General features: G+C 28.2%; 9 protein-coding genes across 15 annotated transcripts in view; 5 read left to right on the forward strand and 4 right to left on the reverse strand.

Moving 5' to 3' along the window:
* Positions 1-1,115: 1,115 nt before the first annotated feature.
* LOC145182055 (potassium voltage-gated channel subfamily A member 1-like) lies at positions 1,116-5,400 on the reverse strand. Its single transcript, XM_080057298.2, has 2 exons — positions 4,422-5,400; positions 1,116-2,539 (listed from the first exon to the last, which is right to left on the reverse strand). The coding sequence occupies exon 2, from the start codon at positions 2,520-2,522 to the stop codon at positions 1,164-1,166; it is 1,359 nt and encodes a 452-aa protein (XP_079913424.2). The 5' UTR covers positions 2,523-2,539; positions 4,422-5,400; the 3' UTR covers positions 1,116-1,163.
* Positions 5,401-6,783: 1,383 nt separating this feature from the next.
* On the forward strand, positions 6,784-12,229 carry LOC145181653 (counting factor associated protein D-like). 2 transcript variants are annotated; one of them, XM_080056790.2, is made up of 10 exons: positions 6,784-7,234; positions 7,853-8,089; positions 8,466-8,641; positions 8,966-9,209; positions 9,525-9,813; positions 10,084-10,286; positions 10,575-10,666; positions 11,125-11,286; positions 11,397-11,586; positions 11,768-12,229. In XM_080056790.2, the coding sequence occupies exons 1-10, from the start codon at positions 7,135-7,137 to the stop codon at positions 11,953-11,955; spliced, it is 1,881 nt and encodes a 626-aa protein (XP_079912916.2). In that variant the 5' UTR covers positions 6,784-7,134; the 3' UTR covers positions 11,956-12,229. The 2 variants fall into 2 exon arrangements, with proteins under 2 accessions (XP_079912916.2, XP_079912915.2); XM_080056789.2 differs by having other exon boundaries at positions 6,938-7,234; positions 7,850-8,089.
* Positions 12,230-12,614: 385 nt separating this feature from the next.
* Positions 12,615-19,634, reverse strand: LOC145181090 (ATP-dependent RNA helicase DDX24-like). The gene is made up of 3 exons (XM_090099659.1): positions 18,944-19,634; positions 17,322-17,477; positions 12,615-14,663 (listed from the first exon to the last, which is right to left on the reverse strand). Exons 1-3 carry the CDS (start codon positions 19,533-19,535, stop codon positions 13,264-13,266), a joined length of 2,148 nt encoding a protein of 715 aa, XP_089955785.1. The 5' UTR covers positions 19,536-19,634; the 3' UTR covers positions 12,615-13,263.
* A 5,438-nt stretch (positions 19,635-25,072) lies between these two features.
* Positions 25,073-26,893, reverse strand: LOC145181576 (cholesterol 7-desaturase nvd-like). Its single transcript, XM_080056703.2, has 3 exons — positions 26,378-26,893; positions 25,798-25,944; positions 25,073-25,443 (listed from the first exon to the last, which is right to left on the reverse strand). Exons 1-3 carry the CDS (start codon positions 26,610-26,612, stop codon positions 25,205-25,207), a joined length of 621 nt encoding a protein of 206 aa, XP_079912829.2. The 5' UTR covers positions 26,613-26,893; the 3' UTR covers positions 25,073-25,204.
* A 5,926-nt stretch (positions 26,894-32,819) lies between these two features.
* On the forward strand, positions 32,820-40,604 carry LOC145181460 (queuine tRNA-ribosyltransferase accessory subunit 2-like). Of its 2 annotated transcripts, XM_090100533.1 has the most exons (11): positions 32,820-33,180; positions 35,415-35,484; positions 36,036-36,149; positions 36,226-36,393; positions 36,681-36,774; positions 38,647-38,711; positions 38,792-38,843; positions 38,955-39,003; positions 39,808-40,005; positions 40,135-40,260; positions 40,426-40,604. In XM_090100533.1, the coding sequence occupies exons 1-11, from the start codon at positions 33,011-33,013 to the stop codon at positions 40,526-40,528; spliced, it is 1,209 nt and encodes a 402-aa protein (XP_089956659.1). In that variant the 5' UTR covers positions 32,820-33,010; the 3' UTR covers positions 40,529-40,604. The 2 variants fall into 2 exon arrangements, 1 of the variants encoding a protein (XP_089956659.1); XR_016456403.1 differs by lacking the exons at positions 39,808-40,005; positions 40,135-40,260; positions 40,426-40,604 and adding an exon at positions 39,415-39,732 and having other exon boundaries at positions 38,955-39,302.
* Positions 40,605-40,828: 224 nt separating this feature from the next.
* Positions 40,829-44,887, forward strand: LOC145182064 (uncharacterized). Of its 2 annotated transcripts, XM_090100536.1 has the most exons (5): positions 40,829-41,089; positions 43,235-43,288; positions 43,508-43,598; positions 43,735-43,951; positions 44,748-44,887. In XM_090100536.1, the coding sequence occupies exons 2-5, from the start codon at positions 43,247-43,249 to the stop codon at positions 44,782-44,784; spliced, it is 387 nt and encodes a 128-aa protein (XP_089956662.1). In that variant the 5' UTR covers positions 40,829-41,089; positions 43,235-43,246; the 3' UTR covers positions 44,785-44,887. The 2 variants fall into 2 exon arrangements, with proteins under 2 accessions (XP_089956662.1, XP_089956664.1); XM_090100538.1 differs by lacking the exon at positions 44,748-44,887 and having other exon boundaries at positions 43,735-43,955.
* LOC145182063 (mitochondrial thiamine pyrophosphate carrier-like) lies at positions 44,836-54,423 on the forward strand. Of its 2 annotated transcripts, XM_090100534.1 has the most exons (9): positions 44,836-44,973; positions 45,052-45,128; positions 45,225-45,276; positions 46,054-46,120; positions 52,685-52,788; positions 52,903-52,972; positions 53,785-53,882; positions 53,958-54,179; positions 54,268-54,423. In XM_090100534.1, the coding sequence occupies exons 1-9, from the start codon at positions 44,836-44,838 to the stop codon at positions 54,340-54,342; spliced, it is 903 nt and encodes a 300-aa protein (XP_089956660.1). In that variant the 3' UTR covers positions 54,343-54,423. The 2 variants fall into 2 exon arrangements, with proteins under 2 accessions (XP_089956660.1, XP_089956661.1); XM_090100535.1 differs by lacking the exon at positions 44,836-44,973 and having other exon boundaries at positions 45,064-45,128; positions 45,211-45,276.
* Positions 54,424-54,819: 396 nt separating this feature from the next.
* Positions 54,820-60,091, forward strand: LOC145181242 (zinc finger CCCH-type with G patch domain-containing protein-like). Of its 3 annotated transcripts, none has more exons than XR_016456209.1 (16): positions 54,820-54,995; positions 55,314-55,419; positions 55,530-55,642; positions 56,834-56,914; positions 57,175-57,246; positions 57,639-57,730; positions 57,824-57,886; positions 57,977-58,045; positions 58,192-58,283; positions 58,431-58,549; positions 58,626-58,669; positions 58,741-58,812; positions 59,145-59,242; positions 59,396-59,441; positions 59,531-59,753; positions 59,863-60,091. XR_016456209.1 is itself a non-coding variant. In XM_090099739.1 (16 exons), the coding sequence occupies exons 1-16, from the start codon at positions 54,948-54,950 to the stop codon at positions 59,999-60,001; spliced, it is 1,470 nt and encodes a 489-aa protein (XP_089955865.1). In that variant the 5' UTR covers positions 54,820-54,947; the 3' UTR covers positions 60,002-60,091. The 3 variants fall into 3 exon arrangements, 2 of the variants coding, with proteins under 2 accessions (XP_089955865.1, XP_089955866.1); XM_090099739.1 differs by having other exon boundaries at positions 58,741-58,805; XM_090099740.1 differs by lacking the exon at positions 54,820-54,995 and having other exon boundaries at positions 55,591-55,642; positions 58,741-58,805.
* A 205-nt stretch (positions 60,092-60,296) lies between these two features.
* The window catches only part of LOC145181240 (uncharacterized), a 13,105-nt gene continuing 3,571 nt past the window's right edge, over positions 60,297-69,830 (reverse strand). Inside the window, exons 3-13 of the mRNA XM_090099738.1 lie at positions 69,299-69,449; positions 67,056-67,240; positions 65,382-66,565; positions 65,220-65,256; positions 64,738-65,004; positions 64,492-64,602; positions 62,874-64,400; positions 61,632-62,723; positions 61,300-61,459; positions 60,874-61,190; positions 60,297-60,724 (exon numbers count right to left, since the gene is read on the reverse strand). Coding sequence (XP_089955864.1) covers positions 60,669-60,724; positions 60,874-61,190; positions 61,300-61,459; positions 61,632-62,723; positions 62,874-64,400; positions 64,492-64,602; positions 64,738-65,004; positions 65,220-65,256; positions 65,382-66,565; positions 67,056-67,240; positions 69,299-69,449 — 5,087 coding nt within the window. The 3' untranslated portion in view covers positions 60,297-60,668. The remainder of the gene's footprint in view (positions 60,725-60,873; positions 61,191-61,299; positions 61,460-61,631; positions 62,724-62,873; positions 64,401-64,491; positions 64,603-64,737; positions 65,005-65,219; positions 65,257-65,381; positions 66,566-67,055; positions 67,241-69,298; positions 69,450-69,830) is intronic.

Below are 69,830 nucleotides of genomic sequence, written 5' to 3' on the forward strand. Positions count from 1 at the left end.
CCACCATTGTAAACCACATGCATAGGATCGGAAAAAAGAGAAACCTGGACAGATGGATTCCACACAAGTTGTCGGAGATTGAAAAACGAAAGTTTTTGTATATCAAACTGTATTTTGTAAAATGGCTCCTAAATTTAATAAACTTGTTAGTTACAGAACAAGTTTAAAAAGATTAGAATTTTGCATGTTGATGTCTTCCTTTGAAAAATTCATTAGCTTTCCTTCCAAATTAGAAGCAATTAGAATTGTGTTCTGTACGTCCCAATGAAAACTATCGCTCAAGATTGTTGCTACAGCAGGAAAGTTGTTTGAAAACGTTTTACTGTTGATAAGTAGTAAATTCAAATTTTTTTGTTCTAAATTTTTCTAATTTTTCCATCAGCTTTTTGTTTTTTTAGTCTCATGATTTTACTTTTAAAAGTACACAACAAACGAAACCCAAAGTCATTATAGATTCTATATTTCTTACAAAACTGTTTGTTACTTTGAAAAAAATTAAGTAAAGTCTAAAATTCATAAAAAGGGATTTGATGAAATTTGCAAAAAAACAAAAGGACAACAAAATGTGCAACGTTAAAATTTTAATCATTAAAAAAAAACTTGATACAACGTAAAAAAATGATAACAAATTATAATAAAGTTTTTATTTGGCGAGTTTTAAGGAAGCATATCAAAGAGATTTTAAGCAAATTTTACTTTAGTTTGAAATTATATGTATATATGAAATAATTACTGTAAGTAAGCATTGGTTGTTAGTAATCATGCATTCTGTAGTCTCTATATACCTTATTTATATAAGTTTTTTATAAATTTTATAATTATATGCTATATACAGTATGTATTATAATTATATGCTATGTACAGTAGGTGTTATGTATACGTGTTAAATATAATTTCATGTTTATATGCTATATAAAGTTAATGTTATATATGTATGCTGTTTATGTATAATATATATGTGTGTGTGTGTAGTTGTGTAATGTATTATATGTAATGTATATATATATATATATATATATATATATATATATATATATATATATATATATATATATATATATATATATATATATATATATATATATATATATATATGTATATATATATATATATATATATATAGTATTGAATTCATTGTACTTGTCATGGTACTTAAAAACATTTTATATGTCTTCGTACCCTTCAAGAAGGGAGTTGTTTTTTTTCAATAATTCTGCTGTATGACTTTTCTTTTTTGCTGTTTCATAATTAATGCAATCTCTTTTATAAAAGAACTCGAAGTTTGATACAATAACTGGTACAGGTAGAGCAATCATCAGGACTCCCACTATTGCGCACATACTCCCAAGCAGCTTCCCTATTAATGTTTTAGGTACTTTATCTCCATATCCTACAGTAGTCATAGTAACCAGGCTAAACCAGAATGTATCTGGTATACTTTGGAATTGATCGTTATGGCCTTGCTCAGCATAAAAAATTGCGCTAGAAAATAAAATTATTCCCAGAACAAGAAAAAAACAAAGCATTCCCAACTCGCTTAAACTTGCTTTTAAAGTATATCCAAGGATTCTCAAACCAAGTGAATGCCTGGATAACTTAAATATTCTAAAGGCTCTCACAAGCCTGACAACACGTAATACCGAAAGCGGCGCAGTATTGAACGCATCAAAAGATAATGTGATAAAGTACGGTAAAATTGCTAAAAGATCAATAAAGTTTAAAATTGATTTTAAAAACTTCCACGGACAAGGTGAAGATATAAGTCGCATAATATATTCAAAAGTGAACCACGCAATACAGCTTAACTCAAATGTAAACCAAGGTTCCCGAAAACGGTTTTCACTTCCCATGTTTGATTTAAGGTCAGTTCTGTTAGAATTCGTTGCAAGTGCAGGCAATGTTTCTAAGCAAAAAAGACATATTGACAATGTTATGACGAATACTGACCAAATAGACAAGAATCTTGCTGCCAAACTTGTCTCTGGATATTCAAAAAGATTCCACAGTTTCTGTTGCCATTTTCGTTTTGGCTCTTCTCGTTTCCTATCATGAATATATCCTTCATCTTCTTGAAGTTTAAAAAATACCTCCTCACCAAGCTCAAAAAATGAAACTTCTTGTGCAAACAATGACATCGGAATATTTCGAGGGCGGATTAAAACTCCACCACTTTGATAATAAAATAAAATGGCTTCAAAGGCATGCCGATTACGGTCAAAAAAGTAGCTGTCACGTGATCTTATATAATATTGCTCTCGCTTCGCTCGGTCTCCAAGAAGTGTGTTCGGAAATCTCATTAGTGTACGTTCTAATGTCTCGTAAAACATACCGCAGACATTGATTTTTACAAACTCAGGTTCATTAATTATACTACGGGTACATTCAACGGGTCCCAAGCTTAAAGTCGAATTTTCAGATTTTAAATTGCCGTTAACAATAAATTCTACCTTATTTGTTATTCGCGGGATGTTGGCTGCAAGCTCTTGCTTACTAGAAATCCGCGGGATATTTGCCGTGAGCATTTTTGAAATTGACAGATCTTAAAAAATGTACAAAAAAACAGTATATTAGAAATAAAGTATAGTTTGAAACTAAATCTAGTGCTTTTGAGAATTAAATACTAAGCTATCAAGTCATTACAGAAATAAAGTTATTATAACTTATGTTTTAAGAAAATATCTGATGAATAAGATTTATTTTATTTTGTTTTTTGAATTGAATTCTATAGACTAATGATATTTTAGACTGACCGCCATTTTAAATTTTTCAGCCGCTATGCATTAATTACACTTACAAACTCAATCTGCGAGCAGCTGTGGAAAAACATAGTTGTTTTGAAAGTTCAAATATAAATATAAAAAAAATCTTTTAAATGAATTTCTATTTTAGTCGAAAACTATGGTATCCTTAAATTGTCAGAAAATCTTTCGCTTCTTTTCAAAAAATTGTAATGTGTTAAAAGTTTTTTTTATTCTATTTTTAAAGGAAGAAGAAGTAGAAAGAAAAATGTAAAAAAAGATTCCTTTTCTGTTACAAATACTAGATCAGGTTAAAAAGTATTTAATTTAGCTACAAGACCTCTTCTTTTCTTATTTAATTTGTTTAAGTTTTATTTTCTGAAAGTATTAACTTTATTTAATTTCGAACTTAAATGGCGTAATAAGATACTTAAATTTCAAGTGACTTTTTTTTTAAAGGCTAATAGGAGCTATCGAATTTTCTGCAGCTTGTGCAAATAAATCATTTTTGCTTTGGAATCGTATTAATAGAAAATCTTTCTTGTTAATCCAAAGGTTTGTTAAATGCCACAAAAGGTTTATGTTTTTTGGAAGACTTAGAAAGCTTCTTCAGCTAAGAAACTGAATAAATTGTAACGATGTCATTTTATTTCAGAGATTTAATTTTTTAAGATATTTAAACATTAAACGCGTGTGGAATGCGTGTGGGTAACATTAAACGCGGGTGGGTGATATTTTTTTGCAGAGGAAACGAACAATAGGGGAATCGCGCCACTTTATGACATCAGTTTATTTTTATATCTACGCTTTTTTGAAAACTTTTTTTCTAAAAACAGATATCTATTAACTTGAAAAAATATTGTATAAAATTTAGCGACTTCTCAGGAGGCCTTTTTTACAAGATCCAAAAAAACTCATACTGGCTTGAGATTTCAAATCGGTATGAAACATAACTAAGTTAAAATGAAAATTCATTAATTTTTTTTTTTTCTTTCTTTTTTTTGTGTGACGTGACACTTTGGTTTAATTATATTTGGGCTCATATTATTCAATGCTCATCTCATAAATTTTCTTTTTTTTTAAAGATTTTAATTGGTTTAAGATCTTTGTTCAACTCAAATGATTGAGGTTAAAAATCTCATATAACGAAGTCTTGTTTAATTCCCTTACGCTCTGGTGAGCATTCCTTTTTTTAAGGATTTCTTGTTCAGTGGAACCTTTTATTAGGCATTTCTACTATCGATAAAATAACTTATTAAATCTGAATTTCTTTATTTTATGTTAAACAATTTGCTTTTGTTGATGAAGTTATTCTCTTTGTTAAAATCATGAAGTTATTCTCTTTGTTAAAAGGACGAGACAAAAGATCACATATTTATACAAATACGTGACCTTTTGTCCCTAATTTCAAAGGCATATTCTCCGTTTGTTTTTTTATTGTTTTTTTCCCCAAGTTTTTAAAGTATGCAGTTGTTACCACTGAATATTGGTTATCCTACAAATGTTAAAACCGATGAAAAAATATTTTTAAAATTTGTTTTTTTCACTTAGTATACAAGAGCCTTTCAGTTGAGTTTTAATATTTTTTATGAACCAGCAACATTTTTGTTTGTTTATTATAATAATTTTGTGAGTGTGATTATTTGAAAAAGTCAGGTAATCAGGAAAAATCAGTTTAAATACCTGATTTGTTTTTCCTTCTTTACACTTGTAAGCTATCTGTTCATCATTTCTTTGTTCATCTACTTTGTGATAAATTATATGCGAAAAAATAAAATAAGGTACCGCATTCAAAATTTATGAGTTGGAGAACTTCCGTAAAAATTTTGCTGAGTTTTTTCTGGCTCTTTTGTTATAAAATATTTATGCTGTATGGTTTCTATTACACGACCAATTAGTGTACAACTTCTAAATACAAAAGAGTTTTGCAAAAATAGAGTTTTCCATGGAATTTTTCTTAATGCACGAGGCTAAGCAAACTTACCTAAAAAGAATACCTCGGTTACATTAGAGGAGGTTTTTATGAGTTTCTAAGAAACCTCCTCACTTTCATATAAATTTGAGGAACTCACAACGAAGAAAAAGACGAGTTTACGAAATACAATGTTTAACAATTGGCTTTTTGCAGATAATAAAGACTTTTTTAGGCTAAATAAATTTTGCCAAGATTTTGAATTTGATAGGTTAATCGCGGACTTTTAAAAAATAAAAATATTTTTCAAAGAAATAGTTACTTTTAAGTTTTTATTCCACTAGAATTTGCTGCCAGGACCTTTTATTTCTTTGTAAAAGGTAATTTTTATAAATTTTAAATTTTCATAAATCTTTTAAATAAACTTGTATATTTTCTTACAAGTTTAAAAAAGTTATCAATTATTAAGTCTTAACAAATTTTTCGAGAGATAAAATGTTAAAATAAACAACGGGTTTCACCCGTTCGGAGCTTTTGTATTTAGAAAATAGATGTGGAGCTCATGTTCCGAATCTTTTATCGGATGCATCGAAAATTCCGAATCATTTATCGGATGCATCGAAACAGGAAACGTTAGCTCCAAGAGTTTAATATGCGCTTAACGTGTAAATTAATGGATATTATTATATTTAATTTTCTGTTTTTTTTTATTTTATTTTTAATGACAAGTTCATAACAACTCTTAAAAACTTTATTCTTTTTAAAAAATATATCAAAATGGAAATATAATGATATTTAAATTATTTACAAATCATTATAAGTTCTCCTGTAATATATATATATATATATATATATATATATATATATATATATATATATATATATATATATATATATATATATATATATATATGATATTAGTTTCATGTAATTGTGTTCATTTTGTTCATTTTCGGAAAGTGTTTTTGAAATATTAGGTTTTTTATTTCTTATATGAAATACTTACATCTATTTATTTTCTATATCTATAAAAGTCTTTCATTCATATAATTTGATTTATTGAATTAAATGTTATTCGAAAACTAAAACTAAAGCCTTGATTTGTGTAATTAAAGTAATACATGATTTATAAAGCAACACACAGATTTTGTGCTAACATTAAAGTTTATCTTTGAGAATCTTTGAGTAGTGCAAGTTTCTCAAAGATAAAATTAGTAGTTTGCAATTCTTAAAGATTTATACTGTGACTTTCAGCAGAAGAAAGTAACTCTACCCAAGAATTGCTGTCAACTACTATTATGGTTTTCAAATGAAACAGAACTTTGAAATTTTTTGAGAACTGAGTTGCAGAATATTTCATTAAAATAATCGAATAACATTCACAACTTTTAATGAAAATTTCAATATAATTGGAACTGTCGAAATAATCAGTCACAGTTACAAATAAGATTATTATCACGTAGCAAAGAGTGCTCTGGGAAAACAATGATGTTATGAACACGTGTTTCTCAAGGGTTTTTCTTTGTTACTTAAACGTATTATGCTTGTTGTGGCTTCCAAAAGCAGAAATTACAAATTTACAAATAAAACCTTAAGCTTAAATATTTTAATCTTAAATGAAAAAGTTGTTTTTATGATAAACATTTTTTTGAGTGGAAAAGTTTTTAAATGAAAAAAAACATGATTGCTTAATATATTTATAATGCCCACAAAAACATTGACAAAAAATATATACATAAGTAAATATAATTCATAATACATAAGCTCACTATTCAGCATAACACTCCAGTTTGCTTCGCTAATATATTCTTATTAAGTAACTAAGATTGCTGTAATAATAATTCCTCCAAAAAAATGAATATATCAACATAGCGCAATAAAGTAATATGTGAGTAGGAATCTGTGTATGCATGCTTGTGATGTAACGCCCACATTAGTGCATAGCTTTGTATGTGTGGTTTACAATGTGTAAGAACAAGAAACTCCCATTCTCAGTCTTTTTTTTGTTTTTACACATTACAAATGCAAAATTTATTGTATATTAAATAATACATGTTTTTAAATTCTTTTTTTTAAAGCTTTTTAAAAACGAGTTGAATTTATTTATAATTTCAGGGGATTGTAAAACAGTATGCAAATTTCAAACTCGTTTTGCCATATCAAGTTTGTTAATAAAAATTTCCAGGGGCTGGAAGTGAACTATAAATATTAGGCTTTTGCCAGTTTTCCGATATTACTATTTGAAAAATTTATTTCAATATCATGTATCAAGTGCGCTTGTTGCGCTGCACTTAATCAAGCGTTTCATTACTGAAAACTTATCTAGCTGCGTGCATTATGGCGGATTTTGGATCTTTTATAAACAGAAACATTTAACACAACAAAATTGCTTTATATATCCTTTATGATTTACTATTTGTAAATTTCTTTTACTACTCTTATAAAATCTTTGCAAATATTTGATGGGATACCGCAAAAACTTATATGACTAATGAAGAGAAAGATAATGTGGAAGAAGCGAAAAAGAATTTTGCACTTAACTCATCTTTCTTTTGTCGCTGTCTGATGTTACTGCTCTCGACCGGTAAGTACTCAAGAAGTTTCGTTGAGCAAGTTGGTTTCAGTTTTAAAGTTCAAACTTTCTTGAAAAAGCTATTCCTAACACCATTACATCATTTACACTAAGAATCCTTAGAACCCTGTAATTTGTTGGTTTTAAATAATAATTATTTTTTGGCCTTAAACATGCCAATAAAATAATAAAAAATCTAAAACGTCATCAAAATGCTTACAGCGTTTTGTCATGCTTTGATAAACACGAGCACATTTTTTCCTTTTAAATTCACAACATCCCGCCAAACAACAATAAGACCAATAAAACCAAATATAACTCTTGAATAATTAACAACTGGGGTGCCTCCAAAAATTATGAAAAAATATTTGTCTGCATATTCATCGTTTGAAATAAGACTGAAATCAGACCTTAGCATAAAAAACTCATAAAACAAAAAAAAAAAAGCAAAAAAAAGCAAGAACTTTTTTTTTTAAGTTACTTTATTCCTTTTAACTAAATTCTCTAAACTTATACAAATGCATTTTTGTGTCAGATACTTATTAAAATTGGATGAAAAGTCCCGAATTGTAAAGTAAGTTTCTGGCAAATAACAATATGTTCAAGTTTTGGTTTTCTTTCTCTAAGCAGGAGTAGTACTTGTTGGGCAATATCAATTAGCAGGTTCCATACTCTTTGAGCATCATAAATTTGTGAACAAGCACCGTCGCGAACTTAACGATGATGTTGAGTTTAAGCCAAAACTATCGTTTCCGAAAAACTACCACACGACGGGGGTACTAAAATTACCTTACGGGGGCATTGAAGAGCCGTTTGAAGCCTGGTATTCTGGAGTTAACAAAATGAGCAGAATAGATTATTATGGAGGTATTACTACATTGTGATAAGTAGAAAAACTTGTTGGTCCTGATGTTTTATTGTAAATAAAAAAGTTGTTGTTTTATGATCCAACAGTTTATAACTTAATTTTTCCAGAACATGAAAAATCGTTGAGTTAAAAAAATTGAAAAATGTGACAATGGTTTTTTTTTTTTTTTAAGATAAGTTAAGAAACTAAAAATATTATTTTCGAAACAACGGACATAATTTTTTAAACTCTCTATTTAAGTAAACTAAAGAAAATGTAATGATTTGATAATTTTTGCTTTTAATATGTCAACTGTGATAAAAAGTACTCACATGGTTACTATATACAGAAAAAAAAAATTGTATTACGTCAGAAAACTACTTTTATCCATATTAGGAATGGATCGCACATATCAACGTGAAGATATAGGAGAATTTGGATTTGCTGCTAAAGTTGTTCCCGAGTACTCGGAGAAGCTTCATAAAACGTTTAAAGGATGTTTACATCATGTTGGGACTAAGAAATTTCCGATTAAAGCCCAAAGTATGGTGCCATCTCCAAAGTTATTTAAGGTTTTAGATTTAATTGTTTAATAAAAATTTTTGGAACGAATAATTACAGTAGAAAATTTAGTTGTACAATAGGATTTTAGCCTGAATAATGCCCTCTTTATAGAAAATGCGTTAAGTGAAAATATGTTATGTTACTTATTACAAGTATATTTTTACAAACTAACTAAATAACGATGAAAAGTAATCTAATTAGAAATAAAAATATCAAGAAGAAGTAAATCATCAAAAATTTTTAAAAAAAAGGAAAGGAGAAAAAGAAAAAAAAAAAAAAAAAGAGGAAAAAAAAAAAAATCAAAAAAAAAATTTAAAGAGGTGTTTTTTTAGTTTAAAGGGGAATTCAGACTTAACGACAGTATGCCATGTTGGAAATGGGAACACACATTTACCATTCTAACGAAAGTAAATTCATACACCTTGTACACAACCAGAAGTGTTGCTCCTAAACCGCTGCTTTATGAGATGATGGGGTATGACACTTTGCTCACATCGTACTATGACAAGTACATACTCGTCTACAACTCTTTCATGGAATGGAATTTCGACTTTGAGTGCTTTGAAATCCCAACAGGTATTTTGTAATAATCGTATTTTAATAGTCATTCGTTTTTATTCTTTGAAGCTTGAACTCACAGTAGCATAAAGTTTTCAATTAAGCTCCAAATAAAAAAAATATTTCCCAATAATAATATTTTTTATAAAAGTGAAGAAATTTATTTGAATGAACTAAGTTATTTTACATTACAAGCTATAAGTTGATACTACTTTGTATAAGTTGATAATACTTTGTATAAGTTGATAATACTACTTTGTATTGCATTACAACTATTAGTCAATTATGTTATCTTTTTATTGCATTAAAGTATATTAGTTAATTTGCTTTTAGAACTCCATTGTTTTGAGATAGAAAGTACAGACGCAAAAGAAACTAGTGTATCTTCTTTTAACCCTATGTACGAATTCATCTCAAACCATCAAAACGAGCCTCAGGAACAGGCAAACTATTCAAACTACAATTTATCGAGTTTAAAAACAGAAGACTCGAAAATGCAAAAAAAACATTTTGAGTTTGTTATCGAAACATTGTTCGACCAGTTTAAGGATAGTTTTAGCAAGGATTATATAGATCATGCAGAACACGTGAAAAGAAAAGATATATTTAGACATAATATGAGGTAAAAGATTTATGTTGCTGTATTCTCTGTTCTGTGGAACTATTTGTCTATATTCTAATTTTAAAAATCTAATATCAGTATTACATTGGTATTGGAATTATTACATTGGTATTGGAATTATTACATTGGTATTGGAATTATTACATTGGTATTGGAATTATTACATTGGTATTGGAATTATTACATTGGTATTATTATCACCCCTTTAATTTAACTTTTATGATCTTCTTCTTGCGGCATCAAAAAAACCGAAAACGGTGTTTTATTTAGATTCATCAATGCGCTCAATCGCAAACACTTGACTTACAAACTCCATGTCAATCATTTTGCCGACATTACAGATAAAGAAATGAACCTTTACAAAGGATTGCTGAACGAATCGTATCATGATGATAAAGCAAAAAAATTTATTCCTCCCAATATCGATTTTACAATCACACCAATTCCTCTCAAACTTGATTGGAGAGAATACGGTAAGTAACATCCTTTTTTTTGTATGCTTTTATTTTTTTTTTGATTGAAATAGTAAATGTTAATATAATAATAGTAAAAAGTTTAATTATTGCATCAGTAATGTAAATATTTTATTAAATAATGTATTTAATACGAAAATAATTTAACAGTAAATAATTTATCTCAAAAATATTATTTTAAATGTATTAATAATAGAAATATTATATTAAAGTTTATACCCCATGGCAAAACACTCTCCCCCTCACTCCCTTTAAACATATTTGTTATGCTTTAAATTGTCAAAATAGGTGCAGTAACAGATGTTAGGAGCCAAGGAATATGCGGATCTTGCTACGCTTATGCAGTCACAGGAGCGATTGAAGGCGCGCTATATTTAAAAGTTTGTTAACAATTTATTCATTTGTTATACTTATATATCACACAAGAAGTGTGTTACATATAACACAAGAAGTGTTATATCATATATGATGCGTGTCTATGTATTACCCAGAATAAAAAAATTCTTTAAAGTGTATGAGTTCAATATGAATCCAAAAGAAGTTATAGAAGATAAGACTGTAATAGAATCCCAAAAGTTTATGGAATTTCTAGAGGTTTTCTAAAGAATATTAACCGGGTATGCATATACGCTCACACATATATGTGTGTATGTATGTATGTATGTATGTATGTATGTATGTATGTATGTATGTATGTATGTATGTATGTATGTATGTATGTATGTATGTATGTATGTATGTATGTATGTATGTACGTATGTATGTATGTATGTATGTATGTATGTATGTATGTATGTATGTATGTATGTATGTATGTATGTATGTATGTATGTATTAGACAGGTGATCTGGTGGACTTATCCGAACAGCAGATCATTGACTGCTCGTGGGGTTTTGGTAATAAGGGTTGTAAGGGAGGCTATCCATATCGAGCGATGCAATGGATTATGAAACATGGTGGAATTTCCACTCAAGAAAGCTACGGGAAATACCTTGCTCAAGTAATTTTGTTACAATTTTTTTATGTTTACGCTTTTATTTATGGAAAATTTTCTTTACTTGTTAATTGGTAATATGTTAACAGTATAAACTATTGACGTTCCTTTCATAGGAAGGTTATTGCCACTTTAAAAATACGACGACCGGAGCAGTGATCTCAAATTATTATAATATCAGTAGCGGGAATGTTACGGAACTAAAAATGGCGCTTGCTCTATATGGGCCAGTAACTGTTCTGATTAACACTCAACCAAGATCCTTTAAGTTTTACAATAAGGGAGTTTACTTTGATGAAGATTGCGGTGAGTTGTTATGAAATAGCTTTGTTATAACGACATCAGAGTTGTTATGAAGTGGGTTTTTTTTACAGTAGCATCAGAGCGATATTAATATTAAAAAAATACAAATTTTTAATTTGTGGTAAGACATTATTTATGGTTTTATTTTCATTAGATAATAGATTAGATTTGTTATTTTCATTAGATAATAGATTAGATCACGCAGCTTTGTTGATTGGCTACGGAGAAGAAAATGGCGAAGATTATTGGTTGATAAAAAACTCTTGGTCTCCGAGCTGGGGAAATGATGGATTTATTAAAATTTCATCACGAAACGATAATTGTGGAGTAACACAAAAAGCTGTCGTGCTTCAGGTCGGTAAGCTGGTGTAACCGCTTGTTAACTGAATGCAGTATAAGGCTGTCTAAGAAGTATTCGTGGCAAAATGTTTAAATGTTAAAAAAGTTGGCGCATGTAAAAAGTACACGCAACTTGAATTGATTATGAGCAGAAGAAAAAAAGTGTTTTTTTTATTTCAATGTAAAATGTATATCATAAAATTCTTATTTGGAAAATTTGTAAATATTTTCGTTGCTTTACTAGTAAAAAAATTTTTTTACTTCTTATTTTAATAAAAATGTGCCGATTAAATACCTGAATTAAATATGCAGATGTTTATTATGATCCGATGAGCTCCAGGCTACGGTAAGTTTTTAAGCTGGTGCGTAACCCTGTACGCAACCTTTTTGTTGAAAAGTTCTTTTCACGTTCCGACAGTGTCACTATGACGATGTCAATCCACTTTTTATGCAACCTATTTTTAATAATTTCAATAAAAATTGGAAAGGTTTCCTCGTCGCAAACTTAAACTGCTGAGCTGAAAACCATAAATTAGCAGAACTCATTTTTCGATATCATGTTTCAGGTCTACTATCTGCAATTTAGCAATAATACCAATTTAATAAGTAATACCAATTTAGTAAGTATTTCTAATTTTTAATGGAATTTACATTGAGAGTTGGACTACTTGTTAGTAAAAAAAAACAAAGACTTTGCGACTGCTCTCTTTTTTAGACTATTTAATAGAATTCTTACTTGACACTAAATATGAGTCTGGGTTAGCGCCATTCAATGCAAAAGCCAACGTTGCAAGGTTAAGAAATTAAAAGCCGAGATCAAGATCAAAGTCAAAACTAGTCTTCTTGGTCTTGAGGACTGAATCCCAGCATCGCACTCGTAGGTGGCTAAGCTTGCTTAAATATCGACGTTCTTGATTATCAACTTTTCCTTTTTAAATAACTTTCGGATTGTCTTCTCCAGGTCTGCCCTTGGTTTTTTTTTTCGCAAAAAATTCTTTAAAAAACATGAGCTTTACTCTATATACTCGAATATGTGCGTATGGCAAGCTAAAATTTATTGAAGTCTCAGCCTACGTATCCTTTAGAATCATTTTAAAAAAGCTATAATACTTAATATCTGAACGAGTCTGAGTTACAACCTCTAGATGTTTCAATCAATTTTTTTCTCTTGTTACTTCCTATGACGATTTTAAACTTTTGAAAATAAGAAAACTTTATCGCTGCTTTAACCAAATTCGTTTTTTTGCTCCAAATGGCTATTTTAAGCTTAAAAAAATGACACAATTTAACAACTTTTCGCTTCTATACATATGCATTTTTTTATTGCAACCCGTTATTGCATCATTGTAATCCAGGAACGACAAGACTACCACTTTTTGTTGGATATATCCCAGAAAATCCTTTAGGAAGCAATTGTTTATTAAGTAAACGATTTAGCTCATTCTTCATAAATTTTATGCTGTTTTTTTGCTGCTTGGTCAAAGCGTGATTATTTTCTAAATCTACAACAACGTCTATAGAACTTGCTGTCTTTCGCATCCAGTTGTTTTCGGAATTTTCTTTACGGGCTTTGTACTCCTCTTTGTCTATTTTCTTGGCAAGGTCAACTCTAACTTTGATGCCATCAAGAAAACCACGATCGATATTCAGAGAAGAGATATCCGCATTCAATTTTAAGGTTTCGGTTATTTTTTTGTAATCTCTAAAGTCTTCCGGCCCTTGTAGAATGAAGCTTAAACCGTTTTCTTTAGCACGCGCTGTACGACCAGCTCTGTGAATGTATACTTTAGGATCTTTAGGCAGCTGAAAATGGACAACATTTTGGACTTTTGGAATATCTAGACCACGAGCAGCAACGTCAGTAGCAAAAAGCAATCCGTTATCGTTGCTGATGAATCTTTCGAGACATTTTAAACGCTGCTTTTGTTGCTTACCTGCATGCAACACTATAGGTTCTAACTTCAACAATGTAAACAAAGAGCTCAATCTTTTAGCAAGAGAAATACTATTTACAAACACAATTGTTCTACCAGGGTGCGACATTAGGAAATATGTGAGATATATTTCTTTTTCTTCGTTTGTGCACATGACTTTTATTTGACGCAACATCGATGCTGTAACTTGTTTTGTGGTTAAATCGATCAGCTTCGCTTTTTCACTGAGACCTATTTTGTCAATGAGTTGCTGTAGTTGCGTTGTTTCATTCTTCTTCACAAAACGCTTGTGTTTTTCTGGTAAGGTCAAGGTGGCAGAGAATACAAACGTTTGCCTTTTGTTCTGAGTGCTATTAATAATGTTCAACAACTCCTCTAACTCTTTAAAATGTCCAAATTCTAACATTCGATCGCATTCATCAATAACTAGAAAATTAATAGATTCAAATTTATTTAAATGCGGGTCACCGTCTTTGATTAACTTATAGAGTCGACCTGGTGTTCCAATAACGATATCCGGACATTTACTTAGTAATCGCTCTTGTTTAGGTTGTGCCAAACCTCCAACAACAGCGCAACAAGATATATCAGTGTACTTAGCAATACAGTTTAGATGATTTTGTATTTGTATAGCAAGCTCTCGTGTTGGAGTCAGTATCAATGCAAACAAGGGCTTTTCTTTTTTTGTTTCATTGGCATTTTTTGGAACTAATGCATTTTTGAGAGAATTTTTGCTCGCATACTTTTCTTTGAGCACCATAATATTTTTTATAAGAGGGATTCCAAAAGCCAATGTCTTTCCTGAACCTGTAATAAACAAAACAGAACCTATAGCAAAATTTATAACTGATGAACCATATTTTAAAGTCATACTTTAGCTGAATGGAAAGAACAACTGCAAAAAAATAAACATTTTTTTTTTCCTTTGCTGTTCTTTTTATTTGCTGTATGTTTCATGTTTGTTTTTTTTAAAGTGGAAAAAAAGACGCTTATATTGTATTGGACCGAAATTTTAAAGTTAATGAATTTTTTTAAAAAAAGGTATTTCAAGTTTTGTTAAGTTTACTTTCCATCTTAGATAAAAAAAAAAAAAAAGTAGAGAAAAAAGGTCTACAATTAGTTAAGAACACAAAAATGCACTTGTGCTTTTAACGTATCTGTACACTTGAACATGATAAATTTATGTTCTTAATCTCTGTACTCAAACACAATGATACACTTGTGTTCTTAACATATCTCTACGCTTGAACACAATCATAACATGAAAAGCAATTAAGTTATTATTAATTTCTTTGCACAAAAGAGGCTAGCTGATTCAGTACATCACTGAGACCTATGTTAGTTGTGCTTTCCCCATTGTTAAAAAGTAATTGGACGTCTAACTAAGCTAGTTAATACAAACGGTCTTAAGGGAGAGAGAGAGCACATGTAAGAATTATTAAATTTAGTCTGCCATCAAATATTTACTTTGAAACCTCTGATAGAAGTTTTCCACCAACCTAGTGCATTAGTAATCATTGGGAAAGTCCAACAGAAAGTGAATTTTCAGGGATAAACATCAGCCAAGTTTGTTATATAAATTAAGTAAATTCTGATTGCCATCAGCATATACAACTGACTTGTGCTCATAACAGATCCACTTAAAAACCTTTCTTGCATTTAGTTATAATGCATCAAGACTTTTCGAATATCCTTAATTTTGTATTATTTGACTTATATGAAGCCCAAAAAAATACCCTCTTTCAAATTAGTGGAATAGATCTTTGGAAACACAGAAAGTACTGAAAGCATTTTGTTAGACTTTTTTTCACAAAGCTTTTAATCAAACCAAGCTTGACATGTAAAAGGGGAAATAAAATGTTAGCTGCCTTCACTAATGGACTGAATTCCACTTAACTTCTTCTGGATTAGTTGATTGTTCTAAAAGCCAATCACAAGTCACATAATGATCATCACCAATTTACTGTCCCAGAAGAAAATTTTGTAAATCCACATTGAAATACCAATTTAAAAAAACAGCAATTTTAAGATCTTTAAATCTATCACTGGTTAGCGTCATACTTGATAGCCTGAGGTAGTACTAGCATATTATCAAAAGTCTCCTTTAGATGAACAATAAGTGCTGTTAAAATAGATAGCTTTGAATTGCCATTATGTAAAAGAACTACATAACTCTGATGTTGCATAGACCTGTGAAATGCCTCTTAAATAACTTCAATATCAATGCAAACTAGAAAAGGAGGCTATCTATAATAGAGAATCTGATAAGATTCATATTTTGTTTATGATAAATACATACTAGGACATCTTTCTGTAGCAAGTGTTAACCTTTTTATTGAGAAGCAAGAACTTCCACTTTATTCTCAAGCTCTTCTTAGCTCAATGGCTCCATCATTAAAAATGTAGTCTTTTGAAAGTTCTTTTCTCTGTCCCAAATAGTTCTATCTCCATCTTAATTTGTACAGACTTAATTCCATCTTTCGGAGGAACAAGATAAAATGTATCTTGCACAGACTTCTTTCCATCTTAACTGGAAATTTATCATCATGTACTACTGGCCTAAGAGCTGATTGTATATTAGAATAATGATCCATAATATTAGCTGGGCAGAAATAGCAATTGTTGTGGTGATTTACTGGTTCTCTCCATATCAGCAGAAAATAGACAGACATTGATGCTTTCCTTTAATTCCACCAGTCAAGCTGAAAGCTTGGGCACAAAGTACTGATAATGTGAGGTACCCAAGTTTCATTTTGTTTACATAAAAATACAACAGATATATTTTACATAGATCAATGTAATGGGCTTTAACTATGATAAAATTGTAAATAAGCCACAATTATAGCAGAAAATATTCGACTGATATGTTTTTTAAACAACCAATCATTATATATAAAGATCTTTAACAATCAATAGGAATAATATATTAATATCTGAACAGAAAACAGTATTATTATTATATTAAGTTTATTAAATTACATATAAAACCAAAATTCTACAAAATTATAGATAGCTTATCTCAGAAACTAGATATGTTAGAAGAAACTAAAAAAATGCCATCTAGTTCACCTATTCAGGTTGCTGATGAAAAAAGCTTGTTATAAGCAATAAAATTGATAAAATCTTGTACAAGAGTATTTATGCATATTGTTACAAATTCTTTATGCACACAAAAAAACTTAAATTAATTTAAAATACAAACCTTTCATGAATTAAAGTAAGATGCTGTCTTAACAAACCAAAACAGAAATGTTATTGGGATGTTGTGATTTTAGAAATAACCTAATTTTATAATAGAATGTTGGGTATACATTATTTTACAAAATAATTTTCACAAAAACAAGATAAGAAAAACCTCTTTGTATTAAGTAGCCCCTGTATCAACTAGTCTGGTTACCCTTACCATGAAAACAAAACAATAACTGTTAATAAATCAAACATAATTGCAATATAATAAACAAAAACCTGTTTCAGCAGCTCCTATGATATCCTTTTGATAAAAAATGGCATGTGGCAAAGTTTCTTTCTGTATTGGTGTTGGACTGAAAAACTTTATTTCACTTAAGGCTTTTAAAATTTCAGTTGGTACTCCTAGACCAAACCAATCACTTACATCTCCTCCTTAAGAACAAAAACAACAACAAACATAATATTTTATATTTGGTATTACGTGGTAGTTCCTAATTAGATTTGTAACTCACTACTTAAGATTTTTCTGGAAATTTATACCATGTGTTCATAAGGTAAGTAAATCAAAAGTTTCAGTTATCTTTACTGGTTAAAAAACTACAGGAAATTAAAGTGTCCAAAAGATTTCATGTGTTTTAAAGAAAAAAGTGTGATTTCATTGAATAAGATATGAATTTCTGAAGAAATGATTGCCCAAAAATATTAAATTAAGTAAGTTGGTTAGTTTTGTATGGCTGAACTTATGTAAAACAATTTTAAAATATAAAAAACACTCCACAAAGGTCAAACTAATATAGTCAAAAGGCCAAGTAATCTATAAATTTAACTTTACAAAAAGAGTATGGAGCTAATAATGAGAAAGAAATCTCGTTAATTGATAAAAGAGATAAAAATAAATAAAATTTATTTTTTCTTGCCATGGCTTTGAAGTAATTTTAAAACAAGTAGACTTTTTTCATACGCTGTCAACCAATGAGCCTACATGATTTATTAGTAATTTGCTTTATCAAACTTACAAGTCAACATTGCACTTCATAATAAAAATTGTGTGCCATGGATTAAATATTTAGTCTTTAAATAATAGCTTGATTCAACTTTTGGCTAAATTTGCAATCGGTTATTTGCAACCAGTCAAATGAAACTCAGATTTCTTCAAGAGAAAGTCATAGTTGACAACATAAAAAATTAATCTGCTTACTATGTAGCCAACTATCAGCTTTGCAGTTTTATTATGTCATTTTTTAAATCCTCAGCACTTTATTCTGGTGAGCAGTAAATCCATTCAATTAATGAAATCAATCCTGCTGCACTTTAAATGTAAACTTGGAAACTTTTCAAACTTTAAATTCTGAATGTTTTCACTCAAAGATTTATATATAATTTCTTTAAAGTAAACTGTTTTGCATATTAATTTGTTGCGAGATTCATTAGAATAATAAAAATTAGCAATTTTCCATCATTCTGTTAAGTTAAGAAATCAATTTTTCAATTAAGAAATGTTTTACTTCAATTGTATCCAAAGCAAAAGAATTGATTGTAATATACTTGGATATGCTTTAGTTGAATTGCAAGATTCCCTGGTATATAATTGATTAATTGAAAAATTGAAATGCAGATGATTGCATATTATTACAATTTACTTGGAACTAATTGAAAATACAATTTTTAAATTTTCTAGTTTTTTAATCTAAATGTAATATAAATCTTACAAAGCAAACAAATTTTTTCTTTTCTTTTAACTTTAGAACTCTTTTAACAACCACACCAAAAATGTTGGTATTCATCAACAGACATTTTCTCAGAAACTACATTTTTGAAAATCTGAGGCAGTGAGTAAAATGATCTAGATGACATTCAATACTATTTACAATAACAAACAAATCAAATAAAAAAAAGACCTTCTAAAGGAGTCTCCTTTTCATCCTTGTTATCATCTACACTAGATACTTTAGGAATGTTTTCCACTTTCCCATTTGCATTTTCTAGCAATATTTCACCTGCTTTTTGTCTACTTTTCATTTCCTTTGCAAGTTTTCTGCGTTCTTTAAGTTTCCGCTTGAAAGAAAGTTTCTGTTTTAATTTACGTTTTTCCTTCTTTGAAAGTTTAGGTGAGGCTTCTTTTGGCAAGTCTTCCAACTCTAGTATTGAGACATTATTGTCCTTATATTGTTCATTATAAGTCTTTTTACCTTTCTCTTTTTTACCTCCTTGTTTATCAAAATTAAAAGTATCAGAAACTTCATTTGTTGATTTTTCTTCTTTTAAACAAGATTCAGTATTAACTAACTTTTTCTTTTTCTTTTGCCCAGAAACTAAAGCTTTAATATCTTCTTCATTATAGTCTGTTAACTCGTCCAATCCCATGAATCCATCAAATGAAAAACTCTCTTGAATTTCATTGATAATATCAGCTGTTTTCCATTTCTTTGAACTAGCACATCTGTCTGGTGAAACACGACTCTTCTTTCGTTTTCTTTGTATTATAGACATCTTGTTAAATAATAAATTAGAAAACTAAATGCAAATTTTAGTTGAATATGCATTTTTAGTTAAAAAACAATTCCAAACAACATCTGAATAATCTGTTTATACTTTAAGAAAATCATAATAGTCATTATAATTATATAGAGAATTTATAATATTATAGAAATTCATACATTATATTACCAATCATAGTCAAATACAGACAAAGTAGAATACCATTTTGTAAATTATAGGTCTACTTTCAATTTTACACCACATGTTTCATTTAACTTTTTTTTCTATTAGTGTTTTTCACTTAATCTTGTGTCATGTACAGAACTTTATGTATGTTTAACTTTCTTTGAGGAAACTATGAAAACAATTATAATTGAAAACAATTAAGTGTTTTTTAAGATGCTTTTGCAATTCTTCACTTTTTATTTCAAACACCTCTTTTAATGAAAAATTGGTTATAATTTTAATTACTGATCAAAACAATGTGATCAAGATTGTGGTTTAAATTTTAAGTTTTCATTTAAAAACTAATTGGATTTATGATTCCTTTTTGAAGTTTCATTATTTATTGACAAATGACAATAAAAATCAAAATACTTAAAATTAAATACTTTAAAGGAAATTGGTCTTAAAATAGATCTAATCATTTAAAAATGGCAACAAAAGAAGGGTGGGTTGGTGTCTACAAAAGTGCACTAATACCACACACACAGATATATATATATATATATATATATATATATATATATATATATATATATATATATATATATATATATATATATATATATATATACAAAACAAATAAACAAACAAACAAACATTGGCCAGCACGTTTACCCAACTAGAACCCTTTTAAAAGTTTATAGGGAACGTTGGCACAAGCTTCGCATGGTAATTCTAGACAGTATAAGACACTAAAAAAGCTTAAATCATATAACCAGCAAGTATGGATTAATATTTCGAAGGTTTATTTGGAAAATCTTGTAAAAAGTTTGAAAACCGAATCATCAAATTTAGTGTATTAGGTTGTAGTGCACTTTGCTAAAATCTTTATTAATAAAAAATCATTATTAAATAGAAAAATTATAAAGGCTTGCTTTTGAAGGAGTCACAGAGGCTTGAGATGTTTTTTGACACATTTATAACTTACATGTAAAAAATTAATTTTGACACAGCCAGTCTACAGTCCAATACTGCGCCGTTTAATTATAGCTCTCTTTCGTTTAATAGGTTTGTTGAGAAGTCGCTGACTTCGCTTATGGAGAGGAAGAATTCTTAGATTCAAAACCCAGGATAGATCATTTGTAAAAGATTGAATATGAAAGTTGAAAAACTTAGAAGATAAGAAACTTACTCTGAAAGATAATTGTAGCTATTTTTTAAATACATTTTTGTAAAAAAATCCAATTTCTCGTGAGTGTTGGAAAACATTTGTAAAAACCAGCTATTAAAGAGTTTATCAAGTTTATAGTCCTCTTAATTTTAATTTAATAGTATGGGTGAATTTATGCGTGTACTTACGGAACTTGAGGCTCTTACATTTAAACGATAGTTTTATGAAACTGAGGCCTCCCATCGCACAAAGCATCTGACAAGTTATCAAATTCGTATACAAATTATCAAATATTTAATCAAATCTTTCTATCGATTTTCAAATATCCTTTACAACAGACGAAAGTAGATGTAAAACGCGGGTTTTGGCGCAAGACATCAAAATCGGTAAAACAGCCATCGGGTTCTGACACATGAAATCAAAAAAAATTAATTAAAACCCAACAATGCGTCAGAACCCGCATCATAAATTTAAAAAAAGCCTCAAAAATTTAGAAATGATCTAATTAAATTATACCATTTAAAATAATTAAATTAAAATAATAAAGTTTATCCAATTTGACATAAATAAAATCAATTTAAATATTAAAATGCTTATTGCGAGAACAAAGTATGCATGTGATCAATAAGTATCCGAATTTAAAATTTTTTTGATGCTTTGAATAGATACGTACAGGATGTGTGTGTGTGTGTGTGTGTTTATGCAGAGAGCTGAGCAATTGCGAGATCCGCTAGGTACTTAGGCACGGTCGGGAACTCATAGGAACAAAAACGTAGCGTTACTTAATTAAAAATTAATTTCTCGGTCATGCAATGATATCTTTACTCGTATTTAGATTGCAACGACGGACCAGAATGTTTAAGGAAAAAAGAAATCTAAGTGTAAATCCTGTGAATATATCATTTTTAGCATCATAAAATTAGGCTGAATTACCAAGTTCCATGTTCGTCATTATGTTATATTTTTGAACCCAAAAGTACTTCACCCTTCTTTAAATTCGCCATTTAATTATTCTCTTTAAAGAGATGAAGTCTGTTGAGAAATTTTGCTACGAATAAAAAAGTTTTTGTTTTACATAGCTTTTTTTTAGAAAATATACTTTTGAAAATAACTCGTAACTATTAAAGTATCACTGAGAAATTACTTTTTATAAAACCAGAAATCCTAAAATTTTTAACACCATTATTACACTAAATTATTCAAATCTTTAACATCATTATTATACTAGTCTGTCTGTTTAATCCGTTCTTTTCGTGGAGATTTGTTTACAAGACACGGAAGACGCTAAATGCCGTGTAGAGACTCCTCAATCGAATCGATTTGTGAAATGTAGAACTTCGGATCAAATATTTCAATTCACAACTAAAAATCTCCACCAAAAGAACTGATTAAACAGACTAGTAAGTCTGTGTAATCCGATCTTTTGGTAGAGATTTTTTGTGAACTTTATTGAAAACTATAGAATCCAAACCTTTGCTTAACCTGTAAAACTTTTTTCCGTTTTTTTATCCACAAGTTCATACAATACCACGAATAAGAACTAAGTTTTTGTGCTTATGGCATTTGTATTTACTCAAAAACCTAAACCCAAAAACCCAAGATTAAAAACCACAAAAAACCCAACTTACTGGGTTTTTGGTTTTAAGTTTTTTTATTTTTAATTTTTTCGTTTATAAATTAGTTGCCATTAACACTATAGATTAGATGCTGCTCAACAATTGTTATAATGCTAAATACCTCTACAGAATCAATAGCACTTCCTTTTTTCTGCACATATCCAAATGGCTCATAACTCTCCCGTTTTTTTAATTATGCTCTTTTTGCAATAATTACATATTACTCTACATAATTGATCACTTAATATGGTCCTTTCATTCCACTCACTCGCCTTATTCCTTTCCCCTGAATGATACTTTGGCATTTTGAATGATATGTAATCTACTTATACTTTAAATTTAACTAAAATTTTAAAATATTATCTCTATTTAAAATTATTTTTACATTTGAAGAAAATCTAATCTAATTATTAACTAAGCTATTTTAAAAGAAAACCTATAAAAATTTTATATATATATATATATATATATATATATATATATATATATATATATATATATATATATATATATATATACAGTGGGCAAAATAATTGTCCTTACATTAATGAAAAATAAGGTTTTTTGAAAAAAGCTCTAAAACTTTAAATGATAGAAAAAAATAAATTAAACCAATAGATAGCGCACAAGAAAACAAATAAAAACGATACACCATCTTTAATTTTCTCCCGACAATTTAAATTATAATTAACTTATTTAAAAGTTTTAAAAATTTTAAAACCAAAAAATTGTCCGTACATTTGATTTAAAAGGTAAAATTTTGTTTATAAATGATTTTTATATTAATATCTTGTACTTTTAGGTTAAATGATACTATAATAAATAAAAATAAACCTTTTCTTAACTACGTGGCAATGATGGAAGGAAAAAGAAAAGAATATAGTATTGACTTACGTAAACGAGTAATTTTTGATAGGGAAAATGGATTATCCATTAGAAAAGTTGCAAAAATGTTGAAAATACCACCAATCTCTGTTCAACATATATGGGAAAAGTATTTAAAAACAAAATCAGTGGCAAATAATGGTCAACGAGGCAGAAAAAGATCAACAACGCCAAGAGTTGACAGGTGCATAGTTGGGAAAATCGAGCAGAATAGAAGAAAAAATGCAGTAGAAGTATCAAAAGAGCTGGAAAATGAATTTAATATTAAATTATCGCCACAAACAATTAGGAACAGACTGCATGAAGCCGATATTTTTGCACGGACGCCTCGAAGAAAATCATTCATCAGCATAGTGAACAAGAGAAAACGGTTGCAGTGGGCAAAGGAACATGTTCTGAAGGATGATACATTCTGGAATATGATTATTTGGTCTGACGAGAGTAAATTTAACTTATATGGATCTGATGGTGGTGCAAAAGTTTATAGAAGAGTCGGAGAAGAATATAATGTGAAGTGTTTGAAGGCAACATTTAAATTTTGTGGTGGAAATATTATGGTTTGGGGCTGCATGAGTGCGTCCGGTGTTGGCAAAATTGAATTTATTGATGAGAAAATGGATCAACACTTATATAGATCCATATTAGAACGGAATTTGGTGGCTTCGGCAAGAAAATTAGGACTTGAAACGGAATTTATATTCCAACATGACAACGATCCAGAGCACAAAGCTGGATCTGTAACCAGATATCTTGCTGCAAATGGCATTAACGTGTTGGATTGGGTTGCACAATCGCCCGATTTGAACCCTATAGAATATTTATGGTCGGTGGTGGAAAAAAGAATGAAAGATCGAGCTCCAAAGAATAAAAACGAGCTCAAAGAATTGGTTTTAGATGTTTGGTCATCAATTAATCAAGAAATTGCGTCTAAACTCGTCTCATCAATAAAAAATCGTTGTAGAGCAGTTATTGAAGCTGATGGTGGTCCAACAAGATATTAATTTAATTTTAACTAATTTTAATTTAGAAATTAACATAGTGTACGGACAATTTTTTTGTTTAAACTTTTAACTCTTTTCAAATAAACTTATATAACTTTTCATATGTTAATATATTTTTAACTAATACACTTAAAATTACTTTAATATTATAATATTTCTTTAAAAACTCTTAATTACAACTATCTATATACTTTTAAATGTTGTTTTGATCAAATATAGATACTTTTCATTAATGTACGGACAATTATTTTGCCCACTGTATATATATATTTTTTATATAACTATACATTAATCCAACTTTGTTACTAATAATCTGTACCAAACTTGATATTTTGTTTTAGCAAAAACCTAAAACCCAAAACCCAATAACCCAGCTAAAACCCAGTTGGGTTTTTGCTCAGAAACCCGGGTTTTTGCCAACTCTGACTGAAACAATATTAGACTAAATCAAATTTAGGACATGAAAGAATAACATGAATAAATTTCTTTTATTTTTGATCTTTTTTTTTATCTGAGAACCAATAAAATTCTAAATTTCAAATGGACCTTATGACTTTAACAATAAGAAAAAAAAAAAAAAAACAAATCTTAATATCTGCTTTTTAATAAAAGACTTAAATATTATCTTTTTTGTATATACACATCAATAAATATACAATATATTGTAACTCATACTGCACTTTAAAAACCTATTGTACAAGTTTAAAAAAAAGTATAAAATTAATGCACTAGAAATGAGAAATCTTGGCTCTTTCAAATCTTCCAAGCCAAAGACAATCAGCTGAAAAAGCTAAATTGTAAAAAAGAGCATTAATAAACAAAGAAAACATTAAAGAACATTTGTTAGAAATCAAAACTATCATCTATCTTAAAAAATTTATCAGATATTGCTGAGAAACCAATTTGTATTGAGCCATCGTGTAAAATTCGAGTAGGATATACTTCATTATGCTTTTCTCTGCCTCTGGGTAACTTAACTTTGCCAGTTTGAAGTTCTATTCTCCATTTATGCCATGGGCAAATAACACATAATATATGAGCTTCACCTATGGTTTCAATGTCTCCAAGATGTAATGGCCCACCTAAATTAAATAGACAAACAAATCATTAAACAAAAGTTAAACAAACATTATGACAGTTATTATTAAGAGTGGTTTATTGATTGCAACAACATTATTTCAAAAGATAGAATACCATTAAACACAAAGTTTTTTTTTGATTTTATATCATAAGGTTTCAGTTATAGTTCAAGGAATCAAAATCTTAAATAGATGATTTGACAGCTTCTCTTAATTGAATCAACTATTAAAGTTGATGGTATGAAGTTACTTTTATTATATTTTTAACTCCCCCCCCCCCTCCTTTTTTTTGTTTTGTTTTGTTTTGTTAAAAACTTCTGAAATGCATTATTAACATATACCAATAATAACACAAACCTAGATGGGGGCAGTTTTCATCAATAGCAAACACTTCATAACCCATCCTAAACAATGCAATCTTGTGATTATTACATGTAACCACTGTACCTGTTGGGATTTTTGGACCTTGTGAATGAACTTTATAACCTTTCCAGTCAAATAAATCTATTTCAGTGAAAATTATATATATATAATATAATATACAGGTATTAACATAGGCATCACAGAAATTTAAATTAGCTATAAATACCACTTTTAACTAACAAAAACTAGCAAACCATTTTATACTTACTGTTATTAGGAAAAATTCATGACTAAAATATGCAATAAATTTTTTATAATAAAATATTTTCTTCAGATATCCTTTATAAGCAAAAGGGAAACAATGCTTTTTACTTATTTATTAGATCTTATATGCAATTTTAATTAAAAAAAAGTAAAAATGTTTCAAATTGTTTTGAGTAGTCTATCAAAAAGTATTGTTTCCAATTAAGACCTAGGTGGCTTAAACCTTAAGGTATTGGTTAATAATATATAAAAACTCTATAAAATTTACTTATTTGTTAAACAACTCACTTTTAAAACTCATACAACTTACCAGAAAATTTTACATCTTTAACAGTAAAAAACAAGTCTTTTTTCTTTTTCTGATTCAAAATAATACAATCAGAAGAACTTTGGCAAATAAAGCTTTCATCAGAAAAATCAATTGATTTAGCAACACTAAGTAAAGGTTTATTCGTTAGGTGAGTAGGTATTTCTTTTGAAGGTGTGTCAAACGTGACTGAACTAGTATATAATGTAGAGGGTTTACTTGATACTCCACTTGACATTATTCATTTAAATATGCTTCTAAATGAAAAATACAGATATCTGGATAGTTTTAAGCTTCATGTGACTTATAAATCTAGTACACTCTATGAATTAGCAGCTCAGATATTTACAGGTACAACTCCACTTGTGAAGCACTCATAACACTGCAAAACAGCTTTGGAGACAAAGTTTAAAAACTCATTTACAAAAAATGGAAGCGACAATATTTATTGTTTATAAGCTATAAATTAGTTAATTCAAACCAAAATGACATAATAGTCTATTAAAAAAACTTTTATTAGTAATTAATCAAACAGTTAACTATTTAATGTTAGGAGGGACAGATCCAGGGAGTATCCCATGATAGATTTTCCTTCCAATATATATATATATATATATATATATATATATATATATATATATATATATATATATATATATATATATATATATATATATATATATATATATATATATATATATATATATATATATATATATAAACATATATAAGTTATAACCAATTAAAGAGTTGTTCATAAAAAATTACTAGTATTTAAAAACAAATTAACACTAAAGAATTAACACTAAAACAGTGCAAATTTATTTATATTTATAATTCCCTTAATTTATTTATAATTCCCTTCAATGTAGAATAGTAACTATTCTACATTGAAGGGAAAATTTTTTATGTTGAAGGGAAAAAAACGTTTACTCCACAGGATAAAGTTTCACTTTTCCACATTGCTTTTAAAAATAAAGCACGTCTCAAAAAAGCAAGAAGTTTTAAAATAATTCTCAATGTTCGATTGAGTAAAAGTCTTGTTTCTATAATTCATGCATAATTTTAACATTTACCATCCCCATGTTAAGTTTCTAACGGTACCGAAAGAATCATCTGTGAGTTATTATTGTGAAGAAGTCGTTTCCGGGATTCATTGAACTTATGAGTTCAAATGAATCATGGATTTAATGACTTTGGGTCTTTTTTTTTTTTTGAAAGAGAAAGGGATATTTGGTTAAATTAATTCAATGCATCATCGTATTATTCTACAAACCTCACGTAAACTTTATTGATAGTTGATGCCAGTGGAGTGTAATATACCGTAAAACAAAATAGTACCGTGCCGTAAAACAAAACATTGTAATACTATATGTTACTTTTGCTTGAAAAACATAACTAGCACAAATTTCAAAAACATCAGCTAATTTCTTAAAAAAATAATAATAAAAAGACAAGCTGAAGAGACACCTACACACATTAACATCTTAAATACATTAACACGCTAATTGTTTGATGCAATTAGCGTGTTAATGTATTTAAGATGTTAATGTGTGTAGGTGTTAATGTATCAGGTCTTAATGTATTTAATGTGTCAAAATGACGCGGTTGCAAAACTGTATAAAAAGAGAGTGGAGTTTGTAAATTGTATTATTCGCAGTCAAATGGGAAAGATAATATCAAGTTAAAAAAAAAACAAAAAACAGTGACTCATTACTGTCTCAGGGCAGTTTAAGTTAATTCCCCACACTGATGATGATAGTGATTATTTTGTAAGGTATATACCCCTATTCTCTAAATCATCAATTCAAACTGGTGTTGTACCGAATTATTTTTAAAGCAAAAATTAAACCAATCTTCATTACACACCACTTCTTTTTGTTTTTTCTAGACTTCTCGATCCCATAGTCTTCTAGATCTCATAGATCCCATATTAAGGTATACAAGTCTAAAACATATAAAGTGAAATCTTAATTCACAATAGGGTATGTAAATATTTAACAAACAGTATTATACTACATGAAAGTAATGTTGATTTCCAATCTCAACAACTGAACGTGATATTAGAAATATTTTCAGTAAACTTTTTTTTTTTTTTTTCTTTCTTTTTTAGTTTACAATTATTAATCGTAATACAACAATATAACAATACATAAACTTGGTATCTGAAAGAAGATCCAAAAGATCTTGTCGTCAGAACCATATAAAATATATTAAACGTGTATATATAATACAATAAAAATACAATTGATTTAATAACAAGTAACAATGTAGAATTAACAAAAACTGAAAATAATTTTACAAATTATCCAGAGTGAAATAATTTTTCATTTCAAAAATAATTATATATATTGCCAGTAGAAAGAATATAGTTTTTTAATTTAGTTTTAAAAACTGAAAATGAAATTGACAAATCAAAATTTGGAACAACAATTTTGTTCCACAAATATGGTGCTCGATAGTTTATGCAAAATTGTTTAAACTTTGTTTGACAAAAGGGTTCAAGTAATAAATTATTATTTCGTAAAGGATATTTGGTTATAGTTTTATGGGTAAAAAGATCTTTAAAAATCGACAATGGTTGTTCATTTTTACAACGAAACATAAAACATAAGATATTATAGACATTAAGTTCGTAGACGTTGAGTGCTTTAACGCTTTAAAATAAAATATTTGAATGAGAGAAATGATTTTCAAAACATATTATACGCATTGCATGATTCTGACGACGGTAAAGATTTCGCAACTTACTTTTAGAGGTACTTCCCCAAACAATATTTGCATAATTTAAATAGCTATGAATAAATGAGTGAATAAATGAATTTTTTGATCGACCGTGTCGAATGCTTTTGATAGGTCAATGAAAATACCTAGTGTATACTGTGATATACCAAATGAATTGGAGATTTCACGAATGAACTGTATAATGGCTTGTTCAGTTGAACAATTTTTTTTAAAACCGAATTGAATTTTATATAGAAGTTTATTTAGATTAAGATAATTGTATGTTCTATTGTATATAAAGTTTTCTAAAATTTTCGAGAAGGTTGAGAGAACTGAGATAGGGCGATAATTACTAATATTTGATTTTTTTCCTTCTTTGTAAATTGGAGTAACTTTAGCTATTTTAATTGGTCGGGGAAAACACCTTGCTGTATAAATGCCCTGAAGACTTTATAAAGAATACATTTTAAATTTTCAAAGCAATCTATGACTATGTTACCATTTATTTCGTCCGCACCCGTAGCTTTGTTTCTTTTGAGAGATTTGTAAGCTCTTTCAAACTCATCAAAAGATAAGTCAGAATATAAATTGCTTATAGGCTCTAGGAAATCACTAAACGTTTTTTCCGTAATAAGAATCTTACTTGCCAATTTTGTTCCTATATCAATGTAACATTTATTAAACTCGTTTGCAATTTCGTTTGGTTCATATATATTTGTTTTATTTATTTTAATTACTTTAGGGAGGGAATTTGTTTTTTGTTTTCCTATTATTTCTTTCAACGTTCTCCAAGTATTTTTTGAGTCGTTTTTAAATTTACTAATTAAATTTAAAAAATAATTTTTTTTTTTAGTTTTTTACTTAATTTAATTTCATTTTTACTTAATCTAATTTACTTAATTTAATTTAATTTTTTTTTAGTTTTTCATAAAGGAAAAAATGTAACTAGAATTCGTAATGGGAATTTCTATTGACGCCGATAATCCTCATATTCTACTTAAAAAAACACGGAAGAATATGGTATTAAGAATCTAGCCTTAAAATATCAAATAAAAACATCATAAACGTTTCAATTCTACATTTGTGTTGTGTTAATTCTTGCCTTTATTGGTAATTTACCTCCAAGATCTCTGCTGCAAACCTATAATCTACCAATTGAGAAGTATTTTAGAAATCAATAACTAATGTTACTATGCAACAAGTAAATTAACTCGTTATTGACGAAATTTTGAAATCTTGAAAGTTCAAAATGGCATCATGCCCTAGCTCTTTAAGAACAAGCTTTTGCGCGGCATCCATAGTGCGGTTGTTAAACCATGAATTATGATTTAGTAGAATTTGTTCTTCATCAATATCTAGACAATAAATACAGAAAAAAATGAGCTAAAACATTTTTTCCTTCTGCAGCCTAAAGCCCCATAATGTATCTAAAATTTTTTTTATTTTCAAACTATTTTTATAAAAAAGATTGTAATTATAAATTTTCAGAAAAATTTTTGAATTTCAAAAAAAACAATTGTTCGGAGGTAGGGTAGACCGGGGGTTGCCAATACCTTAACACAGTTTGATTTTTATAATTTTTTCTAGGTTAGTTACGATTTTGGTGAAAGTACCTAAAGATTTGTCTTAATTTTCTGTATCAAATTAATATGTAATGTTTTAAAATTATTTACATTACAAATGTTACATGAATGTTTTTCGTAATTTAAGCACAGTGTCGGTATTGCCTCGTGTGTCGGCATTTCCCCGGTCTACCCTAATAACTATCTTGATGATAAGAATTGAGAATTTTTTTTTTCAATAATGGTTACGCTAGCGAGCGATCATTTCCAAAACTAAAGCTTGTCAAAAATGAGCTCCGCTCTAACATGTTTTAAGAAAGAAAGATCTGTTTTTAATAGCAACTGAATGTAATATTTTTGTCAACATTGGTTTTGATGATATTCTTAAAATGTTTTCAAGAAAAGAAAGCACGAAAACGTCACATGTTAATTCAATAAATATTTACTATTTAACTGCTTTATTTCATTTTTAAAAATTCAGTAAAAAATAGAATACCAACGATTTAAGTCAAGACAAAACTTAGGCCTTAAAACGGGTATGGGACTGTAGCTGTTCGTAGAAGCATGTATTGTCTGGGAATCAAAAGCAGACAACTAGCACATAAGCGCAAGTTTATAGACAAAACTAACTTGAAAAAAATCCTAAATGCGTCATTGTCGGGAAATCGGTAACAAAACTTAACAAATTGTGACTAAAAGTCAAGATAAATAATGAATAATAATCTTAGCTCAGCCGAAAAAGAAACTTTATCAACCAAATTCTATTGAAAAAAAAAAATTACTTGGTATATTGAGGCTTGATTTTGTAACAGTATTTGATTTTTTAAAATGTTATTATAAAAGCGATTGATTTTTACGTACATATTCTCCTTCATAACTTAGTTCTTACCAGAAATCATGTCTCTACTAAAAAGTTGATCAAACTAAAAAAAGGGTGAAAAACATAACGATCTTTTCGTTTTCAGTGCGCCTAAGCAGAAAAGCATACCTAAGTCTTGATTGTCTGTCAGATATTACTTAACTTTGGAAAAAAATCAATCAAGGTATCAAGTCCGGCAATTACGGTGGATAATCAATTATTGCTATGCCCTCGTTATTCAGATACTCTTTTGCGACACAAAGTTTTGAGTTGTCATACAAGCTATTCGTGTTTTTTGTACCTGGCGTTGGTCGTTGCTTCTCAAGAATACGAACAATAAGCTTGAGACAGTCTTTGCCGTCTCAATGATCTGTAGCGTTTTGGTTGTAACTGGTGCTCCAGAATTTTCTTATTTTTTGGGTTCCTATATGCCCTATTTAAATCTATAAACTGATCTCCAAACATTTACGTACGAAGGATCTGAGTATGCTGCAGTAAGGGTCTGCGTCTAGGAATCGTTTTCTTGAAATAAACCGGAGCAAGCATAACAAGATTAGAAATGTCCCGGAAAAAGTTGACGAATAAACTGTCCCGGAATAAAGTTATACCTGGGACAATAAATATTCTTTCCGATTTTAAAAATTGTGTCCCGGATGTGATTGCCTCGTCTCGTCTCAAATAAAAAAAATAACTAGACGCAGATGCTTATGCTACAGTCTACTCGTCATGAATTTCCTTAACTGATTTTCTAAGTTTATAGCAAATTTAAATATCCTCTCGACAACAATATTTTAAATTTTTTTTATCTTTCATTTAAAAGTGCTAGAAAGCTTACTACACATCTTTGCATGCAAGTTTCAAAATAAAATGTGTTATGCTTATTTTGCACATTACAAAAATGCTCTTATCACATAATGCAATTCTTTGAGATTTTTTTTAAAAATTGTTATTACTTATGGATTCCTTTAGTGATTAAAAAGTTTTTTTTCTTGTAAAATCTACTCTATAGAAAAAAAAAAGCTCCCTATCCATGCAGTTTTATAATTTTGAGATTTATTGACAGTTTACAGTCCACACAGTTAACGGTTATTTTTTCCATAAAGTAGTAATAAAGTTTATAAAAAGTTAAAAAAGGAATTTAAAAAAAAATCCTTTAAGTCTTACCACCACAACCATTATTTTATGATGGTAGGATTTAAACATTTTTTTATTATTCTTATTTTTTCAATTAGCTTTGCAATATTAAACACTCCCCTCCCCTCACCACTCAGATTTTAACGGACTGTCAAGTAAAGCTATTACTGTCTCTCGAACGTCCTATCATTTTCCCGAACCTCGTATATTTTTTTGTATTGCATTTCAAAAGTTCCGTTTGTTTTGAGAACTTAGTTTATCTTTCTTCTTAATTTTTAGTTCTTTTTTTAAAGACATATACTTATATTATCTACGAACAAGCTTACTTATAACAGATAGGAAAAAATACCCTTTGAAATGAACTTTAAAAGAGAAGAATCTCTCGGGAAATTACAAATAAAAAATCAATCAATCGTTACACCTGGCTGTTTGGTTTACGCAAGAGGAGGAGTTGTCCCTCATCTAATGAATGATACTTTAAAAAGTCTATATTTGAATAATGTATGGCAGTTACCACTTGATACCATGTAAGTGACAAATTAAGCAGGCTATTACTTTTCACATTCTTTTTTGCATTAAAGTAAGATAAAGATTTTTATTTTATTAGCAGATTATGTTAAAAATTGTTCTTTCACAAAGTACATTTAAAAGACTTGAAATATCTAGATTAGAACTCTCTTTAAATTCAGAAATACTTTCTTATGGTTCAAACATGGTCAGGGGTATCATGTTTAATCTTGAAATGTTGCTATATAATAGCATTTGTATTAATTTGTAAAAAGATATTGAATTCCATAGACAGGTTTTTATTTATTTAAATAGTGCCATATATGGAGTAAATTTATATATTAATTGAATTAGAATGCAAAAAATTTAGTGACAAGATAAAATTATTTTTATACTACTGGTAATAGCCTTAGGCATGATATTATTCAAAAGCAGATGCAAAACAGTTAATGCTTAACCAATAATGTTTCAACTTTAACTAAATGCTGTTGTTATTGAAGCACCAAGTTCTGCTACTGTTAGGCATTTTTCAAGGCTTAATTATTTGGGAAACAATTTTCCTGTTATTTTCTTTTTCATTACCAATGACAGCTGACAAAATATTGAAGTAATAAACAGACAATAGTTTAATAACTAATGTCATGTTTATGGCTTAATGATAGCATATAGAATGAATTTTTAGATATGTAACTATATCTAAAAATTTCTACATACTTTTTGTCAGCACATAATGATAAGTGACCAGAGCTGCCTTTATTCATCAATGCCAATAACACTCCTCAATCTTGAGGCCTTGTTATTCCTTTAGCCTAATATGACCAATAATTTAGAAATAGAGAAATGTCAAAAACATAACATTAATAATGGTTTTTGTTAATCTTTCTTATGTATGATGTTTCATCATGCAAATACAAACTGCTTTACAGAGTAAAGAAAGTAAAGCTTTTAAAGTTAAAAGCTTTTAAGGTTTGTAAAATTTTGGTTGTTACATTTATGTAGCAAAACTTAAAATCAAAATCTATATCCTACTTGATAGTTAAGCTAGTATTAAACTCATTTTTTGAACTTTTTATTGGCAAGAGCAGGAAAAAAATAACACTAAAAATTAGAGTTTTAAAAAAGTTTTTTGAACTCTCCCCAATAGTAAGAGTATTAAAATTGCCTATACAAGTTTAGGATTTTATTACATGTTTAAGTTTTCCTCTAAAAACATAGTAAGATGCTTTGAAATATAACTGCTACTTGGTCAAAAAAATTAATATCTGCCTTAACTTCTGTTGTAACAAAGCTGACAATGTTGCTGAAAATTTTTTTTTATTAAGTATATATTTAATAAAAAAAATATCATATGGTATCAAGATATCATTCAGTTAAAAGTTATTCAAATTTTGTGATCACAATTGTTGTATTAAAACGATAATTCTTCTTTTAGTGTTGTAAACTGCTGATGGTTTATTGCTCTTGTTTTGCACAAAAGTATTAAAAGATTTTTTTTTCAATTAAAAATTGACCATAAATGATATTCTTAAATAGAAAAAAAATTTCAAAATTTAACATAAAAATGTTGAGGTTTTTCATTAAATTTGAACATTTAAAGAAAATGAGTTAATTTTTCTTTTGCATTATAGTAATTAGTAGACCAACAATAATTGTTATAAAAATTTCTTCTCTCTTTACAGTATTGCAAACTGTAAAGTTTATATTGCAGATTTAAATTTTTGTAGTTGATTCCCTTCTGGTTAAAGCAGTCTGTAATATATATATATATATATATATATATATATATATATATATATATATATATATATATATATATATATATATATATATATATATATATATGTATATATATAAATAAATACACAATGCCGAAGGGAAAACCAGAAAAACAATTGTCAAATAAAAGTTTAATTTTTAATTATGTGTAATTTATGAATTTTTTAAAATTCCTAATTGACACACTTTTTTATCTTAGGTAAAAGGTAACAAAATTACTCTTAAGAATAATCTTTCTTGTGCTGCATACCTATATATTCAAAGAGTGAGCAGTCATTTAAAGTTTAGATAAAATGATTTCTTTTTACATATTTGCATTAAATAAAAATGCTCAATACTTAAACTTAAAAAGTATGAGCTGTGTGTTGTTTTCTGTTACTGCATTATAATTCTGTTACTGTGTATTGTTCCTGTTAATACATGTCAGCTTTAAGTTAATCTTTTAGTTATGATTTAGTTAATTGAGATATTCTTTTAGTTATGATCAACCTGGTTTAGAAGTCATGCAATATTATGGAAAATCATACCATGAATTTAGTTCTTTGAAAGTAAGTAATTTAATAGGTAAATTCACTATATAATTTTTTGAATTAATTTTGTCCTTTTGCATATGCTCTTTATTTTTCTTTTAATCAAATGGTTCTGATTTGTGTAATTATCTAGTTGATTGGATATTCTATTAGGATATATTTCCTTATAGCTAAAAATTAAATTATATCTGTAATACATAGTTTTATAAGACATCAGAAATCTTGATCTTGAAATCTTGATTTTTGTATCCATACTCAAATCATTTAATCATACCACTTAAGGTTTATTTGAATTTCTCATTATTAAGGCAGTAATTTTATCTAATAAAAAATTGACTTATATGGTTGTATTTTAGGTAGGTCATAACTTTGCTATATGAAACCAATGACACATTTAAATTTGTAAATAAATATTGTTTTAACTTTTTTTTGTTGTTGCTGTAAAAATTTATTTTGGGGTTATCATTTTCAAATTCTTAAAAAGTGTTATGACATAAGTTCAAACATTGGATTAAATTTTACTATCTTTGTTTATTTTTAATCAGCTTTTTTTTTTCTAAATTTTTTAGGATAAAGTTATGTTTTTAAATTCTCAAGATAGTTTACTACAGAAGCCTTTAGAAACCTTTCATTATAATGAAGAAAAATCTACTTCCATTTGGACATCTGGAGGTCGTAGAAAGGTTGTTTTAGTTTTAGCGTTTTTAGTTCTCATGATGATGTACAATATCTTCTCATAAAAGTTTCTGATTTTTTCAGGTGACACCTGAAGATTACATGAAATATTTGGAAGTTTTTCAGTTTGATGTTTGTATTCCACCATCTGACTGTGTTCCCTCAAATCTTTCTAAAAAGCGATGTAGAAAATCTGTGGACAGAACTCTAAGATTTCTAGATGCATGCTTGAAAATTAAAGTTGAAAAAAGCGTATGATTTTTTTTGAAATCATTAAACAAATTCAATGAAAGTTTGAAATTTTCAATACTTAAAAAGAGAATACCTATTTTCTCTTTCTCCTCTCTAAAACGTGAAAGAGGTTGTTACCAATCTTTTCTATCATAAATATTTCATTTTGGATTTTCAAATATTTCTTTCATTATCTGTAAATCATAAATTGATAAATTTAAAACCAAATTTACATATTGTAAAATCTTGAGCATCAGAAAATGTATTTTTTAAAACAGAAATTCAAAAATAATTTTTTTAAATCTTAGATAAATACTCCAGTGTTGGGTGTTATTGAAGGAGGAGATAGCAAAGAAGAAAGAGAACGCTGTGCCTTGGAAATTGTTAAAAAAGATGTTGAAGGTATAAGATATACATTCATTTTTTGTATAAATTTTAATTTACATAAAGTTTTCATTTTTAATAATGAGTTCTGATGTTCCCACAATATAGTAAAAAATTTATGAGCTCTAAGTTTTTTTTTGTTAAGAATAGTGATTTTTGAATTTATGTATTTAAAAAGTTCTGCTACTATTTCAAAATAGTTATATTGTAACTAAGCAATCAGCTTTTTAAATTTTCAATTTTTGACATTCTATTTGTTTCTGCTTCCTTGCTAAACCCATAAGTCAGATGTATTTTTAAAAATTTGAAAATTAGAAAATCTATGGTGGAGAACAATATTTTTTTTGCTTTTGAAGCTTTGAGAAGACTTGAAGGATACTAATAAAAAAAACTTATTGTAAAAATTATTTTAAAAATCCTTTCAATCAATTTTTCATTTAAGATTCAAAAAATTATTAAGTATCTTAAGTATTGTTAATATTGTATGTAGTTATTAATGTTCTTTACCTTCACCACTTTTACTGCCATCTTTTTCATCATTAGTCATGTGACTGTTCAAAACATTTTTCAACACAAATAATCTTTTTTTCAACCATTTAATCAACAGATACTTTCATAATATAATAATCAGCAGATATTTTAAGAATCTTAATGTAAAAATCAGTGTTAAATTATTTAAAATACTGCTTAATGTCTTAAAAAGAAACCATAAAATTACAATTTCAATGTATAAAAATGCATTAACTCTTACCAGAAAAGATTGCCAAATAAGTAAGTAATATGAATGAAGATTTAAAATACCCTGTTCAACATGTTATTTCCCCCCTTCAACACAATAATGTTACTCCTTGACAGAGAGCACTTATTTTAGTTCTGGGATGCTTAAAATGTTTTTTGGGATCTCTATGAAGTTTTGGGTGTGCAAGGCAAAAATTAATATTGTGGTTAAACTATCCTTCCAAACTTATCAAATGTTTTGCTAACAGATATTTTCCTTACAAATTTTTAAAGACTAATGGCAAGTGCCTTTTTTGAACACAAGTCATAAGTCTCTTTTTAAAACAGTCAGAAATAAAATGGCAATCTAGTTATCAAAGAAATCATAAAAAAATGAATGTTCATCATTTATGCAGCCTTAATATTATGGCTAAAAAAAAGCTGATGCAATCAGCGTTTTTATTCAAGCAGTATATTATGATTTCTCAAATCTCAATAGTAAAGAAATCTAATGCATTCTTTGCAGTATCAAAATTGTTCTTAAGTGAAAAATTTTCATCAAATATTTAATGACCTAATAAGGCTGCACAATATGATGAGAAAAAAAAACTGTATAAGCAGGCTAATTTTATAGGTATTGTAGCAAAACAAGAGACACAACAACAAGCTTTAATTGCCTTTGAACTATTGACTTCTTATGCCATCACTGAAGATTTTTAGAAACTTTGATTGTTAAGTAAGTACAAAGCACGCTTCAATTTCAATTCTTATATTTAGCAGTAAATCAGTAAAAAAAAAAGATTTTTAGAAAAAAAAAAAGATTTTTAAAAACTTTGATTGTTAAGTAAGTATAAAGCATGCTTCAATTTCAATTTTTATATTTAGCAGTAAATCAGTAAAAAAAATGTTTCATGCAAAAGTAGTAGGTCATTAATGGTGAAGGGGACTGCCGTTTTAAATCTGCTCTTGGACTATTTCATCATTTAGTTTAATAGACATTAGATGTAATTTAAAATATCACAATAGGCAGTAAACGGGTTGTTTTGCCAAAGTAAACAAACACCATATTGTTTTAAATCTCCTTTGAAAAATGGTTTAGCTTCCTGCTCTACTAACAAGAAATAAAGCTAATGAATTGAGCTTTATTACAAAAAGAGATTTTTTTTTTTATAGGATTTGTTTTGTCTGGGTTTAACCACAATCTTCACAATCACAATGAATTACTGCATTTATGTATGGTTAGTAAAGTTTTGGTTATTGATTTAATATAAACAAGATTTAAGCACACCTAATTCATGCTTGAATTTTTTTTTAACAGAATTTTTTACCCAAAGAAAAAGTTAAGTTTATGTTTGGTATTCTTACTCCAGGTATTAATATTTTTTGTTTTTTTTTATGAATTGGAGATACTTCAATTAAATCTAATGAAGCTAAATGTGTTTCAGGAGGACATTCAAAAACTTATTTTGAAAATTTTTTAGCTGAAGTATTGAATGCAGTTGAAGTTGGAGTGGATGTTTTTGATTCTGTGTATCTTTCATAAAATTTAAAGTGGTTTCTGTTAAATAAATGTTATAAATTTTTTTTTTAACAGAAATCACTTGGGTTTTGGTTTTAATTTAACAGAAATTTAATTTAATTTAACAAAAATTTAACAGAAAGTTTTGACTTTTTATCCCATAACAACTCTATGGGATTTAAGTCTGGCTATTGAGGCGCCATTCCATGTAATTATGCATTCTTATTTTAGTAAAAATACTTAGGGCTTACTTTACTTTATGGGCATAACTGGTTTTTCATTGCAATTCTTCCATTTAATCCATGATCTTGTAAGCATCTTCTAATAGTTACAATATTTAAAGGCTTATTTTGTTCTTGTGAAATCAATCTTTAATTTTCAAATGCTCTGTTAAATGAGTTTATTAGTTTCTCATTTTTTAGTCACATGGTTCCCCAATGTTTTGCTTTTGCAGTTGTTAGCTTCTTTACATGTTTCCAGAGTACTCTGTACTGCTCCCTTGTAATGTTTCTGCATAGTTCACCTGATTTATGCAAAGTAACGTTATATTCCTAATATTGCCTATTGTTACACAACATGTATTCAATTGTCATGTACTTAATAGTAAATAAAAAATTGACTGGAGATAATAATTTGAACATGTTGTTTTCAATTGTTTTCTTAAAACATCTCCGTGGATTTGAAATAGTGTTCTTAATAGTTCTCCTCAAGAAAGAAGTTTTGATGATTGAAAACTATCTTCCACTTTTCAACAAGCAAATATAAAATAAATATTTTTTATAAATTATGATCAATAGTTTTCTTAACTTACTTAGTATTGCATATGACTGCACTGAGCGTGGCTGTGCATTATTTTTCAAGTTCAACACAAAGAGAAAATACATTGAAACCAGCTATTCCAGTTCAAATGCTAATATTTGCAATCATAGTGGTGTTAAAACAAAATCAAAAAATCACATTTCAAAATGTGGCAAAAATCTTGAGGATTTTGAAATAGATCTGCATGAGAACAGGTTTACTTTTTTTTCCCTTTGGTATGGTATGCTTTTCCCTTATTGCATGTATTTATGTTTTAAAAGAGTCTTCAATCAATTAAAGTTTTTTAAGAAGTTTAAGCGTTTATATTTTCTTACATTTTTCAGTTATTTTGATGATCTTCAGGCCCTGGTAGATGGCTGTTCATGCTATTGCTGTACTCATTATACTAGAGCATATATACATCACCTCCTAGTTACTAAAGAAATGCTTGCTTCTGTATTACTTATGATGTAAGATGCTTTATTTAATTTTTTCAGTCTTCATTTAAATATGATATTAAGTTACATATAAGTAAAATAAAAGTTGAGGTTTAAAAAGTCATATAAACTTAACAACACACTTTATTATTCGTGTATTTTGATTTTTATACATATTTATTATGTTCAAAATTTTAGACATAATCTGCATCATTGGATGAACTTCTTCAAAGAGATCCAAGTTTCTCTGAAAGACAATAAAATTACTGAACTGAAAGAAATAATTTTAAACCAAAGATGATAATTATGAAATGTAGTTTTTTAACTTGCAATTACAAAAATTACAAAAACAATTTTTTAGAAGTAAAAAGGAAAAATGTTTTTATTCATTAACTTTTTACTTATACATTAGTCTTTTTATTATGTGTGTGCATGTATGTATAGAAAAATATGCATATAGACACACATGCACACGCAATGAACATTTCTATTATATCCAATGCTCTATATCCACTTTTTAATGTGAAGGGATCTTCATTAGGCTTTATCATAACACCAATACCACAATGCACTCAACTAGAACTTTCTCTTCTTAACTAGTACATCCTTTCTTTTTATTTCTGTTACAAGAAAAAAGTCTTGCCTGAGGACTTCAAAGTTTACAAAAACAAAGTCTTTGAGTGATTGCTCCTTTCAACTCACTTATAACAAAAATTGAAAAGAAACTATTTAAGCCCTTTATAGGGGTTCATCAGACTCTACATACTAGGTAGAAATCACAACTGCTCCATTTTCTGCTTGCCATGCTGAAGTATGTTAAAGATCAATTTGAATCCTGAACCCACCAAAGAACCCAAGATAGGTATTTGTTTTTTAAATTTAGTTTGGACATTTGGTTTTATCATACTCTCTGGCAACCATATCAAACTAATTCAGATCTAAAAGAGTATCAGCTATTTCTCTCTTTTCCTCCACATATACACACACATACATATTTCCTTGTCCCACATATATATATATATATATATATATATATATATATATATATATATATATATATATATATATATATATATATATATATATATATATATATATATATATATATATATATATATATATATATATATATATATATATATATATATATATACATACATACACTGCCGCTCATGGAAGTTAGGACAAAAAATATTTTTTCAAAAGAACAATATTAAAATGTAATAACGTTATAAAATTATAAACTTATATTAGTAAAGTTTATGTTTATATATAAATAAATCAAGTTAAATAAAATCTGTATAAAAAAATTCTAAATTATGTTATTTTAATGTAAATACATTAAAATAACATAAATTGTACACGCAAGTAAAAAAGTAAAAAAAATTTAAATTGATAAACAGAGAACCCAGAAATATATTAAATTCACGTATAAACCTGTATTTTACATTGATTCAAATCTTTTAAATTTGTCATTTAACAAGTATTTCTATTATTTACTGTGTTTTTATATGCAGATATTTTGTGTATTTTGTGTTAGTGTTTTAAAAATTTCAATTGCAGAAGTTCAAAGGTATAATTAAATTTTTTTTTTTTAGTGTAAATTCAAAATATTGCAAAAAATATGCCTAAAGGTAAGCCAATAAGTGTAGAAAAAAGGGCAGCAATACTCACTTTGCTTCAAGAAGACTATACAGTTAGAAAAATAGCTGAAAAGTTAAATCTGAGTAAATCAACAGTTAGCTATACAATTCGTCGATATCGAGAATCTGGAAGTTTGGAAGACAAATCGTCCAGGTCCTTATCGCATAACAACAAAAACTGATGAATGTCGTATAAAAGTTATCAGTAAACGTAATCGAATGTTAACTGCTCCACAAAAAACAGCTATTTTCAACTGTGATAGAGAAAAAAAAGTTTCTGTCAGTACAATCAAACGAAGATTGCAAAAAGCTAACTTGCATGGTCGTGTTGCTTTCCGAAAACCATATCTACGAAAAGGTAATAGACAGAAGAGATACCTTTGGGCACAGTTCCACAAAAATTGGACGATGGATGAATGGAAACAAGTACTCTGGACCGATGAATCAAAATTTGAAGTTTTTGGAAATAAGCAAAGAGTTTACGTCAGAAGATCTGCCGAAGAAAAAATGCTTACTCAATGTCTGGTTCCAACAGAAAACCATGATGAAGGCTCTGTGATAGTTTGGGGTTGTTTCTCTCTGGATGGAGTGGTAGATTTGCGTAAAATCGATGGTATAATGAGAAAAGAACATTACAGAGATATCCTGGAAACAAGTGTGATCCCTTCAAGACTTCGATTAATTAGAGATAATTTTATTCTGATGCATGATAATCGCCTTAAACATACTGCATTGTTATGTAGAAATTATTTAAATAAAAAAAAGCTGAAGATGTATTAAGTGTAATGACCTGGCCTCCCATAAGCCCAGACCTCAACCCCATTGAGTTACTATGGGATGAACTGGATAGAAAAACTAGAACTGTATGTCCAACGTCAAAATCTCCTTTATGGAACATTATAGAACAGGAATGAATTAATATTCAGAAAGAAACAATTAGAAAGTTAATTGAGAGAATGCAGAGGATAGTTAAAGCAGTTATTAATTCAAAGGGTGGTTTTTTTGACGAAAAGAAAATTTAATTATTGTAATGGTTTTTGTAAATTTTTATAACATAAAACTGACTAATAATATAGTTTATCTTGAGAATGTATAAAAAATATAATCTTTATTAACATAAATCAAAAATTCTATAATGTAATTACATACTAATATTGCTTTTTTGAAAAAATCTCCATTGTCCTAACTTCCGTGAGCGGCAGTGTACATACAGCAGAATAAAAAAGTATATCTGACATGAAGTTTTAAAATATTTTTTACACATTTTTTGATGTATATTTAGAATATTATCTGAAACAATTCACTTTTATTTTAATTCTTTTGCAGAAAATTCTTGATGTATCTAAAATAAATGTTTTTTTAAGAATAAAAAATAAATGGCTTCTATCAAAGATAAAAAGTACCCAGCTGTTTCTATGGTATGTATGTATGTATGTATGTATGTATGTATGTATGTATGTATGTATGTATGTATGTATGTATGTATGTATGTATGTATGTATGTATGTATGTATGTATGTATGTATGTATGTATGAATGTATGCATGTATGCATGTATGCATGTATGCATGAAGACAAAGTTGTTATTGTTGTATAAGTGTATAATATTACTTTAGAATGCTGCTAACATCTTTTAGTATGGCCCTTACAATGTTCGATCTCTTATTCCAAATCAATTAATGCTATGGTGTTCTTGTGGCTTAAGCAAAAAGCAGCCATGGTGTGACGGTAAAATTTATATGTTATTTTGAAAAGAGTATCAGGCAATCATACATCTTGAAATAATTTATTTTACATCATATTGATATATAACAAAAATCATAAAATTAAGTATAAAAGTATTTTATTTTTTACTGTGTTTTAGGTTCACATAAAGGGACTGATTTCATTCCCTTAAAATGGCATGTTCCTTCTCCTTCGCAAACTGTTTATCAGATATGTGCTTGCAAACATACAAAATCTCCTCCATTTTGTGATGCTACACATAATTATTTGCCTCTAATAGTACTTAATCGCCAAAAGAACTGTTTACATGCCCATGCACACAAGTTATGCACTGGATGTGGTAAAGTTCCAGATTGGTAAATTTTTTGATTAAAGATACTTTATGTATATTAACAATAAAATGAATGGTTTAAATGCATTTTTTAGACATTTATTACTTTTATTTTTTTTTTACATTTATATTATATTCACTTTTACTGCATAAAAGTTTTACTAATTTCAGTATTAAGTTTAAGTTTAAAACTAGTGTTTTATCCAGGATAAAAAAGCTCCTTCTAATACTTGATTCCAATCCTTGATAAGGTTTTTCAAAAGTGTATACAAATTCTAAATGAATCTCAAAGGAGTGCTAAAACACTCAAATGGAATCCCAGAAGTCTACAGAAGTTCTATAGGATTTTAAATAAACCTTTTGACGTTGCTTTTTGTTTTAAAGAGATTTTTTTGTTTTTGTAAAGTTTTTATGAAGGTTTGAGTAAAGTTTTGAAATTTTTAAAAGAAATGGTTTTTTTTCTTTTCTTTTAACTTTTAGAAAAATGTTCTGTAACCATTCAATTAATTTTTCTTGTAGTAATCATTCGAGTCATTTTTCTTAAAATTATTTATTATGTAATTTTTCGTGTAGTCAATAAATAATTTTTTTTATAGTAATTTTTAAAATATTATGTTTATTTTTTCTTGTAGTATTTAAGTAATTTTTTTTTCTTCAGTCATGCAAGTAGCTCTAAAAAACTTATCAATTTAACGTAAAATTTTAATTGATACTTTAAAAATCTATTACAAAGATTACTAAGAATAGAACAAAGTTCATTAAGAATTTTGATGCAATTTAGAATAATTTTTCAGTTATAATTTGCTCAACTTACTTTCTAGTCAAGAATATAAAGATGTTTACCAGATGAAGCATTAAAGTTTATTAACTTGTTGCAAAAAAGAGGCACTTGTTATTCAGTTATAGTAGATGGGAGAGAATGGTAGTGTGAAGAAACTTAAACCAATTCACTACACCATTGCAGGTGCAACATCTGGTGCTTTAACTCGCATTATTAGTCAGCCACTAGATGTTTTAAAGATACATTTTCAAATAAGATCTGCCAAGGTCAGTAATATAATTTTAAAAAAAACATTTTCATGTAAACTATTTTCCTCTTTAACAATTTGCAGATTATTCTTTTAGATAGCAAAATCAAACTGCAACAGCTTATATAGCACAATAAGATATATCTTTCAAAATGAAGGAATTCGTGCTTTTTGGTGAGACTGTTGTCTTCAGTGTAGAAATATTTTTGTTTATACTCTGTATAATTTGTTTATTGTTCGTTTGCTTTAATTTAAGAATTATTTATGTAGGAAAGGCCATGTTCCTGCTCAAGCACTTTCAATTACCTTTGGATCTCTCATGGTAAAATTTTTATGATAAACATCAACTTAAAAGCAACAGCGAAAGTCATTAATATTGTTATTTTTATACTAATTGTGAGTTATTTTTTAGTAATAATAGTTTTATCCATGGGCACTGCCTTTGTTACTAAAAAAAAGTATTTTTGGAGAATAATTTGGAGCAACAGATTTTCTTTGACATCAAGAAAAAATTTTCTTCATTGAAATTAGTTTTTGACATGAAACTGGAAATTTATATGAAACTCTATTGATTATGGCAAATGAAATTAAATGATATGTATTTAATCTTTGTAACTAATTTAGTCACATAACTGTTCTTTTTTAATTACCCCTTTGAAAAGTTAAATTAAAAAAAAAAAAAATCTTTATATATAACACAAATCAGTTTATAAATATAGGTTTTCAAAAACATTTATCTATACAATTTAAATCATAGGTATCAATGCTTGTAAATTTAAAATATGGGTATCAATGTATACCTATTCAAAACACTGGTATCAAGGCTTACATTCAAAGTTAATGTTTTAAGGTTTAATGTTGCAGAATTTTTGTGAGACTTTGGATAATAAAAACAAATATTTTTTGTCGAAATATAAAATATTCATTTTACACAGTTACCAGTAGTGAGAAAGAAAAAAAGACTTCACATTTTATCAAAAAAAGGCAAATGAATGTGTAATTAATAAAGTTATGTAATTGCAACTTTCAGAAGTTAAGGTACTCTTCAAAAGGAATAAATGTAAATAATTTGTTAAGTTTTACTTTTTTTTGTATATAGTTTACATCTTATGAAGTCTTCCATTCATTGAAATACTTCTCCAATAAAAGCATAACTTATCCTGCAGGTTTGTTTTATGTTAAGTTGTTAGCTAATTTTATTAATTTGTTGTTAAGTCTCATTTAAAACAAAAAATTATAGGTTTAATGAGGATTTAACCAGCAATTCTTAATGTGTTGATACACTACAGTTTTTAACTTAATCATTGATCCTTAATGTGTTGATAAAGTACAGTTTTTAACTTAATCATTGATCCTTAATGTGTTGATACACTACAGTTTTTAACTTAATAATTAACTTTAATGTGTTGATACACTACAGTTTTTAACTTAATCATTGATTCTTAATGTGTTGATACACTACAGTTTTTAACTTAATCATTGATCCTTAATGTGTTGATACACTACAGTTTTTAACTTAATCATTGATCCTTAATGTGTTGATACACTATAGTTTTTAACTTAATCATTGACTTTAATGTGTTGATACACTACAGTTTTTAACTTAATCAGTGATTCTTAATGAGTTGATACACTACAGTTTTTAACTTAATCAGTGATTCTTAATGTGTTGATACACTACAGTTTTTAACTTAATCAGTGATCCTTAATGTGTTGATACACTACAGTTTTTAACTTAATCAATGATTCTTAATGAGTTGATACACTACAGTTTTTAACTTAATCATTGATCCTTAATGTGTTGATACAGTACAGTTTTTAACTTAATCATTGATTCTTAATGTGTTGATACACTACAGTTTTTAACTTAATCATTGATCCTTAATGTGTTGATACACTATAGTTTTTAACTTAATCATTGACTTTAATGTGTTGATACACTACAGTTTTTAACTTAATCAGTGATTCTTAATGAGTTGATACACTACAGTTTTTAACTTAATCAGTGATTCTTAATGTGTTGATACACTACAGTTTTTAACTTAATCAGTGATCCTTAATGTGTTGATACACTACAGTTTTTAACTTAATCAATGATTCTTAATGAGTTGATACACTACAGTTTTTAACTTAATCATTGATCCTTAATGTGTTGATAAAGTACAGTTTTTAACTTAATGATTGATTCTTAATGTGTTGATACACTACAGTTTTTAACTTAATCATTGATCCTTAATGTGTTGATACACTACAGTTTTTAACTTAATCATTGATTCTTAATGTGTTGATACACTACAGTTTTTAACTTAATCATTGATTCTTAATGTGTTGATACACTACAGTTTTTAACTTAATCATTGATCCTTAATGTGTTGATACACTACAGTTTTTAACTTAATCATTAACTTTAATGTGTTGATACACTACAGTTTTTAACTTAATCATTGACTTTAATGTGTTGATACACTACAGTTTTTAACTTAATCATTGATTCTTAATGTGTCGATACACTACAGTTTTTAACTTAATCATTGATCCTTAATGTGTTGATACACTACAGTTTTTAACTTAATCATTGATTCTTAATGTGTTGATACAATACAGTTTTTAACTTAATCATTGATCCTTAATGTGTTGATAAAGTACAGTTTTTAACTTAATCATTGATTCTTAATGTGTCGATACACTACAGTTTTTAACTTAATCATTGATCCTTAATGTGTTGATACACTACAGTTTTTAACTTAATCATTGACTTTAATGTGTTGATACATTACAGTTTTTAACTTAATCATTGATCCTTAATGTGTTGATACACTACAGTTTTTAACTTAATCATTGATTCTCAATGTGTTGATACACTACCGTTTTTAACTTAATCATTGATCCTTAATGTGTTGATACACTACAGTTTTTAACTTAATCATTGATTCTTGATGTGTTGATACACTACAGTTTTTAACTTAATCATTGATCCTTAATGTGTTGATACAGTACAGTTTTTAACTTAATCATTGATTCTTAATGTGTTGATACACTACAGTTTTTAACTTAATCATTGATCCTTAATGTGTTGATACACTACAGTTTTTAACTTAATAATTGACTTTAATGTGTTGATACACTACAGTTTTTAACTTAATCATTGATCCTTAATGTGTTGATACACTACAGTTTTTAACTTAATCATTGATTCTTGATGTGTTGATACACTACAGTTTTTAACTTATTCATTGACTTTAATATGTTGATACACTACAGTTTTTAACTTAATCATTGATCCTTAATGTGTTGATACACTACAGTTTTTAACTTAATCATTGATCCTTAATGTGTTGATACACTACAGTTTTTAACTTAATCATTGACTTTAATGTGTTGATACACTACAGTTTTTAACTTAATCATTGATTCTCAATGTGTTGATACACTACCGTTTTTAACTTAATCATTGATCCTTAATGTGTTGATACACTACAGTTTTTAACTTAATCATTGATTCTTGATGTGTTGATACACTACAGTTTTTAACTTAATCATTGATCCTTAATGTGTTGATACAGTACAGTTTTTAACTTAATCATTGATCCTTAATGTGTTGATACACTACAGTTTTTAACTTAATAATTGACTTTAATGTGTTGATACACTACAGTTTTTAACTTAATCATTGATTCTTAATGTGTTGATACACTACAGTTTTTAACTTAATCATTGATCCTTAATGTGTTGATACACTACAGTTTTTAACTTAATCATTGATCCTTAATGTGTTGATACACTACAGTTTTTAACTTAATCATTGATTCTTGATGTGTTGATACACTACAGTTTTTAACTTATTCATTGACTTTAATATGTTGATACACTACAGTTTTTAACTTAATCATTGATCCTTAATGTGTTGATACACTACAGTTTTTAACTTAATCATTGATTCTCAATGTGTTGATACACTACCGTTTTTAACTTAATCATTGATCCTTAATGTGTTGATACACTACAGTTTTTAACTTAATCATTGATTCTTGATGTGTTGATACACTACAGTTTTTAACTTAATCATTGATCCTTAATGTGTTGATACAGTACAGTTTTTAACTTAATCATTGATTCTTAATGTGTTGATACACTACAGTTTTTAACTTAATCATTGATCCTTAATGTGTTGATACACTACAGTTTTTAACTTAATAATTGACTTTAATGTGTTGATACACTACAGTTTTTAACTTAATCATTGATTCTCAATGTGTTGATACACTACCGTTTTTAACTTAATCATTGATCCTTAATGTGTTGATACACTACAGTTTTTAACTTAATCATTGATTCTTGATGTGTTGATACACTACAGTTTTTAACTTAATCATTGATCCTTAATGTGTTGATACACTACAGTTTTTAACTTAATCATTGATCCTTAATGTGTTGATACACTACAGTTTTTAACTTAATAATTGACTTTAATGTGTTGATACACTACAGTTTTTAACTTAATCATTGATTCTTAATGTGTTGATACACTACAGTTTTTAACTTAATCATTGATCCTTAATGTGTTGATACACTACAGTTTTTAACTTAATCATTGATCCTTAATGTGTTGATACACTACAGTTTTTAACTTAATCATTGATTCTTGATGTGTTGATACACTACAGTTTTTAACTTATTCATTGACTTTAATATGTTGATACACTACAGTTTTTAACTTAATCATTGATCCTTAATGTGTTGATACACTACAGTTTTTAACTTAATCATTGATTCTTAATGTGTTGATACACTACAGTTTTTAACTTAATCATTGATCCTTAATGTGTTGATAAAGTACAGTTTTTAACTTAATCATTGACTTTAATGTGTTGATACACTACAGTTTTTAACTTAATCATTGATCCTTAATGTGTTGATACAGTACAGTTTTTAACTTAATCATTGATCCTTAATGTGTTGATACACTACAGTTTTTAACTTAATAATTGATTCTTAATGTGTTGATACACTACAGTTTTTAACTTAATCATTGATCCTTAATGTGTTGATACACTACAGTTTTTAACTTAATCATTGATTCTTAATGTGTTGATACACTACAGTTTTTAACTTAATCATTGATCCTTAATGTGTTGATACACTACAGTTTTTAACTTAATAATTGACTTTAATGTGTTGATACACTACAGTTTTTAACTTAATCATTGACTTTAATATGTTGATACACTACAGTTTTTAACTTAATCATTGATCCTTAATGTGTTGATACACTACAGTTTTTAACTTAATCATTGATTCTTAATGTGTTGATACACTACAGTTTTTAACTTAATCAGTGATCCTTAATGTGTTGATAAAGTACAGTTTTTAACTTAATCATTGATTCTTAATGTGTTGATACACTACAGTTTTTAACTTAATCATTGACTTTAATGTGTTGATACACTACAGTTTTTAACTTAATCATTGATCCTTAATGTGTTGATACAGTACAGTTTTTAACTTAATCATTGATTCTTAATGTGTTGATACACTACAGTTTTTAACTTAATCATTGATCCTTAATGTGTTGATACACTACAGTTTTTAACTTAATAATTGACTTTAATGTGTTGATACACTACAGTTTTTAACTTAATCATTGACTTTAATATGTTGATACACTACAGTTTTTAACTTAATCATTGATCCTTAATGTGTTGATACACTACAGTTTTTAACTTAATCATTGATCCTTAATGTGTTGATACACTACAGTTTTTAACTTAATCATTGATTCTTAATGTGTTGATACACTACAGTTTTTAACTTAATCATTGATCCTTAATGTGTTGATAAAGTACAGTTTTTAACTTAATCATTGATTCTTAATGTGTTGATACACTACAGTTTTTAACTTAATCATTGATCCTTAATGTGTTGATACACTACAGATTTTAACTTAATCATTGATTCTTAATGTGTCGATACACTACAGTTTTTAACTTATTCATTGACTTTAATATGTTGATACACTACAGTTTTTAACTTAATCATTGATCCTTAATGTGTTGATACACTACAGTTTTTAACTTAATCATTGATTCTTAATGTGTTGATACACTACAGTTTTTAACTTAATCATTGATCCTTAATGTGTTGATAAAGTACAGTTTTTAACTTAATCATTGACTTTAATGTGTTGATACACTACAGTTTTTAACTTAATCATTGATCCTTAATGTGTTGATACAGTACAGTTTTTAACTTAATCATTGATTCTTAATGTGTTGATACACTACAGTTTTTAACTTAATCATTGATCCTTAATGTGTTGATACACTACAGTTTTTAACTTAATAATTGACTTTAATGTGTTGATACACTACAGTTTTTAACTTAATCATTGACTTTAATATGTTGATACACTACAGTTTTTAACTTAATCATTGATCCTTAATGTGTTGATACACTACAGTTTTTAACTTAATCATTGATTCTTAATGTGTTGATACACTACAGTTTTTAACTTAATCAGTGATCCTTAATGTGTTGATAAAGTACAGTTTTTAACTTAATCATTGATTCTTAATGTGTTGATACACTACAGTTTTTAACTTAATCATTGACTTTAATGTGTTGATACACTACAGTTTTTAACTTAATCATTGATCCTTAATGTGTTGATACAGTACAGTTTTTAACTTAATCATTGATTCTTAATGTGTTGATACACTACAGTTTTTAACTTAATCATTGATCCTTAATGTGTTGATACACTACAGTTTTTATCTTAATAATTGACTTTAATGTGTTGATACACTACAGTTTTTAACTTAATCATTGACTTTAATATGTTGATACACTACAGTTTTTAACTTAATCATTGATCCTTAATGTGTTGATACACTACAGTTTTTAACTTAATCATTGATCCTTAATGTGTTGATACACTACAGTTTTTAACTTAATCATTGATTCTTAATGTGTTGATACACTACAGTTTTTAACTTAATCATTGATCCTTAATGTGTTGATAAAGTACAGTTTTTAACTTAATCATTGATTCTTAATGTGTTGATACACTACAGTTTTTAACTTAATCATTGATCCTTAATGTGTTGATACACTACAGATTTTAACTTAATCATTGATTCTTAATGTGTTGATACACTACAGTTTTTAACTTAATCATTGACTTTAATGTGTTGATACACTACAGTTTTTAACTTAATCATTGATCCTTAATGTGTTGATACACTACAGTTTTTAACTTAATCATTGATCCTTAATGTGTTGATAAAGTACAGTTTTTAACTTAATCATTGATTCTCAATGTGTTGATACACTACAGTTTTAACGTGTTAATACAGTTTTTAATTTAAGATTACATAGTCTTTAAGAAATTATTTTTTTAAATGGCTTTTTTTCTGGAGAAGACAAAAACATTTCAAGACCTTGTATGTTTCTTTTCAAAAAGATTAAATGTAATGATTTTCATTTAATAATTAAAAAAAAGTGTTTGGAGTTGGTTTTAGTGTTTCATGATATTTTTGTTTCATTTATGAGTACATTACTTGAAGTAAAAAATTTGGGTGCCATTAGTTTAGTTAGTTACTTATTTTACTTTTGAGGCACTTGCTTTAAATTAAATACACATTGTACATTACATTATTTTTTTATTTGTTTTATTCCCCTCCACTTTATATTAGGATATTTTATAACAAACAGTTGAATCTATTTTATTTCAGCATATGATTTTGTTTGTGGAGGGCTTGCTGGCATGTTAGCAACATCAGGTTGTCAACCATTTGATGTTATCAGAACAAGGTTAGTTGCACAGGACACATCAAAGGTGATTTTAATTTAGCTTTAAGATTGTTAAAACAGTTTGGTTTTGTGAAAGTTCTTTTCTAAAAAGCAAAAACAATATAAACAATAGTAATATTAAAATTTTTTTCCGTAAAAGGCAAAGAGAAAGCTGTTTCATTCTGTTGCAGTTCTTTATAAAGAAAGCGGGCCTAGAGGATTTTTTAAAGGTATAAATATTTTCTAACATTTTTCCACGAGTTATGTAGACAATTTTTTTTTGTATTCTAAAATTATGTAGACAATTTTTTTTTTGTATTCTAATATTTACACACAAAAAAATTCTATGTGGTGGGATGCCAACAAAAGCATTTAAATCCAATGAAACTAATTCATAAATTTGAAGGAAAGAGACTCTCAAAGGCAGTTATCAAATCTGTGAATTGTTGCTTCAAAGGCATGAAAAAAAGTTACGTTTGTGTAGATTTACAACTGGGAATCAGAATTTAATTCATTGCAATAAGTCCAAAAGAAAGAAATTATGGGTTAAACAGCTATCTGCATCAATGGTAAAGAAGAATATTTGCTGGTGTAAGGTCATGGTGTGTATATACTACCAATTATTTTGATTGATCCAGAATGACCTTTTCAATGACATTTTCAATGACTAGACATTTCATTTGATTATTGTCAATGTTTCAATTCTTATGAAGGCATTTAAAAATTGGTTGATGGCTGGATAATTTCAAAAGAAACCAAATTCTTTCCCTAAGGGGATTTGTTACTTGAAAATTTGGAAAAGCTAACCATCAAAAGTACCTTGAATGAATTTTAGTCAACTCTTTATTTTAACAACACCAAAAAAAAAGACTTGTTCTAGTACCCAGTAGAATTAGATTATGAATTAAAGCATTTGAAGAATTTATTTTAGCAGTCTAAAATATTCATGTATTTTAGACTGCTAGAATAAATTCTTAGTTATCAGTTGTTTCAAAAATAATTAACAATTTTTGTTAATTTTTTTAACAAAATTTTCTTTCAGGTTTGTCTCCAACATTAATTGCAATATTTCCTTACAATGGCATTAGTTTTGCTTTATATGGATCACTGAAAAGAGCTTGGCTTCACTTTTCTCCAAATGTAAGTTTTATCAAATCTGTTGTTTTATAAGGAGCTTATATTAGAAATCTCAACATGCGCTTGTTACTGTTACAGAATAAAGAGACACAATTTTCAAGACTTTGTTGTGGAGGACTAAGTGGTCTTGGAAGTAAACTAATGCTTTTGCCATTTGATACTGTAAAAAAACATTTACAAGTGCAAGGCTTAAATGAGTACACTAATGAATATAGAGGAATGTTTCATTGTTTTAAAACTTTAATGCGGAAGAATGGAATTGTTGTACTGTACAGTGGAGCTTCTCCTGCGGTTTTAAAAGTTAGTATCCATATTATCTTTGAATAACTACTTGTTGTCATCCATAACTTCTTTTTGGTAAATAATCCTTTGTTCTGCTTTTTTGTAGTCAGTGGTGGTTGTAGCAGCAAGTTTCAGTTCCTACGAACTTATTTGTGATGTATTGTGTTGCATTGATCCCTAACTATTAATAGTGCTTTTTATTTTTAAATTTTGTATCAGTTTGTTTAACTTGCCCAAAAATTGATATTTATTCAGTTTTTAATTTTTGTTTGTTTATTGATTTTCTATCTTCAAAATATGATTCTTATTAAAATATAAAAACCTTATTCTTTTTTTTTTTTTTACATAAAATAACTCATAAAAACCCAAATATATGTGGATGAAAATGCAAAAGAATTTTGTGTTAAATTTTTCTTTTAACATTATTAGCAATATTTAAATTATAGTAATTTTTATCTATACAATTGTTATACAACATTTATAGCTTCCAGCATATATAATTAATATTGTTAGTGATATTTCTTTTTTAAATTTATATTAGTGCATAGTAACCAAATATGACAGTTTGCATTGAAGTTTCATCTTTATTTTTCTTATTTATTCTTGTTATTTTATTATTTCTTTGCTATCTTTAACTATTCTTTCATAACAAATAATGTATAGAAAATAATGTATTGAAATGAGTCAACCTTTCATCAAAAGTTTTTCTGCTCTTTGTGAAGTTGGTGTAATTTAATGCGCATGTATTCTACATTAGTTTGTTAATGGAAAAAAATAAAAATAAGAATGGATGAAGTTACTTTAAAAGAGATGTTAGCAAATTATAAAGAGCAGGTAATTAATAATATGATTGTTCATATTTTTGATGATGATTGTTCATATTTTTGATGATGATTGTTCATATTTTTGATGATGATGATGATGATGATGATGATGATGATGATGATGATGATGATGATGATGATGATGATGATGATGATGATGATGATGATGCTGGTGGTGGTGGTGGTGGTGGTGGTGGTGGTGGTGGTGGTGGTGGTGGTGGTGATGGTGGTGATGGTGATGGTGATAGTGATAGTGATAAAAAAGAATAATATAAAGTTTTAAAAGATTATCAGAAGTTGTAACCATATAGTTTATTTTTGCATCTAGCAAGCACAAGTTATCAGCATAATTTCCACTGCTGCTGATCCAATTACAAAGCTGGAGTTGTACGACCTTGAAAAAGATATAAAAGAGTTAATCTCTGTTACTGAAGGTTTTTCTTTTTTCTTTCCTTCAATTAAAAATGGTCATAAAATTATTATCTTAAGAATGGTCATAAAATATGTACATTTCTATGACTATTTCTATTTTTTCTCTTAATAGAAAGTCTGCTTTCTTTAAAAAATGGAAGACCTCTTTCGTTATATAAATCTAACTTTTGTAGTTCAAATTCACCAAATAATGCTGAAGTTCAAACATTTGGAGAAACATCTCAGGTATGCTATATTCTAAATTTTGCAATAGTTCTTTAAAGTATTCAAATTCATTGAATGTATGTGTGTATATATGTATGTAAGTATGTATGTAAGTATGTATGTATGTAAGTATGTATGTATGTAATGTATGTAATGTATGATGTATGTAATGTATGTAATGCATGTAATGTATGTATGTAATGTATGTAATGTATGTAATGCATGTAATGTATGTATGTAATGTATGTATGTAATGTATGTATGTAATGTATGTATGTAATGTATGTATGTATGTATGTATGTATGTATGTATGTATGTATGTATGTATGTATGTATGTATGTATGTATGTATGTATGTATGTATGTATGTATGTATGTATGTATGTATGTATGTAATGTAATGCAATGTAATGTATGTAATCCATTCATCTATGAATGCATGTAAATGTATACAAATGTATGCAAATATGTTCATGCTTATGTATGCATACATTTTTTTGACTGTTTCTAATTACCCTTTTGTTGTAAAAGCATAAATTCAAAACTTTCTGCTTTAATTCTCTAATACTCTTAACTTTGTTTATACACAAACTTTTGTCAAGACTTAACAAAAAATGTTTTTAAGAAATAGCTCAGATGGCAGTGCAACACTTACACAGTTTCTTAGCTTTTATAACCTTAACATAAGTATTGGTCTTGAAAACTGCTGAAGTTATCATGCTTTATTTAAACAGTATATTTAAGTGAGGAAACTTTTTGTTTGTTTCTTTTTTTGCATTTTTTTACTTCAATTATTCATCTATGTTTATATCACCATGGTTTATCAATATTAGAAAAATAAAAAAAAAAAGAAATTTGTGTATTTTTTTTTTAAATCTATGTTATTTGAATAATTATGAATTGTAGTGTATAACACATATATACAACACATATATAACAAATATGTAACACATATATGTAACTATTTTGTTGTTTTAGATTTTAAAAGATTTTTTCTTTTTTCTGAGAATAAAAATTTAAAATAATGAGGTTCCACTAAAAATGAACTTTTTTTGCAGAATACTTGAAATTCACTCAGACCAACTGATCATTCTTTTTTGGGAAAATTATTTTAATGCTTTTCACCTTCACATAAAAAATATCAGAAAATTGAGTTCATTTTTGTTGATTTAAATTCTTTGATTCATTCTTGATTTTTTAAAATTTTTTAGAATGACTTAATTGATGAAAATAATGATAGTGTTTGTGGTAGTGATTTTGTTGGTATGAAATGCAGGGTGAAATATATACAGGTTTCATTGTTTTATTTTTTTAATTCAATCATCAAGTTTAAGCTTTCAAGTTTTATTTTATTAAATATCAAGTTTTATTTTTTTAATTTACTTGTTTTATTTTTTTATATTTATATTTGTAAGTTACTAAATAGATCCATGCTGTCTTTTTTTTGTTTTTGATTTTATAGATATTTATGTATATATGATGTTATATACAACATACAAAACCCTGTATTAAATTATTTATGTTAACTTTTTGATTTTTGGATATTTTTTAGGAATGGGGTGGTTTCCAATACCACAATGCAATAGTTTTAAATGTTGAAGAAGATGATGATGAAGCTATTAAGGTTTTTTTAAGTTTAATGCTTTACTTAGGATCTGTTGTTAATAAAGATTGCTCTCTTGTTAATAAAGATAATTACTTTCTTAAATGGTTTATCTTTTGTAACCTTGCAATAAAGAATGAAATTTAGAATTATTATTAGAATTTTTGATTAAAATTTTAATAGAAAATTTAGATTATTTTGCTTTTTTTTATTTGGAACTTTATTTTTCTCATATTTTGTAATCTTAAAAATGAAAGAATAACTTTATATTTAGTGTATTGGTTAAAAAATGCATAAATTATTTATGCAAACAAATTATAAAAATTTATTTTATTGGAAATGGAGTTGTTGAATGCAAATATAATTTCATCAGTTTTAGCTTGATTATTGCTCAAGCCTTTGGTTTTATATAGGTTCGTGTGCTTTTTCTGAATCCTATTCAATTATCTATGCTTCCCTGTAAGTATTTCATGGATGACAAATGCACTTTTGACCAGGATTGCAGGTTGGTAGGTTTAATTTTAATACTGTTTTGTATTGATATGGTGATTCCTAATGATCAGTGATCACAATTATTCACAGGTGTCTATTTATTAAGGTATTCCCATGGCTACCTTGTGAATCTTGAAGATCTCCTTGAATTTGAAGAACCTGACTTTCGGTTTTCAATTGACTTTAATTACTTCTTACCTTTTTTTTTATTTACAAATTTTGGCATAAAGTTTTAAAGTTAGTTAAAACACATTTTTAGCATTCTTTCAATTGGTAATAAATGTTTGGCAAAATACGAGGATGATCTTTGGTATGATGCTACAGTATGGTAGGTCAACTTCTTACGGATTTGAATTTTTATTCTTGCTACTGTTTTTCTTTTGAAAAATGATTTTAGCAGATTTAAAACATTTGCTAATATAGTTAAATATTCATTTATGATAAAGTTTGAGATGAAGTTTTTGTTCCTTATAGTGAAGTGCACGACGATCAAGTTTCAGTTTCGTTTGATGCATATGATCAAGGAAAAACATTTCTACTTGATTTTCACTCTATATTACCAAGAAGTAAGCATATAATACATTTGTAACTTTTTTTTTATATATACGGAAGCTATTTTTCTAATTTAGTTACGTTTATAGCGTAAAACACAAAATCTTCGAGGAACAATTAAATGATGATCGCTTTCTGTGTTTACAAACTATATTATTTAGCCTCAAATCCCATGGACAACTCTGATCGCGATCTCCCTGATGACGTTTCTGATGAACCTTTAACATACACTCGAATCTCAATAAATGGTCCTATGGCTGATTGGGAGCAACATACCAAAGTAATTAGTATTTAGATAACCTCTTTTTCGTGATGTGAAATTTTTCAGATAAGTTTTATTATTTTCTGATTTTTAGGGAATTGGTTCAAAGCTCATGATGAAAATGGGCTACATATTTGGGTAATTTATTTTTCAAATGATTTCAAATAATATAGTTTTGTGAATTAAACTAAATTATATTCTGTGTTTAGAAAAGGACTTGGGAAAGATGGAAAGGGTATAGTGGAGCCAGTAGAAATACGACTGCTTCCTGCAGGTATATGGTTAGTGGTGAATAATGCTTTTATGCTGGTTGACTAAAAAATTAAAGAAAATTTTTCAAAGAAATATTTTAGTTTTAAGGTAAACAACAAGTTGAAGGAAATTCTTTTTACTTCAACTCGGATTTCTTTTACTTCAACTCGGATTTCTTTTTACTTCAACTCGGATTGTCAGTGTTGCTCTGATTTCTCTGAATGTAAAACGATCATTCGAATTTTTATTACGTTTAATTAAACTGCGAGCAAAAATATCGCGTGTTTAAGATTGAATCAGTAAATCTGCTAAATGTTACAAGTTATTATATAAATATATTTGTACAATTGTACTGTTTCAGGAAAAAGTCTTGATTATGTTGCGGAGCTGCGAGAGAAAGGGGGCATAAGGGATCCAACTAAAAAAAAGTGTCACGAACCAAAGTGTAGCGCGGAACAGGTTTAATATTATTTTTATTTTATGTTGGGTTTTTTTTTTTTTTTTTTAATTTTTAACATTATTTTTTGTTAATACTTAGTGATGGCTTTTTTTTTTTTCTTACTTCGCATATGAAATATGTATTTTAGTGTGACGCTCACGTTTCTTTTTTAGCCACCATCTGCATTTGATCTCATTAACAGTTTAACTCATAGAGAAGGTTTTAATTTTCTACTATTTAATCACCATGGAGATTTTCTGTCTGAAAGACTTTTTTCTCTTGAAACGTCTAAATGATTCAATTTTTAGAAATGAAAAAGCCCAAAGAAAACACCAGAACTAAGTTCGGTGTCGAAGAGTCTTACAAATTGATGAAAAATAACTTATCGAGAAAAAAGAGTGGAGATGTCAGGGAAAAATCTGCTTTAACTGTCGGATGTCTTAACATCGAGATGTTGAAGAACAGCGAGAAAGTTTCCAAGTTAAAGAAAAACCTTATAAAAATGAGGAAATCGTTAGCAAGAAACCCAGGGTACTATATTAATTCTATTTTAATGTCGCTTTATGAATTTTTGTTCAAGTTGGTGTTTTGGTTATATACATGTGAAGAGCTTATTTTACTATTGATGTTTTTATCGCAGTGAGACACCTATAAATCGAACTATCCTACAGAATATTGCAATGACGGAGCGGCAGATTGAAGAGTTGCTCAGTGACGAAAAAAGTATCGAGCAAAAACTTAACGTCAAATCTCAAACAAAAAAATTGAGCATATTTTAAATACTTTTTTGCGTGTTTTCAACAACATTGTAGTCATAAAAGTCTTGCCTCTGTAAATATTGTCAAATGAATAAATTTTGCCCCTGTAAATTTTGGTATATTATATGTGGAGCAACAGAAATAATAGTAAAGGGAAGAAAGAATATAGTTTCAGCTTTGTCAGATTATGTCAAAGAAAGGTTGGAACAAGAAGTAGCATTTTGATTAAAAGTTTGTTATCTGTTAAGGAGTTTAGTTTACCTGTTCAGAATGAAAGAAGAGCCAAGTTTTTATTTTTCACACAAAAATTTACCAATTTAAAAAATTGTTTCTATCTTATTTTCAACAAATATTTTAAACAAACATTTTCAACAAACATTTTTCTCGGAAAGTGGAAATAAAAGTGCAAATATTTACAAAATTATTCTTAAAGTTGTTCAATCTTTGAAGACAAACTTTTTTTGTCCAAGTGAATATTTATAATTTGCAGAGAGTAAATGATTTCTGCCATTGTCTTCTTTGAGTTTCAGCAACAATTGTCAAGCTAAAAGTTAGAATTCGAAAGCAAGGATTTTCCTCTTTCTGTGTTCTCATGATACGAAGAACTAGATAACTGATAGATGATGTCGCTAATGATACGAGGAGCGAGCTGTCAATCTTTCTCTTTTTTTATTTCATTTCTCAGGCACTATTTTCTTTCCTTCTTTTGCACACGTGGCAGAGTTTCACGTTTTGAATATTGAACTATAAAAACTTCTATTTTATTTGAATCTCCTCATTAAATACTTATGAAAAAAAGTTTTTAGTAAACTAAAAAATATAAAAATTATTAAATAGAAATTTACTCTTCTGTAATCGAACCATTGGTTTAACAAGTATTAAACCTTTTTTACCTGAGCTATTTTCATAACCATTATCAAATGAGGAAAGCTCCTCCATATCCTGATAAGCACCTGTGCTTGAAATAGGATCATCTTTAATTGTAGGAGATGAACCTATTCTTCCTAATGTTCCCTCAAAACCACGCATTCCAGGATCGTATACTTCTTGTAAATAATTTTCAATATCCATGTCTTTTACAACTGGACGCTGAACTGGTTCATTTAGCGAAGCAATTGCAGATTCGATTTCTCCGCGATCAATTCCTTGCAACCGTGAAAGTGCTTGACTGCTAAGAGCTTCTCCAACAAATGGTGATCTTCCTTGATATCTATAATTTGAACCAAAAAATATTCTTTATTTTTATGCGTTTGAAGTATAATGAATAAGCGTCTGCAACAATCTCTGCACTCAGTTTTACTTTTAGAGGTAAACCCTACATGCTATTTAGGTAATTTCGGCTTCGGTGACGCTGATGATGATGCTGATGCACTGCTTTTGCTTTCATTTTGTATTGATGAAGTCTGTACAAAACATCTTTTAACTCTGCCATGAGTGCACGCAACCCTTTATCGCTTACTTCTGTTGGTTGGTTTGAATCTACAAGAAAAAGACGTCAAACATTTTCATACTTTATTTACTCAAGTCCCGAGAAACAAAAGCTATGCGTTCGTTTTTATGTAATTTTTCAACTTTAAGTTATATTTACTAAATATAATTGATGATTTTCAGTCGGTTACCGGGAGTTTTAAAATAATACTAATTTATTTACCAATACTTTCTTGATGTGTGATAGGCTCATAGGAACCAGCTGTTAATGTATCATTGATGTTGGGATCAAGTGGAGCAATTTCCTCATTAGTAAGGTTTGTTTGAAGAAGGTCTGTAGTTGAAAGACCACTATTCATTAGACTCTTATCAGACTCAGTTGTAAAATCGTTTTTAATTGGAAATACATTTTGCTGTTTGTTGTTTTTTGTAACATTAAATGCTTTCTTGTTTTTTATTTGTGTTTGATTGACTTTTTGAGTGTTTTCAAATTGCGTCTGATTGGCTGCTTGGCTGTTTTTCGCTTGCAACTGATTCACTTCTCGATTTGATTTTAAAAGCATCGGGTTGACAGTTTTGCTAATGTCTGCATCTTTCTCGTTATTTGTTGACTGACTTTCTATACTTTTTAGTTCCTCTGCGTTATCAACCTGAATATCCGCCCAATCTGTTTTATCTGGATAAAATGACGTATCGCTTGATATATCAGCAGCTGTTATAGAGTTCATTGATAAATTTTTATTATCTGTGGAAATTTTCTCAACCGCAGTTTTATTTGAAAAATTTTTAGAACTATTTTCTCTTTGATTATTTCCCAAGCTTTCTTTGCTTTGGCTTTGTTTGTAATGGGAAAAAGTCAATTCGTTTTTAGGACCAAACGAATTGGTTAAGCGAGTGTCATTGCTTTTTATTCCATTAATTTTGTGTGAGACAAATTTAATGTTACTTGACTGCGTATTTTTAAATCCACCAATCAAACTTCTGCTTTTATTGACATTTTGTTTAAGTTTGAACTTTGTTTTATCGAACTTATTTTGCAAAAGCGTTGAGTCTTTAACAATTCCTTCACTTTTCGAAAAAGGAGTTTCGTTTAATCCGTCTAAATTATATAACATATGTCTGCGTGGTATTAACAAAGAGTGAAAAACAGTTTGTTTACTTGAACTGTCACGTCTTTCGCGGTGAAGAGACTGTCCTCTTTTTTTTGTTTCTTTCATTAATTTTCCCTTAACTTCTGCGATTTTTTTCAGCACACCTTCTGCTCGCTTTCCTGTAGGAATCTTTGATTTAGGTACTGTTGATCGAGTTTCACCTGCTAAATTGTAGAATAATATAATTGCTACGATCAAGTTTAATGCATTTCCATATCTAAAGCCTCGATATTCAAAGTGCAATTAAAATTTTATTAAAGAACTTTGCTTTTCAAAAAGCTCTGTAACAAAAATAAAGTAAAAGTAAATTCTACCTCCCCACGGACCTCCTAGAGCCAAGGCTTCCAATGGATAAGAAGCCTTTAGTTCCGAATGCATGAAACTCCCTTTTTTCGCTTTTATTTGTTTTTCCTGTAAAGTTCGTTGATCGTAAGATGTCAGCGTCTTCCCCTGTAAATCACCCCTAAGTGATTGAATGTCTTCAAAATCTTCTGGAAAAATTGAATCTGTATACATATCTGCAAGCGCATCATGCTTATTTTTCTCTCCTTTGGGTTTTAAATTTTCGTTTTCTTCAGTTTTTACTCGGTTGGCATTTGGTGTAAGAAATTTTCTGGCAAAATTTTGATCACTTTGCTGAAACCCTAACCTTTCTTGATGAATATTTTGGTTTGACTTCCAATCGTTACCAACTCCATCCGTTGCTTGCTGCATATCATTGTGAATAACTTCGTGGTTAACTCCATTATTTCCGTTTGCTGCGTTCATATCAACATGAATATTTCCAGAGGCTAGATCTCCCATTAAGTTTGGAAGATTATATTGCTCCATTCCCTCATAATTTGATCTTGGTGGTGTTCTACTTGCTGCTTCAACGTTCGGAAATTCATCTTTGTTTCTATGAAAAGAATTATCATTTAAATCTGCGTTAAGATTTGTTTCTGTGTTGGCGCGTGAATTATAAGTTGAACTTTCATCAAAAGATTTCATAAAGTTTGGATCTTTGTGAAAATCATTGTAATCATTTTGATCATAATTGGGGATTTCACTAGAAGGTTCAATTGCCTGTGACTTATCGAATAAGGGATTAATATAACCATTGTCAAAAGCTTTCATTGGTTCCATAAAGTTATTATTTTGTCCAGGTGAATTATATCCGCTTTGACTGCTTTTATGACCATTTTCAAAATTTAAGTTTAAAGAAGGCATGTCATTTCTGTTGCCTGCTACGTAATTTGGATTGTAACTTGTTGGATTTATGTAACTTCCCTGTCGATTTCCAATCATTTCATCAAGGTTATCAGCAACATTTCTGTCTCTTGTGGGACTAAAGGGTTCTACTCCAAAGTGTTTTTGATCAGTACTCATGTGAGCTTCTTTAACCAAAGGTTCATTTAACATTGTGCCGCTCGGAGGTCCGCTAAATCTTTCCGGAAACATTTTCATTAAAGATGGATCTGCATAGCCTGGCTCTAATTCAGAATTAATTTTATTTGGGTCATCTATAAAATGTTGATTATCTTCTCCTAATAACTTTGCACCACGCCTTCTTTGAGCAGATATTTTACCCAACATCCCATCCATTATTGATGCTGCTTTTTGCATGTCTTGATTTCCAGATATAAAGTCATTCATCATTTGCAACGCTTCTTCAGGTGTCACAGCATTTTGGCTTAATGCGCTGAGGAGGTGACCAGCTACAGGGTTAACAATAGGCCCTTGAGCACCGGTAGGATCAGACGGTGCATTATGAGTAGGAGTCGGGTCTGGTTGTTCTTGATGAGGTCCTTGCCCTGGGGAGGATGGAACTATATCACCTCCGACAAATACACGATCCGGATCTAAAAATTACCAAACCAGAAGAAAATCATCAATGGTCATTTCAACTAACTTAAAAAAAAAAAAAAAAATTAAAAAAATATTTTGTTCTACCTGAACCAGTTCTCGGAAGAGGAGAGTTATTTCCTTTTTCAACATTTTCCAAATTGTTTCCAATCATCATTTTCTGCTCAGGGGGTATAAGGTCTTTAAACTTTTCGCCGACTTCTCACCGAAAAACACAGAAAATTATATTTTCATCAGCAAAAAATTCAGCAAATTAAAAAAAAATAATAAATTCTAACGATAAAAAGTTCAAAAAAGCGTCGAAGCGTTGAAACAAACTTTATTTGTGCTTACGCATAGTAAGTGGCGGATCTACGTGCTCTTCTAAAGCATTTTCGATTCCATCAACCGGAATAGGATTTCGTGCTCCACCTTCCATTCCGTTTTTACTCACAGTAGTAAATCCTCCTGTATTTAATGGCGATTGGATGGAAAGCGATACTTGTTTATTGCTACCTCCTGGTGTTGTAGCAATCGGTAACTTTTCTGGCAAAATAGGATTCGCTTCATAACCTTTAATACTCTTGTGCTTTTTTTTATGTCTTGTTTGACCATTCTCATCTAGAAAAAAACATTATACTGCTGTAAGTTGCAGATCAACCTTATGATGTCTTAGTCCTATCTAACAAAAATATTACTGTCATTGCTTCAGTTTCTCATTTCTATAAATATGGAGAAAATACATTTTACTTCGTTTTACACTTTAGAAAAAAATCCTTTGTATGTTTCTTGTTAACTATAAAAGTAAATTCTAAAAATTTATATCAAATAATAACCACTCAGTTTCTTGGTCTTTTCATTCAGGTCCTCTTTCTAAAAGTAGAAATTGATTTTATGTTAAAATATTTTGTTAAAATGTTAAAATGTTAAATTGTGTTAAAATATTTTGATTAAAAAAAGAAAAATAGAAAAAGTTGATTAAAAGAAAATCGAAATGCCTTTTTTTTGTTTTTCTTTTCGTGCTTTCTTTTGCTTTTTGTTTCAATAATTTCGTCATCCATTGTCTCCTCTTCATTATCCTCGTCATCTTCATCATCAACGTTTTCAAATTCTTTGGCAACATCCTCCTCTTCCTCTTCCGTTTTTGGTGCCGGCTCCTTTTTTGTATCCTCCTTTGGAGTTTTAGAGTCTTCTTTTTCTACGCTTTCCCCAGGAATAAACTGAACGCGAACTGTTCCTGCTTTTTTTGGATTCGCAATTTTACTTCCATTTATAATTTCAATAGTTGCTTCGTCAGGTATAAACTCAACTTTGATGATGTCTGGTTTTTTTATGGAAGCAGAATTAACGGCAGATTTTTCTCTTTTTATTGCCGTGTAATCACTTGAAATTTTGTTTTTTAGTTTTGGTGTTTCTGTTGGCAACAGTGAGCTCTCTCCATCTTTTTTTGAAAGATTATTCTTAGTACTTTTTTGAGCTTCGGTTGACCCTGGATTTTTTTTCATTACATTGTCCTCTTGTTGGGATTCTCTGTCAGCAACAGTGTCAATGTTGTTGCTGGCAACCTTTTCAGTTGGTGGACTATTCTGATTGGTCTTCTTATTCTGGGATTTATTACTTTTATTATTAGCGTAGATTTTATGGCTCATAGCAGTTAACTTATTTCTAAAACTCAATGTGTCGTCATCATTTTTATTGCCTGTGTTCGTTTTTACTATAAAGTGTTTTAATTTCTGCAAATCTTTTTCTTCCGCATTTTTCATGTCATTCATTTTATTCTTACTTATGAATGTTTTGTAAGAAAAAGTTTTTTCTTTTCCTAAAGAAGTCGCTTCCACAAATGGAGAGGCTTTTTTTTTGTTATTGTTTGCATCGAACTTGTGAAAGTTTTCCGAATCAAAAGAAACTTCTTCAACCTTAACTTTTGGATTTTTTGAAAAGTTTTCTTTAGAAAATGATTTTCGCTCCGGAGGCGTGCTTTCATTTTCAGTAGTTCCATTACTTTCAATACCGATTTCAACGGTGAGAGCATTTTTTTCTTTTATGTCTCTTGCTACACCAGATTCGTTCTCTTCTGTTTCTGTTTCCAACCTTATCTTTTTATTTGATCTTCGCGGAACAATTATTTTGGCACTACCCAGCTCAACTATTGTATCGAAATCATGTCTCCTATTACTTGAATCTGAGAAGAAAAACAAAGATAAAATAGTTTTTTAGTTCTTATATGTATATATATATATATATATATATATATATATATATATATATATATATATATATATATATATATATATATGTATAATTTTATATGTATATTTTTTTATAGTTATAACTTATTTGTTAATAATATTTGTTATACCCTTTATTATCTTGCCTGCGTTATTTTAAGCTTTTTTAAACCGTTAACTACTCGCATGGGGTCTAATGGACCCCAAACACTTTAATATCGTTAAAAAACCCCTCTCAATTCATACTATTTTTAATGCGTTTAGGATTTAATTAAATTTTTTAACGATTTTAAAGTGTTAAATGTTAAATGGAAATATCCGGTGCATCCGGTGCGTCATTCCATTTTGAGAATGTTAGGACTTTTGTAAAAAAAGAGTTAAAACGTTAAAAATTAAAAAATTGACTTAAAAAGATATATTTCATATTTTTTAAGAAATTCTCACCATCTTGCTTTGAATCTTTAAATCTTCTTAGCATATTTGAAGTAATCGGAAAGATTTTTTTCCCATTGGGCAACTCTACTCCAACACTTAAGTGATCAGCCCCATCTCCTTTTTTTCCGATTGCTTCTAAATAATATCTTTTCCCTTTTTCGAGAGCAACTTTACGTGATTCTTGATCCGGTGAGCTGCAATATAAAACGTGAACAAAACAATTGCGCTATTTGTTTTCTGCGTATGTAAACACGAACTTAAAAATCGCAACTTATGATAGAAAAGCTTTATAACAATAAAACTATTAAATTTGTTTTTAATCCTTATCATTTTTTCATTTTATCTTATGTTTTAACCATTACAAAAAATATTTTTTTCATACTTTACATTTCGCACAAGCTTTAACACTTCCAAAAATTTCGATATTCGGGTAGAGAAGGGTGAATTCGTTACGGGGCGAATCCATTATTTTTGCTACTCAGCTTTGTTAATACATTGCAACGGAACTATAAAAATGTCTACTTATAGTTTCTTTGTTAAACATTAATAATTTAAATTTTTTTTTATTCTTTATGAGTAATATTTCGAAATGTAATTTTGTAAATATTTTTAAAACAATTTGCTTTTACTTTCTAAATATCGCGTGTGTAAAAATTGAAGTTGAAACAATTGTTTCATGTTTAAACTTTTGTCAATGAAAAATAAAATATTTATGTGATATTTTGCTAAGAATATTTAATTTAAGTTGATTGATCAATGTCAGTTTTAGAAACAAAATGATTTACTTTGCTCTGAAGTTTTCATTAAAATCATCTCATGATGATAGATTGCCTTCGGTCATATTAAGGATAACTTCCTCCTGTTAGATGTAATAATCCGGAGATGTAATGATCCGGAGAAAAATCTAAATATTTTAATTACGCCAAATTATAGAATATGGAGCACCATTTAAACAAAATGTTTTTTTAACAAAAACGCGCTTCAACGTCGTAGAAGCTGTGTCGAAGTTAAACACCGTCGGAATTTATTTACACTTTCCATGATGTAAAATGATAATGAAAATTTTCATTTATAAATTTTATGATATTATAAATTAGTGCAAAAAAAAGAAAAAAGCAAGTTAAGCATGCCGATAAAAGAAAAATATCTGTTCCTGAAACTTTACAGGAACTTTCAGACTGAGAGTCTAAAACCAAAAGGTTGACAAAAAGCATTCTTATTATTGAATAGTCACATAAGTCATTTAAGCAATTGAATTAACAAAACAGATGGAATTGACATATCATGTAGTCTACACGTCAAGAAAATCATAAAATAATTGTGGTCCAAGTACTGGGCTGGTTCCGATGACCTATTTTTGCTCTTTGCAATTTTCGCATCATTTTAAAAAGAGTATGGCCTGAAATTGTTATAGCTCCTCATTGTGGTTTGTATCTTCTAAGGATTTCTGCGGAAGTTTTTGAATACAAAAGACAGAAATGTACAATAAAGCAAATATTCAACATGGAAACCAGTTATTCAGTTATTCAATTAAAAAACAGCAGAGATAAAAAATTTGTATATGGAATAAAACAAATGAGATTGGTTTTAATGCTTGAGTTGGAATCAATTGGCATGAGAAGGATGTTTAGGATGCATGTGAAAAATTGTGTGCAATTGATTCATAAACGTCATGTAAATTCTCAAGGTGTAGTTATATGGTTTGGTTATTTGGCTTTATGTTGTAGTCATAAAATGTGTTCTTAAATTAGAGCAGCAGAACTGAGGAATTCGCCCCTTAAAAAACATATTTGCCCACATAACATAGTTATAAATATATCGTTTTATATACTAAATTATCATTTGAAGCCATTTTTATCCAATGAATTAACAAAGTAATGATTCTTGTTATTGAATTAACGCATCTTATCATTAGTTATTGCTTTTTTTTTTCTGAAATTACTCCATGTGTTTAAAATCTGACTAAATCACCCCGCTTTACCCTACTTTTGACATTTTAAAAGTATATTTAAAAAGCTACCGACAATAATTTATGTTTTAAAAATATATATGTTATTAACTTTATTATTGTAGCTTCCTGCGCATCTCCCTCGAATATAATTAGTAAGATACCGAGATATGGCATGCTGGGATATGACATAATATGGGTAAGTTGTAACGATGTTTAAATCACAAAACTATTTAAAAGTTTTTTTAAATTTTATCGAAATTCTTTTAAATTAAACAAGATAATATTAATTGAAATTACTTACTTGAAAAACTGGTTGTGGTCAGATGGTCGATGCTGTTTAATAATTTTATTACTTTCTCCTTCCATACCATTAAAACCAAGAAATACTTCACATGTTCCGCCGCAACTACTAAAGAATCGATATCCTCCGCTTATAGGCGCAAGAAAATAACCTGTGAACAATCAATTAGAAATTAAAAATAAGCGCTTGGATAGACCGCCCAAAATGAATAATGGATTCATTTTGAGCGTTCTTTTTTCCCAAAAATGGTGTCTATTTTCCCAGAAATGGCTTAAGACATCTTTGGGAAAATAGATACCAATTATTGTTTCGAAAAAAAAAAAAAAAAATAACAAAAAAATTTCCTCGAAGAAATTTAAAACCATATAAAATCGAGTGTTGATATGAAAATGATCATAAAAACTATGATATAATTATCGATAATTATCAAGATAGTTTGGTATAATTATCAAGATAGTTTGATATAATTATGATGGTCTATGACAACGTTCATGATCATTGCTATCAGCAAATCTTAATCTTAATATTCTTA

The sequence above is a fragment of the Hydra viridissima genome, unplaced genomic scaffold (genome assembly GCF_058129835.1).
Source record: "Hydra viridissima isolate aposymbiotic clone 2 unplaced genomic scaffold, HvirCarnegie_v1 scaffold_10, whole genome shotgun sequence".
Taxonomy (NCBI): Eukaryota; Metazoa; Cnidaria; class Hydrozoa; order Anthoathecata; family Hydridae; genus Hydra; species Hydra viridissima.

Coding starts and splice junctions, on each gene's coding strand:
- LOC145182055 (XM_080057298.2), bottom strand. CDS start 2,522: ATGCTCACGGCAAATATCCCGCGGATTTCTAGTAAGCAAGAGCTTGCA.
- LOC145181653 (XM_080056789.2), top strand. CDS start 7,135: ATGACTAATGAAGAGAAAGATAATGTGGAAGAAGCGAAAAAGAATTTT. Junction 9,814..10,083: donor ATATTTAGACATAATATGAG/GTAAAAGATTTA, acceptor TGTTTTATTTAG/ATTCATCAATGCGCTCAATC. Junction 11,587..11,767: donor TTACTTTGATGAAGATTGCG/GTGAGTTGTTAT, acceptor TATTTTCATTAG/ATAATAGATTAGATCACGCA.
- LOC145181090 (XM_090099659.1), bottom strand. CDS start 19,535: ATGTCTATAATACAAAGAAAACGAAAGAAGAGTCGTGTTTCACCAGAC. Junction 17,478..18,943: donor AAAGGAGACTCCTTTAGAAG/GTCTTTTTTTTA, acceptor TTTGTTCTTAAG/GAGGAGATGTAAGTGATTGG. Junction 14,664..17,321: donor CATAGGAGCTGCTGAAACAG/GTTTTTGTTTAT, acceptor TGTTTATTACAG/GTTCAGGAAAGACATTGGCT.
- LOC145181576 (XM_080056703.2), bottom strand. CDS start 26,612: ATGTCAAGTGGAGTATCAAGTAAACCCTCTACATTATATACTAGTTCA. Junction 25,945..26,377: donor TAAAGATGTAAAATTTTCTG/GTAAGTTGTATG, acceptor TCACTGAAATAG/ATTTATTTGACTGGAAAGGT. Junction 25,444..25,797: donor TGAAAACTGCCCCCATCTAG/GTTTGTGTTATT, acceptor TATTTAATTTAG/GTGGGCCATTACATCTTGGA.
- LOC145181460 (XM_090100533.1), top strand. CDS start 33,011: ATGAACTTTAAAAGAGAAGAATCTCTCGGGAAATTACAAATAAAAAAT. Junction 36,150..36,225: donor CATCTGGAGGTCGTAGAAAG/GTTGTTTTAGTT, acceptor TGATTTTTTCAG/GTGACACCTGAAGATTACAT. Junction 40,006..40,134: donor ATAGATCTGCATGAGAACAG/GTTTACTTTTTT, acceptor TACATTTTTCAG/TTATTTTGATGATCTTCAGG.
- LOC145182064 (XM_090100536.1), top strand. CDS start 43,247: ATGGCTTCTATCAAAGATAAAAAGTACCCAGCTGTTTCTATG. Junction 43,289..43,507: donor AGTACCCAGCTGTTTCTATG/GTATGTATGTAT, acceptor AACATCTTTTAG/TATGGCCCTTACAATGTTCG. Junction 43,599..43,734: donor AAAGCAGCCATGGTGTGACG/GTAAAATTTATA, acceptor ACTGTGTTTTAG/GTTCACATAAAGGGACTGAT.
- LOC145182063 (XM_090100534.1), top strand. CDS start 44,836: ATGGGAGAGAATGGTAGTGTGAAGAAACTTAAACCAATTCACTACACC. Junction 45,129..45,224: donor GAAGGAATTCGTGCTTTTTG/GTGAGACTGTTG, acceptor TTATTTATGTAG/GAAAGGCCATGTTCCTGCTC. Junction 45,277..46,053: donor TTACCTTTGGATCTCTCATG/GTAAAATTTTTA, acceptor TTTTGTATATAG/TTTACATCTTATGAAGTCTT.
- LOC145181242 (XM_090099739.1), top strand. CDS start 54,948: ATGGATGAAGTTACTTTAAAAGAGATGTTAGCAAATTATAAAGAGCAG. Junction 57,731..57,823: donor ACTTTTGACCAGGATTGCAG/GTTGGTAGGTTT, acceptor CTATTTATTAAG/GTATTCCCATGGCTACCTTG. Junction 58,550..58,625: donor ATTGGGAGCAACATACCAAA/GTAATTAGTATT, acceptor TCTGATTTTTAG/GGAATTGGTTCAAAGCTCAT.